This window comes from Muscardinus avellanarius (assembly GCF_963383645.1).
Source record: "Muscardinus avellanarius genome assembly, chromosome: 1".
NCBI lineage: Eukaryota > Metazoa > Chordata > Mammalia > Rodentia > Gliridae > Muscardinus > Muscardinus avellanarius.
The window spans coordinates 180,285,325-180,357,413 of record NC_137786.1 but is presented as its reverse complement, the minus strand read 5'-3'; the positions used below and the strand labels follow the sequence as shown (position 1 = coordinate 180,357,413).

The 72,089-nt window shown below is 36.6% G+C and overlaps 7 protein-coding genes across 7 annotated transcripts; 2 read left to right on the top strand and 5 right to left on the bottom strand.

Moving 5' to 3' along the window:
* Positions 1-5,913: 5,913 nt before the first annotated feature.
* Positions 5,914-6,852, bottom strand: LOC308267709 (olfactory receptor 52E4-like; the record flags this gene model as incomplete). Its single annotated transcript, XM_080702590.1, has 1 exon — positions 5,914-6,852. One exon carries the CDS (start codon positions 6,850-6,852, stop codon positions 5,914-5,916), a length of 939 nt encoding a protein of 312 aa, XP_080558716.1.
* A 9,339-nt stretch (positions 6,853-16,191) lies between these two features.
* LOC308267772 (olfactory receptor 52J3-like) lies at positions 16,192-17,127 on the bottom strand (the record flags this gene model as incomplete). Its single annotated transcript, XM_080702685.1, has 1 exon — positions 16,192-17,127. One exon carries the CDS (start codon positions 17,125-17,127, stop codon positions 16,192-16,194), a length of 936 nt encoding a protein of 311 aa, XP_080558811.1.
* Positions 17,128-32,009: 14,882 nt separating this feature from the next.
* Positions 32,010-32,960, top strand: LOC308258980 (olfactory receptor 52D1-like; the record flags this gene model as incomplete). Its single annotated transcript, XM_080689637.1, has 1 exon — positions 32,010-32,960. The coding sequence occupies one exon, from the start codon at positions 32,010-32,012 to the stop codon at positions 32,958-32,960; it is 951 nt and encodes a 316-aa protein (XP_080545763.1).
* Positions 32,961-41,248: 8,288 nt separating this feature from the next.
* On the bottom strand, positions 41,249-42,184 carry LOC308267756 (olfactory receptor 52E2-like; the record flags this gene model as incomplete). The annotated part of the gene is made up of 1 exon (XM_080702663.1): positions 41,249-42,184. One exon carries the CDS (start codon positions 42,182-42,184, stop codon positions 41,249-41,251), a length of 936 nt encoding a protein of 311 aa, XP_080558789.1.
* Positions 42,185-53,133: 10,949 nt separating this feature from the next.
* On the top strand, positions 53,134-54,102 carry LOC308258970 (olfactory receptor 52K2-like; the record flags this gene model as incomplete). The annotated part of the gene is made up of 1 exon (XM_080689624.1): positions 53,134-54,102. One exon carries the CDS (start codon positions 53,134-53,136, stop codon positions 54,100-54,102), a length of 969 nt encoding a protein of 322 aa, XP_080545750.1.
* A 9,755-nt stretch (positions 54,103-63,857) lies between these two features.
* On the bottom strand, positions 63,858-64,793 carry LOC308267764 (olfactory receptor 52E1-like; the record flags this gene model as incomplete). The annotated part of the gene is made up of 1 exon (XM_080702674.1): positions 63,858-64,793. The coding sequence occupies one exon, from the start codon at positions 64,791-64,793 to the stop codon at positions 63,858-63,860; it is 936 nt and encodes a 311-aa protein (XP_080558800.1).
* A 6,121-nt stretch (positions 64,794-70,914) lies between these two features.
* Positions 70,915-71,850, bottom strand: LOC308267806 (olfactory receptor 52E1-like; the record flags this gene model as incomplete). Its single annotated transcript, XM_080702748.1, has 1 exon — positions 70,915-71,850. One exon carries the CDS (start codon positions 71,848-71,850, stop codon positions 70,915-70,917), a length of 936 nt encoding a protein of 311 aa, XP_080558874.1.
* Positions 71,851-72,089: the final 239 nt, after the last annotated feature.

The window sequence follows — 72,089 nt, the reverse complement described above, 5'->3', positions numbered from 1 at the left end:
ACTATTACTAGATACCTTCTCACCTTCTAAGAAAGTAAGTAAGCAGTACACACTCTTCTTTTCCTCACTTTGTGAGTATGTAGGAATTTAATGGGGGGAAATTCACACATCTAAATTTTTTAAACTCGGTTTCTATAAGAGATAGCAAGATATGAGTTCAATGACCTTATCTTTTAAAATATTCTGTTATTATGTTAGGTGTTACTTTATTTATACAATCAGAGTAGACAATGAAAAAGAGGTGATCATACATGATCTTCAAAAAAGACAAGAGTGGAAAGATACAGCTTAAATAACACTTTGGCAATAATATATGAAGATATCATTATCAATTTCACTACCAGGTATAGGGAGGGAGGAGGGGCAATGTGTTTGGGATATAGAGGGAAAGACACCAAGAGCTGTGTGCATATGTTTGCATCATATCGAACCTCGCTGAGATGTACAACTGTAATGCCATCATAACAGTATTTTTAAAAAGAGACAAGAAAGGAAATGGAGGCTGGAGAATGCTTTGTCCTGATAAAGACTTACCTGCCAGGCAAATGGATCAAATATTAAATCTTTCCAAGGCATATAATTCTTCTGCCTTTTTCTTCTGCCTTTTCCTTATTCTCTACATTACTCAGACACTTGACACATTTCCAGAGACTAGCAGTAAGTTTTCTCTAAATCATCCTTTTTCACTTATAATAATTTAAGAAATATTAGAATTCATTGGAATTTAATTGTCTAGAATCCAGAAAACATGAGTGCAACTTTACTTGTGTTTTTACTTAAAAGCATAAGTAAACATGTTACTATGGAGCCATAAATACAAGCATTTATTACCTAAGATATTATTTTAATTCTGTTACATTAATTTGGACCCTCATATTTTTATGAAAAATTATAGACACAAAGAAAACATTGGCAAAGTAATCACTGAGTTAAGCAAGATTTAAAGCCATGTTCCATCCATTTTTCCTAAAATAAACTGCCATCACTCCGAGTTCACAGTTTGTCAGAGAAACTTACCTTAAAGAGCTGAGGGCTGGTCTGTCATGTGAATAGCTGCTTATACCAACTTATTTCCTATCAGATTTCCAGCACACATAGATATTAGTGAGTCAGTGCACATTTCTTAAAGCTTGGCTAATCCCAGAGCATCATTATCCATTGGATGCCCCTAGAGTATCATTATCCTTCTGAACCTCAGATTTCTCTACCAGGAGCAAGCTGGTTTGTGATCTGGAACACAATGCCCCAAATTCTCAGATTTTAGGGAAAAAAGCCTCAACAGAGTAAGAACTGGACAATATCTGTTCCTGGGACACATTTAGAGCAAGGCGATCTTAGCTCACTAGGATTTAGATCATGTGACTATAAAAGATGGAGATTTCCTAAGATACAGAAATGAAAAGTAACTATCTTTTGCACCCTTTACTATCTATAAAAGCTTGTGAGGTAGAAAAGTGGGTGTTATTTTTATAAGTATATTGGCACAGCTATTATTAATACAACTACTTAATGAAAGTACTCTTCTTGTCCAATATTTAATAGTAAGTTTTAATTATTATTATTTTTTTTGCAGGTTGGGGATGGAACCCAGGGTCATTCTACTTCTGATCTACATCCCCTGCCCTATTTTTTTACTCTTTATTTTGAAACAGGTCTCACTAAGTTACGGAGGTCCTCGCTAAGTAGCTGAGGCTGTCCACCAACCACTATCCTCCAGTCTCAGCCTCCCGAATGCTGGGATTACAAGCATGTGCTACCACGCCTGGCAAGTTTTAATTCATTTATTTTCAGGAACAAGATCTCCAAAGTTTATTCTGATAATTGAGATATGAGATAATTAATTCATCATTATTTCAATTATTTCTTATTTTATTTTATTTTAGTAGTATTAGGGATTATGTCAAGGGCATTCTACTTTTGAGCCAAATCCCCAGTCCTATTTTATTTTGAAACAGGGCGTTGGTATGTTGCTACATGTTTGCCTTGAATCTCCAATCCTTCTGTCTTAGCTCCCCCAAGTACTGCAAATATAGACATGCACCACCAAGCCTATATTCTTTATCTCTTGATAGAGGTTGCAACTAACTTCAATGACAGTGTATTCAATGTCATTAGTGATCTGCCTCAAATCTTCAGATAACTAGTTTCATAAAACCTTGTCCATTATGTGTTTGCCTTCTCAATAATTGGAGGATATTTTATTTTTATTTTTAAATTTATTTTTATTGGTGCATTGTAATCATATATCACATTGGAATATAAGACTTGAGAGGATATACAAGCACACATCATCCAATTAGCCCTCATCCAGCCCCCATCCAATTTCCTCCCCCTCCCTTGATCCCATGCTTGTTTGGTGATTAACTTTGATACATTTGTTTATGTACCTCCTGCGTTTTAAAGGGGCTCCATTCTCCCCTATTCCACACCCTCTTATTGGTCACCTTAATTGCTTCACTATAGGGCCCTTTTTATAGCTCGACCTCTTCCTGTTGCCCCTTTCCTCCTAGTTATTGCTGATTAGGGGAAGCATCTGGTTTTTATTTTCTGTGATATTTCTCTGTGCATGTCGTGTTGCAAGTACCAATCCCACTCTTGACAGCCCCAGTAGTGGCCTGGCTACCCGCTGGACTGATCCAGACCTCGCTGGCTCAATCAGCGGCCTAGCCTCAAGGCAGGCTCCGATCCCAGCCTCGCTGACCCCGGCACTGGTCTAAGCCCTCGGCAGGCTCCAATCCCGGCCTCGGGGGCCCCAGCTCTGGTCTTGCCTCACGGCAGGCTCCGATGCCAGCCACTGGCCTCGGCATCAGCGTAACCCCTTGGCAGGCTCCGATCCCAGTTGGAGGCAAGGCTGCTACTGGAGCCTCTGAGGATATTTTAAATATAGGCTGGTCTTTTAACTTCAGAGATTTAGTATTTCATACATTTGTAATATTATGCTGATAAACTGCCTTCATCAAACACGTTCCCAGGCTGGGCATGGTGGTGCACGCTTGTAATCCCAGCACTTGGGAGGCTGAGACAGGAGGATCACACAGGTTTAAAGTCAGCCTCAGCTACTTAGTGAGACCCTGTTACCAAATAAAGTATAAAATAGGTCTGGGAGTATAACCTGGAGGTAGAAAAGCCCCTGGGTTCCACCCTCAGTACCACAAAAAAAAAAAAAAAAAAAAGCAGGTTCCGAGGTGGAAGCATTGTAGATCAGTATGGCTAAAATGGAGCATTTGCATAAGGATTTTGAAGAGATTATTTGCACAGAGATTTCTTCACAGATGTGTCTCAACTGCTTGATACTTATTCTTCCGTGTTATGTGAGATCATTGCTAATTGGTAGATGTTCAATTTATCGTTCAATTTATCAATATTCTGAAATCTGCCTGGCTTTAAAATATTTTGCACAAATGCTTTATACATACAAAATTGATTTTATATGTAGAGGAAAAAATGTTTTTCAGGACTGCCAGTGGCCATCTTCATTTTATATTCTCTTCTCATTCTCATGATTTTTTAAATTATTATTATTGAATAGCTCTCTTCAGCTCCAGCACGTGCCATAATATAGATCACTTCTCTTGGCTTCTATCAATGGGTGTGAATTAAGTCCTCACTAAAAATCAGGCATTGGGGGAAACTGCCAGTGAAAATAAGGAGAAATGAAGGCCAAAAACTTATATTAAAATAAAAACAAGTGAGCTTGACTGTTCTCACAGAGAGCATACTAAAAATTAAGATAATAAGAAGATTCCAGACCAGAATCCACAACTTATATGGCTCATATACTAATTAATAGTTCAGTTTCTTGCCAGCCATAGTGGGGCATGCCTGTTATCCTAGTACTTGGGAGACTGAGAAAGAAGGATAGCAGGTTTAAAGCAACTTATTGTGAGACTCTACTCCAAAAAAAATATTCCTGGCGGTGTAGCTGAGAAGTAGAAGTTCCTGGGTTCAATTCCCAATAAAATCTCTCTCTCTCTCTCTCTCTCTCTCTCTCTCTCTCTCTCTCTCTCTCTCTCTCTCTCACACACACACACACACACACACACACACACGTACTTCATTTTCATATCTTATGATGCACATGGGAAGAAATGTCTAAGGAAACTACATGGAATGTAAAAAAAAGTTGTAAGAGATATAATGTCTTCTATACCACAGTTTTGTCAAACTATAGAGTTACAAATTTTTGAAATTTTATTATTACCACAATGTCAGTTATTCAGTCATGTATTTTCATGATAATTATTTTGCTTACCTAGATATTATAAAATATTAGAAAAGTTTACAATCTGTATTAGACATATAGTCTTGGAGACAAGGATGTGACTAATATAGTTTGTTTATTTATTGATGGTACAGGAGACTAACCCTATATTGCTCTCCCACTGAGCTAGATACCCAGATATACATTTTATACATTTATTTATTTATTTAAGCTTTATTATTATTATTATTATTATTATTATTATTATTATTATTTTGGTGGTGATACTGGGAATGGGAACCTTCTACCTCTGGGCTACACTCCCAGACCATTTTATATTTTATTTGGAAACAGGGTCTCTTAAGCCAGCGAGGCTGGCTTTGAACCTCCATGATCCTCCTGTCTCTGCCTTCCAAGTGCAGGGATTACAAGCGTGTGCCACCATGCCCGTGTTTTTAGGTTTTATTTTGAAACAGGATCTTGTTATGTTGCCCAGATGGGCCTTTACTTGGACTTTTGCACCTTGAAAAAGTAATTTATTTGAAAGACCACAGTCAGCATCATGAAGGACTTAGGAAGTAAAGAAAGCCAATAAATGCTTCAATTATATGATGAAATATTTTGAAGTTTAATTTTGATTATTGTTATAGAATTTTATTTATGTGGTAAGGGTAAGAGAGCCATCATAGGTAGGTTTATTTATTTTTGTGATAGCAGTACTGGTGATGGAACTTAGAGGATTTATACCTCTGAGCTTCACCCCCAGCTCTATTTATTTTTTTAATTTTGAAACTAAGTTATAGAGAGTTTCACTAAATTGCTGAGATTGGTCACAAATTTGTGATCTTCCTGCCTCAGCCTTTCACGTACTAGGATTACAAGCCTGTGCTACCACACCCAGGTCATCAGATTTTTATATATGTCCTATATCTGGCTGAGATCATTTCCCACTCTCAGTTTTCTGAAAAAGTTTCAGGGATAAATAATGCTTATGTTAAATGCATTTTATGCATTTATTAATGTAATCTTCTACTTTGTTCGACAGTATGCCAAAATACATTGATTTACTTTAAAGCGCAATACTTAACCTTACATTTGTGATGTAAATGCTCCCCATGGTATATAATCAGGTATATAATGTTATATGCAATCATAGTATATAATTATTGAGTTTTATTTGCAGTAATCTTGTTAATTAAGTTTACAGATAATTCTATGAAGGAATTTTATCTTTCAGAGTCAGAAATAAGGAGAAAACAACAAGCAGATGTCATTAACTCTGTGAAATTGAGGAATATCACCTAAATAAAAGTAATACTGCCATAAAAATTGAATAGAGCTAGAAATTTATATGGTGAAAACTGGAAAAAATGTGTTCCACAAAAATCTTCTTTTTTTAAATCATACTTAAAGAATTTTTTACCAAAGACAGGATAAATATGATTTTCTTACATATTCATCTTGTTATATCTTTTACTTGGAGCTCATACTCTCCATCTGCTCTCATCCTTAACGAAAAATAAACAACTTATTCTATTAAAAATTAAAGTAGAAATTGCATAAGGGGACCACTGAGTGTGAGCTTAGACTCCAATAATGGCTGAAATAATGTCTGAGTGTTTCATTACCTACTGTCTGTTTGGGGCACCCAGAGAAATGTGCCTACCAAAAAATAATATGAAAGAATCTATATACTTTTGAACATATCTGAGTCACTCTTTCTTTACAAATATCTTTCCAACTCTTTCCCGAATTTGTTTTGTCCTGACCCCATAAATAACTGGATTTAAACAAGGGGGAACAACCACATACAGATTGGCCAGAAGGATGTGAATGTAGCGAGGGACATTTCTACCAAAGCGGTGAGTCATGAAGGAGAAAAATGCTGGTGTGTAAAATGCTAAGATGACACAGACATGTGAGCCACATGTGCTCAGTGCTTTGACTCTGGCATCCCTGGAAGGGAGGCGGAAAACAGCCTGAAGGATCTGAACATAAGAGAGGGCAATAAGGATTAAGTCAAAGATCAGGGCAGCAATGGTGAACAAACCATAGATGATGTTGACCCTTATGCTAGCACAGGCAAGACGAGCAATTCCCATGTGTTCACAGTAGGTGTGAGGGATGATGTAATGTCCACAAAAGGGTAATCGTTTGAGAAGAGGGCAGAAAGGGATGACCAGGAGGACTGGCCTCCCCACTACCACAGAGGCCATGATAGCTACCACTTTGTTGGTGAGAATAGTGGTATATCTGAGTGGGTAGCAGATGGCAACAAAGCGATCAATTGCCATGGCCAGAAGTACAACAGATTCCATGCCAGTGTAAGTATGGATAAAGAACATCTGAATGAGGCAGGCTTCAAAACTTATCTCCCTAAGGTTGAACCAGAAGATGCCTAGCATCTTGGGGATGGTAGAAGTAGAGAGGCCCAGATCAATAAAAGACAGAAGGGCAAGAAAGTAGAACATAGGTTGATGAAGACTCTGCTCAGTCTTGATCACATACAAGATTGTGAAATTCCCCACAAGTGCTATCAAATAAACAGCAAAGAAGGGGAAGGCAATCCAGATATGGAAAGTTTCCAGACCTGGAACACCCAGCAGAAGGAAAGCAAAGGGATGTGAGGCAGTGCCATTGGCAGAGGACATCCTGCTGAGGACTCCTGGAAGATACTCTACTGTCTTCTTCAGTGCTTCTGAGGAGACATAAGGGAATATATGGTGACCGCATGTCACTATATATTATAGAATTCCATTACACTCTTAAGAGAACAATGAAAGAAAAATAGTACACAATTAACTATTACGTATATCATAACTTCTGACTATCCAACTTAATATGGCATGAGGATTGTAAAACTCAGAAATGTCTTTTCTGGCAGTAATGTGATGTAATGATTCACAACCATCTTTAGCTATTTTGTGTGTGTGTGTGTGTGTGTGTGTGTGTGTGTGTGTGTGTGTGTGTGTGTGAAATGCTCATTTATCTAAGGGCTAACTGGGTCATGTGTGCATGTATGTCTCCACTATCTTTTATCCCATTAAGATGTATAACTGCAGTGCACCAATAAAAAATTGAGTGTTAACAACGGAAAAGCTTTCCAGTAACTGGAACTTTTGTAACACCTTCAAGTTACATTGATTACCGAGTTAAGCAGATACTAAAAAGAAAATTCCTCAAAATTTTATGAGAAAAGATGAGAAATTGGAATGGAAAGAAATTTTGGAGGTGATGTTAAAGAAGCAGTACACATCTAGGTGTGGTGGTACATGCCTGTATTTCAAGTACTTGGGAGGTGGAGACAGGAAGATTGCAAATTCAAGACCAGCCTCAGCTACTCTCAGCAACTCAGAGAGACTCAGAAATCCAATGATACTGTGTTTAAAAAAAAGAAAACACTATTTTTTAAAGAAGAAGAAAAGGAGGAGGAGGTCAGGCCAACTGCCTTTTATAGTCCTTGATTTTAGACATTTTTTTATTTGCCTTACCAACACATTTTTAAATCCATTTCTTAATGCTACTGCTTTTATGATTTGGTTGATGATCAGTGAGTGTTTTTCTATGATGACAGTTTAAAATTTGTGATTTACCATATAATCTAATAATGAGAATGATAATTTGATATCAGAAAAATATTTAATTAAATTTAAAATTCATGAATATTTTAAAACTTTAAGCAAACTAGAGAGAGAAGAAAATGTATTCAATTTTCTGAACATAAATACAGCTAATGTACTGAATGATGAAACACTGAAATGTTTTCACATAAGATGGCAAATACAACAAGAATATCATCAGGTAGCATCAGTTTTATTTAATATTTTACTGGTGTAAAAGAAAAAATGCATAAAGATTTGGATGAAAGAAATGACTTTTCTATTCATAAATTAGATTAACTTTTTGGCATTTTAAAAAATACAACCAATAATTTAACATATTACTCAGATATAAGAATCAATATTTTTACATTTTTATAACAATTAGAAATACCAATTGTGATGGAATAAAAAACACTATGTATTTAGAAATACAAATTAAATATTATAAAAAATGTTAAAGAACTTAAGAAGTCATGTGTATGTGTGTGTACTTATCATGATGTTGAAGATTGAAATATCAATTATTCCCTGATTGATCAATAATTTAAAATAGTTTCAATAAATATCAATGTATTTAGACACATTTTGAAATTTTATAAGTATATATAAACTCCCTAGAAAAAATAATAACAAAATAGGTACTGATAAGAAATTATTTCAAACATACAACTACTACACTAAAGTAGTAAGGAAAAGTAGACTTGCACAAGAGACAAAGAGATAAAAATAACAGAAGAGAGCAGCAAGAGACATATTTCATATGCTAAAGTTAATATTTCAAGCAAACAATCTAGTAATTCAATGAAGATAGGATAGTCAGTTCTATAAATGATACAAGTGAAAGTAAATATATTTATTCTTAAAAACCCTTTACTCCAACTTTAAAATACATATAAAAATTAACTAAATTTCAGAAATAGATGAAGTTCTTTGTGATCCATTTTTTAATTTCTGGGTTTGCCTATTGTGTTTCTCAAGAGGAAACCCAACTTCCATGTATTAAATTTTATATTCCTTTACTTTATCCACCCTCATAAACACAGTGGGAGAAATATGAAGGTTTTTTTTAAAGATTACAGCTCTGATCTCTTTAGACTCACCCAAGAATATTTTTGCCATCCAGTGAAAAGTTTTAAGGACATACAAGGCAATAAACATAAAAAGTAACCTACTGCATATTGTCACGTTTGAAGATTTACTATTAAGAAAGTAAATTTTGAAAGCACAGATCTGAAGAAAATACTCAGAATTTATATTTCTGAACAAAGATCTTATGGTGATAATATATAAATATCCTTAAAACTGAAAAATAATAATGGGAAAAAGAAGGAAAGAGACACACTAACAAAAGAATATATATTCATATATATGTATATATTAACCTTAATAATTCTCAAAATTATTAGGCACCAGAAACTGTATATGAAACACATAGTAACATAGCACTACACATTTAGTAGAATGGCTAAAATTAAAAAGTATGAGAACACTGACTTTTGGCAAGATTGTAAAACAATGAATTCTTCTATAGATAGTATGAAATGAAAAGAGCAAATTTTGGAGAAAATAGTGGTTTCCTATAAATTTATTAATGAAAAATAACCATTATACACAACAATTGAACTCTTGAGGTATTTACTCAAAACAAACACCTTCACCTTAGGTGAAGTCATCTTTCTACCTAAATACTGAAAAAGTGTGTTCATACCAGCTTTATTCATAATTACCCCAAGTGGAAGTGATGCTAATATCTTTTAATAAGTAAACAGACAAATCCATCTTGGAAGGTTTATTGTAATTTAATTCTTGTAATACAAGAGTACAGATGAATCTAAATTAATTATATGCTGAGTTGTTAATGATTGCCATTAGTAACAAAGTGATACTTACTATATTATTCTATTTATCTGAAGTTCCAAAACATAAAATGAAATTACTGGCTCAAAATATCAGGTGTGTCATTGCCAGGGGTTGAGAAGAGTCAGGGATTGACTGAAAAGAAAAAGAGATAGATATTTTAAGGTAATAAAAAATTTCTGCTTCTTTATAACAGTATATAATATGTAATATACACATATGTCAAAATGTGCAGATAAGATTTGTGAAATTAAGTATGAATGCAGTTTGTGTTTAAAAGTCAAATTTAATTCTAGAGCAGAGAGAAGAATGTTTATGGTTGTTGAAACTAGGAGATTATTTTGTTTCTCTGCTTTCTTTCCACATATTTCAAATTCTCCATAACATACTGGTATATAATACAAATCAAGTAAAAGTTATCATTAATATTCTTAAATCTTTAGTAATACCTCATTTGTAATATAATATTAAATTTTAGATCATTTATAGAGAAATAATATTTTTAATTTTTTTTTATTTGTGCACTGTAGTCATACATCTTAATGGAGCACAAGATGGTAGGGGCATACGTGCAAACATCACCCAATTAGCCATTACCCAATTCCCACTCCACTCCCTCCCTCTCCCTTTTTCTCATGTTTGGCTTAGTGATTGGCTTTGATATGTTTGTTAATGTACATCATGAACATTAAAGAATTTTATTCTTCTCCCCTCCCATCCCCTCAGTTAGTTCACCTTATTTTCTTATCTATAATATCTCCTTCATCTAAAGTTTCTCCTATGACTCATTTCTCCCTAGCTGAGAATGAATATTTTATTTGAATAAAATACTAAGTTATTTCACTCAAATAATAGAGACCAAAATCTTATAATCAGATTACCATATCTTATAGTCAAACTAAAAGAACATAAAATAACCTTTTATGTTAAATTTTTGCTAATGGTTTATCTTTTAAATGGTATTTACTTTTTATTCCTGATACTTTTCTTTGCTTTCATTCTCTCTGAACATTTGTCTCCTTTGAATCTGTAGTTTTTCTATCATTAGAAGACAATTATCTTTTTTAGTATTTCCACTACAGCAACACTAATTCTGGTAGAACACATTTTTGGCATATATGTCAACAATAATATTCAACATCTAAAGTTTAAAGCAGACACCAATACTGCATAAATATTATTTTCATTCTGTCACAATAAGTCCAGAACCAGAACATCTCAACCCATTATCCCCAACATTCACTGTCCATTAGTAGATATAGGCCTAACGGGTGAACAAGCCTCCTCCCCACATCTACCCAGTCCGAATGCTTTTCTCAAAAGTTGTAAGAGCATGGACTCATTTGAAGGCTTTATGATTTACATGATTTCATATAATAATATCTAATATCTATGTGTGTTTTATGCAATGTGATCATGCATATATGTTATACTACGCAACATTATAATGCATTATAATCATCTTACTAAAATGTTTGTATTAACTAATGTCCACTCCATGTCCAGTTCATGCACAGATTCTCTTCATTTCAAAACTCATTTCTCTGCTGTGGTTGATGAGGAATCCATTCATTTGTTGTTCAGGGCCACTTTTTTTGGACCTTGGACCCAAGGAAACCTGGCTTTATACCTTCACTTTTCCACTTACTAACGACCTTAGACAAACCAATTCCTGAGCCTTACTTATCTGCCTGTTAGGGTTGAGATAATAATAGTATCAGCCTCACGAGGATATATTGGTAATAAAAAAACATGTCCCAGATGAGAGATATAGCAAAATCTCTTGATGCTTGGTCGTTATTAACACAAGCTGAAATAATCTGTCATTATAGTTATCCATGGGTCTGGGCCTTTGTGCTAATAGTTTATTTCTAAATAAAGCACATTTTACTAACAGTATACAGAAATTAATTATCCTAGAAGAAACCATAAAAACTAACTGCCATCATTCATTCTAATTTTCAAGTGAAGACCCTCTTCTAATTCAATTAGGAGCCTGGCTTTCAAAACATTTTCAGAATCTAGGGATACACTATATATTTAGTTAGGAAACAAATAGTTTTAGGATTTTCTCATGAAAACCCATTTAGGAAAGAGTTTTTCCTATGATAAACTTATAAAACACTTGAATTTTAGTCTAAAATATGGAACTTATATATGGTAGAGTTGCTTCAATCATATAAAATGGAACTCTAATTCAAATTCACATTTTTAGTATTCAATTTGAAAAACACTGCCATCATTACAGAATCTGAATCTTGAATAAAGATCAACCACAGATAATTATTTACCATCTTATTTTGCAACCCACTGAACAAAGTTCCAAGTTGAAAGGCCTTCCAGTTAAAAAAGAAATATTTCCAAGAGATCACTAATGACTACCACACTGATCTGTCAGGTACTGACCATGGTCCTGGACACTGGTCACTCACCAGGGCCCATGGCTGCAGTGAAAGTATACTGGAGAGTGTCTGGGTGCACCTTCTATAGGGTGGTAGCTGAAATGAAGGGGACCTGGCACTCTCATCTGTGATACATCCACAAGTAGTACCTGTTGTGACTTCCAGAACCTTTTCTCAATGACTACTGTGCTGGACTGCCCCATTCATCTGAGCCTTTTTATGGAAGACTCCCCAAATATAAAATATGACCTGGGCCCCCCCGCCAAGAAAACTGTTCTGCCTCTTCTTGAGTGTCAGGCTGGTCTTTCTGCCCAGGATCCCTGTTTATATATAAAGACAAGGTAACTCCCTCGAGAAGGACATTCTGTGGTAATCTGTTCAGGGACCAAGAGTATCTAAGAGTTTTAGTAAAGCAATATGAACCTCCTGGTTCAAACCTACCTCATGGGAGCCTGGAATCTCTTTTGTATTTTATCTCTTAGATACACCAATAATTTGTGTTGTGTGCGTGTGTGTGTGTGTGCATGCGTGCGCGCACGTGTGTGTGTGTGTGTGTGTGTGTGTGTGTGTGTGTGTGTGTGTGTCTCACTGTGGACTAAAACCAGAAGAACTTAGACCCTTTTTATTTTTGTAATTTTGAAACAAAGTTTCACCAAGTTGCTAAAGTTGGCCTCAAATCTGCAATCCTTCTGTCTCAGCCCCCCAAGTACAGGGATTGCAAGCCTACTCCACCATGCCTGGCTCCAGCTTTTTATATGCATTAACTTCCTCTAATTATTTTAATCAGAGTGTTTGTGTTATATATATATATTTTTTCAAATATATCATTGTCATTTCTCCTTTATTTTTCTGACAGTGGCTAAAATCATTGCTTCCTATAATTACACTTTTAATTATATAATATCGCTTCTAAAGGTTTGTTAACATGAGTTTGTCTACTTTATAGTCTACTTATACATTTATTTGTTTAGGATTATAGTCTCACATAATATTATAAATCATGTTGATAGTGACATACATGTATATAGCACTTGGTGAATTATAGCAGAGACATTAAAAAATTGCCCTGGACTTAATAATTCATTTCAAAAAAGAATAAAATTATGTCATTTCCAGGAAAATGGGCAAAACTAGAAAGTATCATGCTGAGTGAGAGCAGCCATTTTCAGAGAGTAAAATGTCATGTTTTTCTCATATGTGGAAGGTAGAGGAAAAAATGGAAACAAAGGGAACTTTACATGAATAAAGAGAGACCAGTAGAGGAGTGGAAAGGGATTAGTTGTTGGTAGTAGGGAGGGGAAAAACAGAACTGAGGAAGGAAACAGTTCAAATAAGGTTATGTCCATATATGAATTTCAATACCATCTCACTAAATGTACAGGAATGGGGGAATGTGGCAGGAAGTAAACCAAGTGATATATGTATGTGTACATTTGCTTTTTTAATTTTTATTGGTGCATTGTAGTCATATATCATACATATTAATACATCTTAATGGACTAAAACTTTTTAATTTTTGGACTATGAATTTTTTTGTTAAAATAAGCCTTTCTTGGTGCTTTGTAATTATACATTATAATGAGGTTGTCAGTGAAAAAAACACACATGCACACAATACTTTGGTATGTTTATTTCTGAATCTCACTCCTCACTCCTTATTCCAGTATATATTTTTGAGATTGAGATTGGTAACTTCATTATATATGGTATTATTTTAACCATTATTATGACCATACTAGTAGATGTGAGATGGTATCACTGTAGTTTTTATTTCTTTTCTCTGATGATTAATGATACTAAGGACCTTTTAATGTATTTATTGGCAATTTATCTTCATTAAAGGAAACACTATTAAATCCATTATCTATTTTAATTGACTTAATTCTCTTTTCATTATTTTTTCATAAGAATATTTATATATTCTAAATATAATTGTCCTATCAGATTTATGACTTGCAAATATTCTCTCATCCAGCAAGTTGTACTTCCACTTTCCTGGTTACACCATTTGCAAAATATTTAAGTTTACATGTATTCCATTTTATGTATTTGTTTTTATTACTTGTAAATTTATGGCATACCGTGTGTGTGTGTGTGTGTGTGTGTGTGTGTGTGTGTGTGTGTGTGTGACAGGGAATTGAACCCAGGGGCATTCTATCACTGAGATACATCCCCAGACCTATTTCTTTTCATTTTGAAACAGGGTCTCACTAGGTGGCTGAAGGCCTCACTAAATTGCTGAAGCTCTTCTTGAACATTCAATCCTCCTGTCTCAACCTTTCAAATACTATGATCATAGCCATGTGCCATCTCATCTGGCTTATTTATGTCATTTGTAACAAACCATAACCTAACATAAAGTCATAAAGATTTATTCCTGTTTTCTATTGGGAGTTTTGCAATGTTATCTTTTACATTTAGTCCTGTGTAGCTATCCAACTTTGAGTTTGTTTGTTTGCTTATTTGTTGATCTCTGATAAGACTTGCGATTATAATTTTATTCACTGAATGCTGGCATCCAATCAATTAATCACCATTTGTTGGAAAAGCATTTATTTTTCCTTCTAATTTCTCCTTATGCTAGTACCAAATTGTATTCACTGTGTAGTAAGTTTTAAAGTTGGAAAGATTAGAGTCCTGCAATTTTGTTATCAGGCTCATTTTCATTATTTATTTTTGTGATTTGGGTACAAAAGAGCTGATGTAAAATTATTCATTAATTTTATTTTATCTCTGAATATAAAAGAATACTTCTAAAATCAATCTCAATACATTCTTCAGATAGCCATATTTAAACATTTCTTGTTTTACCACCCATTAATTTCTAAAGTTGGAAAGATTAGAGTCCTGCAATTTTGTTATCAGGCTCATTTTTCTTTATTTATTTTTGTGACTTGGGTACAAAAGAGCTGATGTGAAATTATTCATTAATTTTATTTTATCTCTGAATATAAAAGAACACTTCTAAAATCAATCTCAATACATTCTTCAGATAGCCATATTTAAACATTTCTTGTTTTACCACCCATTAATTTCTTCTAGTTAATGAACCTGGCTGAAAATATCATCTATTTTTTACATTTCTGAAACCTGAAGATTTTTTTACTAGCTTATTTAGTAATGATATAAAATTATGAATTCATTTTTGTACTATCAATCAGGTGATGAACATGCCATGCAGAAATTAGTCCTGACCCCCAGAGCAGTTCTCCTTGCCTTGTATTTTATAATTTTTTATGAATGTTAACATCAAAACCAGAAAGAAAATAAAAATTGTTTTTGACCCACTCTATATGCAGTCATAAGATTACATAAAGTACTTGGAATAACATCTAGAAAATGCCTGGTAAAGTAGCTGATTGAAAGTGTATTCTGTATCTGAAGTAGTATGGGGTTCAACTACTTTGGTAAAATATCAAGCTGCAAAGCATGGATATGTATTTCATTCCACATAAAACGGCCTTTGAAGAAGAAGAATTAGCCTGCATCGTTAGATATTGGCTTAAATAATTAAACACACACACACACACACACACACACACACACACACACATTAGTAAGCATTACTCAAAATCCTGCTGTCAGAATTCTTTACATTCAAGCTTCTCTTATAAACAAGATTTTCATTCCTTAATACAAGCATCATTTTCATATTTCATACTTCTACAGAAACGGAGGTGGAGGCACAATTAGGGCACATGGTGCCTACAGATTTTCATGACTATGCATTTTTAAGACCTTGTCTCAATATTCTTGTAATATCCTCAGAAAAACTGAATATATTTAGATTTACCATTGAGAGATTTATCAAGATATTTATTTTTCATTGGAATTTAGTTTTTTTCCCAGAAAAAAATGTCTAAGGAGTTTTAATTAACTAATTGTGCCAAGATGGAACAATATCCTATTTTCAAATAGAGAAACAAGAAATTTCACTTGCTCCCCATAGTTAAAATCAAAAGGGCTTTCAGTGGGTTGTCTTTACTTACTGTAATGGAACCTTACATTCAGAAGAATAAACACTCACTCAGCATCTATTGGAGATTAAAGAGGCCTAAAGGATTCTCCAAAGTTTGTTTCTTTAATCTCCAGTATCTCACACCTTTGAGAACTAAAGAAATAAGAACCCCTACTTTGAAGTGAAAGCACGAAGCACATGCTCACGGATCTGCTTGGTTCTCACACCGTAGATAACAGGGTTGAGGGCAGGTGGGACGACCACATAAAGGTTGGCAACAAGGATGTGGGCATAACGAGGAATATTTTTGCCAAATCGGTGGGTGAGGAAGGAGAACAGGGAAGGGGTGTAGAAAACACACATGACCCCTACATGTGAGCCACAAGTGCTCAAAGATTTGTGACGAGCCTCTCGAGATGGGAGGCGGAAAACAGCATGGAGAATGTAAGCGTAGGAGATTCCGACCAGAATCACATCCAAGATAAGAAAAGAAGCCACAAAAAGTCCATAGATGGCATTGATGCGAATGCTAGCACAGGCCAGCCTGGCAATGCCCATGTGCTCACAGTAGGAGTGGGCAATAATCCGAGCCTCGCAGAAGGGCAGACGATGTGTTAGGTAGAGAATGGGCAGCATGAGCAGGACTGGGCGCATTATAATACCAACTGCGATGCCTGCCAGCACCCGAGGGGTCAGGATGGTTGTATAGTGGAGTGGTACACAGATGGCCACGTAGCGGTCAAAGGCCATGGCCAGCAGGACCGCAGACTCCATTCCTGTGAAAGTATGTATCAGAAACATCTGGCCCACACAGGCTCCAAAGCCAATTTCATGTGCCTCAAACCAGAAGATGCCTAGCATTCGAGGTACTGAGGATGTAGAGAGGGCAAGATCTATAGCTGATAAAATGGCTAGAAAGTAGAACATAGGCTCTCGCAGGGTGCGGTCAGACCAGATGATCAGGAGAATCGTAGCATTGCCCAGCAGAGCCATTAGGTAAACAGAACAAAAGGGCAGGGAAATCCATCCATGGGAAGCCTCAAGCCCTGGGATACCTACAAGGAAGAAGGTGTCTGGGTGGAACGTGGTCCTGTTGGTGAGGAACATCTTGACATTGATGAGAAGAGAAGCATCTGACCACCCCTACAAGAGAAATTAAGATTTAGAAATGATTATCTCAATACTTATCCAATAAGATTAACTTTATCTGCTTTATTTAATTTGGAGACGCTATATTCATTTCAGACAAAGTAGACTTCAACACAAAGAATCTTTTTAGTGATAAAAGAAAAAAATGTATAATAACAAGGGGATAATCTCCACAAAAATATCAACACTAAATGTGTATACAACTAAAAGCAATGTCAAAATGCATGAAGCAAACACTAGAGGAAATATAATTAGAAATTTCAATACTCCTTTGTCACTATTTAATAGAATTGATATGTAAGATGAAAGGTCAATAAATGAGTTAATATTCATATACCACCAAAGAACACTAGGGATTTAAAATGAAAATTAAAACAAAACAACCACAAATAGCATACATGCCCTTATTGTTGAAATGTTAGCTGTCCCTAAATTGATCTATAGATTCAACATGTCTCTTTAAAAATTTGAAGCAAAATGTAGATTTTTACAGTTCAAAAATATGTTTAAAGAAAAACTAACTCTAAAACTTGAGTCAGAGTCCACAGCCAAAGAACTCGTTTATTGAAAAGGACATTAACTTCATCATAGGTCTCCCTTTGAGATTTTGAACAATATCGTCTGCTCATTTCCTCAAATCTCACAAAACCTGGAATAAATTTTCAAAAACAAGAATTTTATGTTTATATTTAATCTCAGTCTCTTTCAAAGACAAATGCCTTTAGTTAAGCAATTAACACGTAAAATTGCAGAAAGACAGATACTAATAGCTGCACACAGAAGATGACAGTATGTAAAAATAACATAGCTGTGGCTAGACATAGGGAGTAATAAACAATCTAGCAGAGTTGCTAAATTTTTTTGTTTAGTACAGAACTTTCAAGGGTATGTATTAGATGATCAGCCCCCAAATGACATTTGCTTAATTCATCTCTCCAATGTTTATTAGTCCACCCCACAGAGAAGCTCTATTACATCTTAGCTATGACAATAGTTGCACCAGTAGCTGGAAAGAATAAAAGCCTCAAAATTTCTACTGATTGTAAAATTCCCAGAAATATCTCAGCATTTTCACAATTGTATCTTTTCCTGCATGGTGACAGTAAGATCTGATCATAAAGGAAACTTGAAAGAAGTAAAAAAAGACATGGAAGGCGATCAATATCAGGTGAAGAGATCCATGATCCTCATTTACCTTACTCCAGTTGACTCATCCTTCCTTTTATCCTTCCTTCTTCCCTCCTTCCCTTCCTTCCTTCCTTCCTTCCTTCCTTCCTTCCTTCCTTCCTTCCTTCCTTCCTTCCTTCTTTCCTCCCTCTCTCACATTCTTTCAAAAAGAAGAGAGAAGATGGGACTAAAGAAAAAGGAAGAGACAAAGGAATATAGAAAGAAAGGAGAATAGAAAAAGGTGATGAAGAAGAAAGGAAAGGAAGAAAGATCAAGAGGAAGAATAAAAGAAAGGAAGATGGAAGGGAAACCTCAGCTGTGAATGAGCCCAGAAAAAATGTAAGAGGGTAAAGGCTTAATTTTGAGAATTATTTTATTAGTAATATTTTTAAATAGATATTTTTTCAAGCCATTGAATCCTGCAAGCTTTTATGTAAACTCGTATCCATTCTTCTTTCTCTGCCTCCCTCTTTGGAATCATGTCATAAGTCTGCAACTTCATTCTGTCATGCAATAGTCTTGCTTAGCATTATTCTTATGGAAGATCATTCTCTAATACACAATTCTTTCAGAGGCAGAGATTACAATTTATGCCACAACCTTAATTTCCCTCTGCAGAGAGTTATTTTTAAAATGTAGATGTCCCACCTGTTCTTTCAGTCAGAAAATCTTTCTAGCATGGTGAGATAGAGAATATCAGCTTCAACGTCTAGCTATAGGCTGCTCCTTAACTGTTAGGAGCCTATGATTACTATCCATCCCCACTCTCCATGTAATGGGAAGCGCAACTCCAGGCAGAATAGGGTGAAAGACCTCTCATATCTAATGAAGGGAAGAGAGTTTTATAACATTAGTATTACAGCCCTCGGGAGCCTGTCTGAAATCAACGCTAATTCATCTGTTCAATGAACTGTGACTTGTGACTAACTCCTGAAAGTCTCTTGGGAGAAATGCTGTTTTCTGAAACGGGAGTAGATGGACTGAGATTGAAGTAGGCACCTCCTCATCGGGTCACCTCGATACACACAGTATCACAGGTGCAAAAATAGAACTTCAGAAGCATCGTCATATGAGGTGGACGGTTCTCTTCTTGAGAAAATTTTGCATCTTGATTTCCTAAGTCATTATAATGATGTCAATTTAGAATATTAATTACCAACATGTAAATATCTTGTCCTTATATCTTTGCTCTGACCAAACAAATTCAAGTATCAAGGGCTTCAAGTTAAATAAAGCCTCTCGTATATTTTCCATTTAGTACTCAGCCTATTGGCTTTAAATTTAATAAAATTAATTTAGGAAGTTGTCGGTGTCAATCTTTATATCATGGACAACAAAGAGGACGTAGTGTGGGGGAAGCTGAGGGGAAGCTCATCCAGTGCATGGTATGTGTATGGGATTCCGTCTCACTATGAACTACATTATGGTGTGAGAGTACAATGCACAAATAAAGGTATACTCAAAATAATTTAGAACTGGCAGCGAAGCTCAGTGGTGGAGAACATACTCAGCATACGTGATGCCCTGGGTTTGACCCCTCGCAATACACATGCACACACACACACACATACACACACACAATAATAAAAACAATATTTCTTAAAAACTAAATTAACATAAAGTACATTTAGAAAGAAGAATGACCAAAAATTTACAAGATAATAAATACATGAGCCAGGCGTGGTGGCACACGCTTGTAATCCCAGCATTCAGGAGGTTGAGACAGGAGGATCAAGGTTCGCGGACAGCCTCAGCTACTCAGTGAGGTTCTCTGCAACTTAGTGAGACCCTGTTTCGAAATAAAGAATAAAAAATAGGGCAGGGGTTGTAGCTCAGAGGTCAAATGCCCCGGATTCCATTCCCAGAGCCGCAAAAATAAATAAATAAATAAATAAATAAATAAATAAATAAATAAATAAATATGTTTCAATGCAATCATTAAGAATTACAGTGAAATAGCATCATTTAATTGTGGAAAGAAATTAATAAATATATATATATACATATATACCCATATATACACATGTATACATTCACAAACAAGGATAAAAGTAGAGGTGTTTGCGTTTATATGGTTAATCTAAATCCTCATCTATATAGCAGGAAATCAATACATTCTGTTTAAAAAGAATGAATTACTAGATATTTAAATGAACTCAGTATAAAAATTTGAGACACTAAATTCCAGAATACACACCTAGAAGCTTTCAAAGTAGACATATTCTAGTGTATAAAATTGGAGATTAGATTATTTGGGAGCAGAGAAGATTCATATCCACTAAATCCTCTTAGTATAATATTTTAATTACCAGTCATATGTTATTGCTATTAATAACCTTGAAAAGCAAAGAGTTCCTGAGTCATTTAAGCAATATGCATTCCAAGAGAAAATTTTAAAAAGTACAAAGCAAAGGTAGTTCATTTTGTTTTTATTTCACAAGAAAAATATGTAAGATCACTTGTTTGTTTTATACTTTTTTACTGATATGAGATATGAGACCTCTCTCATATTTACTGAAGGGGGAGAGTTTTATGTGACATCTAATTTTTACATATTAGTGGAGTAATATGATATTTTATACATGTATACACCGTGTCACATTGAAATCAGAGTAAGCCAGTATTCTCAAACATTTTTCATTTTCTTATTTGTGTGTGTGTGTGTGTGTGTGTGTGTGTGTGTGTGTGTGTGTGTGTTTGATAATAGAAATTGAATCCAAGGACGTTCTGACTCTGAGATATGCACCCAGTACTATTTTACTATTTTTTTTATTTTAAGAAAGGATCTTACTAAGTTGCAGAGGACCTTTGTAAACTGTTGAGGTTGGCCTCAAAACTGTGGTCTTCCTGTCTCAGTCTCCTAAATACAAGGATTGCAGGCATGTGCCATCACACTCAGCTCCAGGCTCCACTTATTCTAACCTAATGTTGAACACTTTCAAAATCCTTTCTTGGAGCTTATTTAAAAAAAAAAAAAACTGGCTTGATGGTGCACACCTGTAATTCCAGTACTTGGGAGACTGCGATGGGAGGATGGGAGATTTGAGACTTGTCTCAGTAATTTAGCAAGAATTTCACCAACTTAACAAGAACTTATTTCAAAATAAAAAAATAGAGCTGGAGGTAGCACAGAGGTAAAATGCCCCTGGGTTCAATCTCCAATACCAAAATAAATAAATAAATAAATAAATAAATAAATAAATAAATATTGTACATGAGCTGGGGAGACTCTATTTCAAAATTAAAAAAAAATAGGGTTAGGGGTAGCCCAGAAATAGATTGCACTTGGTTCAATTCCCAGTATCATATACTCCCCCAAACCAAATAATGAACAGACAAATAAAAAGTTCATTATCATAATCTGTAGTTCTACAATCGAATATCTGTAGTTCTTTCCTTAACTACATCTTAGACCCAATTAATTACTCCCCATTTCTTTTCTCCCTCTCTACTCTCCTCAACCTCTGATAATACCATTCTACTTTCAACTTCTCTGAGATTAACATTTTTAGATACCACATATAAGTGAGATCATGTAAAAATAGAAGTATCCAGTCCACTGATGTAACAAAAATACTAGCAGTCATTATAAATTCCCTTCTCTCATATGATACTATCTCTGAAACCATCAGTAATGACATTTTTAAAGATATCCATGACTCAAATTATTCTCCTCTAATTAGTCTTTTTGAATTGTTGGTTCTGGTTATCATGCTCCCACTGAGATAGATAATCTCCTCAGTGTTTCTTGATCCTATTCCCTTTCTAAGCACATTCGGATATTGTGCATTTCCTGTGCTTCTCCAGATTGTGACATAGAGTTTAACTAAAATGTTTTTTTTATTTTTATTTATTTATTTATTTATTTATTTATTTATTTTATTGGTGCACTGTATTCATACATCATAGTGGGATACAAACTTTTGTAGACATACATGCACACATCGCCCAGTCAGCCCCCCCCCACCCGATCACCACCCCATTCTCTCCCCATCCCTCCTTCCCATGCTTGGCTTAGTGGTTGACATCTAGTATTATAGCAATTTATCCAAAATTAAAAATGATAATCTCACATAACAGTTTCATTTGTCTGATACCAAGCTTTTGATGATTTAAAGATAACATTTCAATATTTCTTTTTGCTTTCTTTCTTACCAGAGCATATTTTTTTCTGTTTTTTTAGGTGAAACTATCATATATTTATATATTTATTTTTCAGAAAAAATCTATCCTAATATGGAATATGAATTCTAGATACCCAAAACGATCTTGAAAAAGAACAAAGCTAGCAGATATATATTTTCTGATTTCAAACCATATAAAGCTACAATAATTGAAACAGTGTAGTACTGTTCTAAAGGCAGATATATAAACCATTGGAGTTAAATACAAGCCTAGAGCTAAATTCTTCCCTATATTGTCAAGTTATTTTTGACAAGGTTTCCAAGAACATTTGGTGGTAGAAATAATAATCTTTTAACTAAATATTGTTGAAAAATAATAATTACATGGAAAAGAATAAAATTGGACCCTTACCTAATCCCACATACAAATATTAACTCAAAATAGATAAAAGACCTAAATATAAATCTTAAGACTATAAACTTTTAGAAGAAAATCTGTGTCATAAAACCTCACAACATTGAAAATGGCAGTGATTTCTTGGATATGATTTCAATGGCACAGGCAACAGAAGAATATATAAACTCCCTGAAAAATAAAAAAAAATATTGTATATCCAAAGACAATGTAAACAGAGTTAAAAGTTACTAATAGAATTGGATAAAATATTTCCAAATGCTATATCTGAAGGTATATTAATATTCCAACTAGAAATCCTAAAAATTAGCAACAATAAAGGCAAACAATACAATTTAGAGATAGGTAAAAGACTAACATAAATAATGGATCTCCACAGATAACCAATCTTAGTTGTCTGTTGGATGAAAACTCTTGTTTCTCTGGTTCTGGTGAGTGTTACCTATTTCTTCTTTGTAGTTAATCTCTTTGAGTATTTTCTCTAGCGCTGGTTTTGAAGACATAAATTCCTTCAGTTTCTGTTTGTCATGGAAGCTTCTTATTTCTCCATCTAATTTGATAGAAAGTTTTGCTGGGTAGGAAATTTTTGGCTGGAAGTTGTTTTCTTTCAGAGTTTGGAATATATTACTCCAAGCCCTTCTGGCTCTCATGACTTGGTTTGGGAAGTCTGGAGTGATTCTTATTGGTTTGCCTCTGAATGTCACTTGGCCCTTTGTTTTTGTTGCCTTTAAGATTCTCTGCTTGGCTTCCACACTGGTCATTTTGACAATTATGTGGCGTGGGGATCCTCTTCTCCGATCCTGTCTAAAGGGAGTTCTATAAGTTTCCTGGATCTGTGTATCAACCTCTTGCTCTATTTGGAAAATTTTCTGCTATTACTTCCTTGAAGAGATTGTTGATCGCTTTGGTTTCACTTTCTTTTCCCTCCTCTATTCCAATTATTCTTAGGTTAGCTCTCTTAAGATGGGCCCATATTTCTTCAAAGTCAGATTCCTGCTGTTGGATATTTTTTTCTAGATTAGAAACTATGCGTTCATTTTTGGATTGCTCATCTTCTAAGAGTGAGATTCTGTTCTCCATGTGGTCTAATCAGTTGTTTGTGCTTTGAATTGAGGCCTTTACTTCATTAATTGCATCCTTTATCTCTTTTTGGCTCTCTCTGAGTTCTTTTCGAAGCACCTCTATTATTTCTACAGTTATTTTCCTGATTTGATCTTCTAGAAATCTCTGATTTTCTGTTTTATCGGGTTCTGATGTTGTGGGGTTGTGCGCATTCATTGCTCCAGTGTTATTCCTCTTTCCCATGATTTCGGAGGTTTGTGCCTTCTCTGGGTCACTATGGCTTCACTTAAGGTGCTCTGGATCGAGTCTGTATTATCTCAGACCCCACTACTCCTTTACTGGGTTGTATCACAGAGTCTCTGACCCAGGGAGTCGATAGAGGCTGCTTTAAACTATGGGGGGTGCCAGGTTGCACGTTCTCCTATGGTGTGATATCTCTGCCACCACCACTCCCTCACTGGGTCAAGTCCCAGGAGGTACAGTACTGGGATTTCTCCTCTGTGGCCCGCAATTTGACTCACTGTTCTTGAGTACGCAGATGTAGCTGTACTGGACTCGGTGAATTTGCTGCTGCCGCCGCCGGTGGCAATATGGCGCCACTGCCACGCCCTCGGCCGTGAGGCTGGCGTATTTTTTCTTCTCTGGTTTTGATTTCCACTCTGAATCCCTGCAGCGTGTGCTGAGCTCAGCCACTGGGAGCTTTAAATGCTCTCTGCGCCGAAAGATCCTGCCTGGCTGTTCCGCAGCGGCTCACCTCAGCTTGCTGTAGCCGTCCGTTGAGTTCGCCGCTGCCACCGGCAGTATGGCGCTGCTGCCGCGTCCTTGGGCGCGTGTGTCTCCTCTGTGGCCCTGAGCTCTGTTCTCAGTCCGCTTTCTCTCTGGAGCCTGGTGGTTTTTTTGGTGATGGTGTTTTCTGGCTATGAAAGGCGCTAGTTTTGTGGTAATGGAGATTGGTTGTTAGCGGGGCTCTTAAGCCCCGCTTTTCTCGGTCGCCATCTTCCCGGAAGTCTCCTAAAATGTTTAAAACTTTTACAAATGCCATACAATTGGTGATGCCATGTTGTCCCAGAATCTTTCGTTGTTCTTGGTATGCAATGTCAGGCACCAGAAAAAATTCTCTAAACCTATTTTAGACTCTCCATTCACACAGATGAATAAAATAGATGCTATTGAAAATAAAACTGTTGAGTCATTTTTCTTTTTTTATATCTTTTGTGTGATATATATGTAATTTTGTGTGTGTGTGTGTGATACTGAGGATGGAACCCAGGGGCTCTTTTACCTCTGGGCTACACTCCCTGACCTATTTTATACTTTATTTGGAAACAGGGTCTCACTAAGTTGCTGAGAGCCTCACTAAGTAGCTGAGGCTGGGTTCAAACCTGTGTGATCCTCCTGTCTCAGCCTCTTAAGCACTGGGATTACAAGCGTGTGTCACCACGCCCGGCTTGTGTGATATTTTTAAGAAGGAGCCATTCTGAGACTCTGCAATCCTGCTTAGAGGCAGACTCCAGAGACAGCTACAGAAGACTTACTCTTCTCCCTTACTTTTTCTAGATTATCTTGTTACTAAGATGTTGACTTTGAAGATAAAGAAGTTGCATTCTGAACTCAAATCTCCAACTCCCAGTGGGTTTGTTTCCTAGCACCAGGGGGAAGCCATCCCTGCTCTCTGCCCATGGGAGCCATAGGCACCTGGAAACTATGTCTATAACTAAGCTCATTCCGAAAAGATATAAGTAGGAAAAGAAGGGAAGACTTGTTCAAGGCAACTGGATGCAAATTTTATCTACACATAGTACCAGCAGGTGAAGAAGTGCATAATAACTCTTACTGCATCCCGAGCCAAGTGGGTTACAGGTAAGTTTAAAGGCTCCACCCAGAGAAGTCAAGCTCTGAAAATATGGTTATAGGAGATTTATTGGAATAACTGATCCCATTTGGACTTGGGCACCTTGAAGAGACTGCATCTATCAGAAGCAATGGCAATTCTACCTTGTTATGGGTTGAGACTAAACTTCAACTTACCTTAAAAATAAGTTTGTACATGGAGCCAGGTGTGGTGGCACACACTTTTAATCCCAGTACTTGGGAGGCTGAGACAAGCGAATTACAGGTATGTAGCCAGCTTTAGCTACTTAGCAAGGCCCTCCACAATTTAAGGAGACCCTGCTTCAAAATATAGTATAAAAATAGCGTTGGTGTTGTAGTTTGGAGGTAGAATGGCCCTGGGTTCAATCCCCAGTACCACAAAAAGATAACAAATATGTACATAAGCTTCTCTGTGTACTTCAATATATCAGAGAAAGATTGATTAAGGAAAGGATGGGAGAAAGCAGAGTCAGTGGAAATGCTGGAAAAACCTACAAAATCTATGTTTTTTAAACAATGTTTTATTCTGTTCACAGCAATCTAAAATGTATAAAAGTATAGAATTTACTTTTGAAATTTTACTTTTACAAAATCCTATGAGGACACATCTTAAAATTTAATGTAAGTCTGTTGCACAACTTTAAATGTAAGTGGCACTCATCTGTAATTCCAGTACTTTGGAGGCTGAGAAGAATCATAGGTTTCCCAGTCGGTCTCAGCAACCTTGTAAGGTCCTCACAACTTAGTGAGATCCTGTCCAAGCACAGAAGGAGAAGGTACATATGTTCTCTCTAATATGCCCAAACTAGGGAATGTAGAGGATACCAGTGGTACTCCAGGTAATGGAGGGGAAATACCAGCAAAGCTTGAATGGAAAGATAGGGGTGGAGGAAGACTGAACTTGATTAATGAGGGTCTACATCCGAATATGTGTAAAATTATGAATATGGCATGGTTACCCTGGACAATCATTGGTGGAAGGGGGGAAGGGAAAACAGGGGTGGGGGAGAGAGGGCACCAAGTATAGTTTAAATGTATACCATTTATGTTCAATAAAAAATTAAAAATAAATAAATAAATAAAATAGGGCTGAGAGTGTAGCTCTAAGGTATAATGCCTCTAGTTTCAGTGTCCAGTACCACAAAAAATTTAACATAGATATTAATATTTCATAATGATATGGGTTCCGTTCCTGATTCAGTGAATTTGTAGTAGAATAGATTTGGGAGAAAAGACTGGGCTTTTTGCCTTCTTTTAACTGTGTCATAATCTGATTAGCTGCCCCCAAACTCCCTTGAGAATAAAATGGGATAATAATAGCAATGCAACTAAGATAGTAGCTAATAATTGATCAATTTGTTTTGATTTATTTTATTTCTTAAAGATATAGATAAGGTCTCCAAAATTTTATCCAAAAAGACATTATAGATAATTTATTATATTCTTCTCCAAAGGAATGTGTAATTTTCTTCTTCTCTGTTCCTTCATGATTTCTCCACCACAGACCAAGATAAGAAATAAATGCTGACAGAATTCAGTTTTGTTAGGGAACGATCCCTGGATATGTCTCAAAATTTAGTATTAGAATCAGGACACTATTAATGCCATATAGGCTATGAGGATTTGTGTAGACTATAATCTATTTATGCTGATAAGTTTATAGTGATTTAAGAACTGTCATTATATTGAAATTACTTGACAGAAAAATAAAAATCCTCTCTTATCTCCTTTTTCTTTTCATTCATTCACTCACTCACTGAAACAAAAAACAAATATATGGGAAGATGTTATTTTCATCCAGTAAGATGATGTGATATAGTAATGGAGAAAGATATGAAGAAATATAAAACACAATAAAATTAAAGATAGAAGACAGTAAGTGCATGTGCCATTCGGATACCTTGGAGCGTATTGATGGCATTTCGAGGTAGGCACAAAAATATTTTAGAAGACTCAACATATGAATAAGGTTTTTAGTTCTAGTAAAAGTTTATAAAATGATTTTATGCATGAAAAATTCCATGTAGAACAAATCCACCAGGTCTCTGCTGTCACAGAATGAGAAAATGACCCGTTCCCTCTGGAGAAAGATGTAATGAAGTATATTTCAAGTGGTTAGAAAAATTTCTTATTGTTTTACAAGACATGAGAAGGAATGTTTAATGTAATTTTTGATCTGTATTCTTTTCAGATGAATACAATTGAGACCCTGAAATTTTATTTATGTACCTTATGTACTATAGGTAATTTATGAGCACATTGGATAGTGTCACTGTTAAAAAAAAAATTTAAACCACTATCACTGTTAAAAAAAAAAGCTAAACCATTCTTAAAAAAATTAAGCCACTGTTATAAAGGTAAATTATATTATTTCTATATGTTTTCTCTATCACCAGTATCAGATTCCTACTAAATTGGGTGTGTATCATTTAGATTGTTTTTGTGTTTATAGAATTATCATATATTTCCATTGTGTCCACACAAATATATTTTAATTTTCACATTCATTTGCCAATAATAGTGAAAAATAAAATTAATGATGTATTTTATTGAAATATATTTGATATCATTTCACAGAAATATACCTTTTTAAGTATGTTGATAATATAATATATAATATAAATTCTCACAATTTTCATTATTACTTTGTTGATTGACTTTTTGTTGTTTTTTTGTGGTACTATGGACTGATCTCGGGGGAATTTGACCTCTGGCCTACACTCTGTGACATGTATTATTTATTTATTTATTTATTTATTTATTTATTTATTATTTTTGAAACAGGGTCTTGCTAAAATGCTGAGAATGGTTCAAGCCTGTAATCCACTTGTCTCAGACTTCCAAATACTGAGATTAAAGGCATATACCACCAACTTCATCTTGATGCAGTTTTTGAATGATTCAATTCATAATCAATTACTGAAAGATTTTCAACACAAATTATTGTATAGTTACAGTGTATTCTCTAGGATCACAAGTCGTTAAAATTTTCAACTGATTTATTATTATCAGTGACTGACAAATTTAGATATAGTATCTACTATGTTATTAATATGCAACTTTCAATAATCTGGTTTTCCTATATTCTCGTCCTGTCCAATAGATACCATGATTCAGAAATATAATTCTCCAGACTTTCCAAAGCTTCCTTAATATATGCATCCATCGGTTTCCATGCTCAAAAGATAATATCTCTCCCTAGGGTACAGAGATCAACTAGTAAAAGTAAGCAGAAACTTGAGGTATAAAACTTCAAAGCAGATGAAGAAACTAAAAGGTATTATATTATAGTAACAAAACAATGAAATCAGTGAGCTCTCAATATTTACACCATAAATTCTTTGGAGATTGACTTGAGGATTATTTTTCATGATTACAATGACTTCATAACCTATGAATATTTATAACAATAGAGTGTTTCAGGAATACTATCAATTCTATTGTATTTCTAAAAAGATTTTAAAAAATCCTACCTGCTAAAGGACCTATATGACTTTCAACATATTGCTCTAATGTTCTTAATAAGAGGCATGGGTGCCATCAGAATTGCAGTAGGGGGCTAAGTTTGGGTACCAGAAAATGCAGATGTATAGAAAGCAAACTGAAAATCAGAACCTGAAGGTTGGATAGAGTAGATAGTTTATAGAAAGAACCTAACCAAGAGCAAGTTGTTCAACTAATTAGAGAAGTGAAATAAAATCCAAAGTGTATATTATAATTTAATTGTTATAATTATTAGTTCTAAGGTCAAGAGTAAACACGTTCTGTGGCCAGTAGAGTCATGAACTAGAAAGTGATTGTTCATTTTTTGTCACACTGTCTCTAGCCTACTCTTTTTTTTTTTCATTTTTCTATTTTTCTTTTTCTTTTTCTTTTGCGGCACTGGGGATTGAACTCAGGTGAATTCTACTTCTGAGTTACACCCCCAGTCCTGATTTTTGTTTGTTTTTTAATTTAGAAAAAGAGTCTCACAAAGTTTTGCTAAGGGCCTCACTAATTTGCTGAGGCCGTCCTTGAACCTGCAATACTCCTGTCCTGGGACTCTAGGTGTATACCTGCACATTGGGCTGTTATCATCCTTAATGAATATCAGCAGTCTTGAATTACCCTCATTTTTATAATTCACAACATTTGACATATTCTCTTCTATCCTGGTTTTTCAGTCTCTCAAGGCCAAACCCTAATGCTGTCCCTAAATTAGTATGGATATAATCTAAAAATAAACAAAGAATTTCAATTCTCTATTCTAAACTTTTCATCATCCCTCCTGACTTATAATTATACTATGTTTTACTCCTCCAAATTATTGCTCATTCTTTAATTTCAATTGATATTATTTTCTTCTCAATGAAAAATGATAGGATTTTCATACTTATATCTGTACTTTAGTAGTTAAATATTTTCTGGATTTAGAATCTATATACTAGTCCTATTTAAAATTATAAATTCATATAGCAATGAAAATATCAATTATTGGGCAGATTTATTAAGCTGTTCTGTGCAGAGTTAAGGAAATTCATAGGACTCAGTATATCTCCATAAGGAGAACAAAATATTTTGTAGCCCTCAGTGCAGATACTCTCTATATCTTCACATCACCATACATATTTTGAAAAGTATAAGGCTTGGAAATTATAAAAATATATACATCTATTTGAGGATGAAATAATTTCTACCTAAATATTCACAGGTATGGTAAATTTCCCCGGTCCACAGTTCCCTGCATTTTAGATGTTGCAACATCAATAAATTGTTACTTTTTTTGTAACATGAGTGCTGCTGCTTGATTTATTTTTTTAAAATTTTTATTAGTGCACTATAGCCATGCATCTTAATGGAGTACAGGATGATGGAGGTATAGATGCACACATCACCCAGTTAGCCCTTACCCAATTCCCACCCCACTCTCTCCTCCCTCTTTCTCATGTTTGGCTTAGTGATTGACTTTGATATGTTTGTTACTGTACATCATGAACATCTGAGAATTTCCCTCTTCCCCCTTCCCATCCCCTCAGTTATGTTGTCTTATTTGCTTTTCTATAGTAAATCATTCTTCATCTAGTTCCTCCTATGACCAATTTTCTTCCAAGCTTTAGCATAATAGGGAGAGCTTTCGATTTCTTATTTTTTGTGACTGACTAATCTCACTTAGCATAATGTTCTCCAGTTCCTTCTATTTCCCTGAAAATGATGTAATCATGTTTTGCTTTATGGCTGAGTAAAATTCCATTGTGTACATATCATATAGTTTTATAGTTCATTCATCTGTTGATGGACAACTTAGCTGGTTCCATAGTTTGGCAATTGTGAATTGTGCAGCTATGAACATAGACACACATGCATTAGATGGTAGTTTGGTTTCCATTCTTTTGGGTAGATATGCAAAAGTGGTATCACAGGATCATATGGTAAGTTCAATCCCATTTTTCTGAGGATCCTTTATACATTTTTTCAAAGTGGTGGCACTAATTTGCAGTCCAACCAACAATGTATTAGAGTTTACACCTCTCCACTTCCTCACCAGCATTTGCTGTTGTGTTTTAAATGGTTGCCATTCTAGTCGGAGTTGGCTAAATCTCAGGGCAGTTTTCATTTGCATTTCTCTGATTGCCAATGATGTTGAGCATTTTTTCATGCATTTATTGGCCATTTGAATTTCTTCTTTCATGAAATGTCCATTTGGTTCACTTGCTTATTTTTTGATTGGGTTATTTGTTTTCTTAGTGCTGAGTTTCTTGAGTTCTCTGTATATTCTGGATATTAGTCCTCTGTTGGAGGAGTAGGTGGCAAAAAATCTTCTCCCATTCTGTTTTCCCTTGGTTAAGGTTCTTGACAGTTTCCTTTGCTGTACAAAAGCTCTTCAGTTTAATGCAGTCTGAAATATTGATCTGCATTTTAGTTTCTTGTGCTTCTGGGGTCTTCTTGAGAAAGAGTTTACCTGTGCCTATGTGTTGAAGTTTTAGGCTTATGCCCTCTTCAAGGAGCTTCAGGGTCTCTGGTCTAATTTTCAAGTCTTTGATTCATCTTGAATTGACTTTAGTACAGGGTGAAAAAGTAAGGTTTATTTCCATTTTTCTGCATATGATTAACCAGTTTTGACAGCACCATTTGTTGAACAGACTATCTTTTTTCCAGTATATGTTTTGTTTACATGAGAGGAATCATCCATAAAGAAGAAGCTAAAACGTCTCAGCCTTGGTATGTCAGCATACAATAAAACCGATGTCCATCCATCAATCTTTATTCTTATTGGCATTCCTGGGTTGGAGGCTGCCCATGTCTGGATCTCCATCCCTTTTTGCATGGTCTACCTTTTGGCCCTGCTAGGAAACTGTTCACTTTTGTTTATCATCAAGACAGATCCCAGCCTCCACGAGCCTATGTACCTCTTCCTCTGCATGTTGGCTGTGGCTGACCTTGTTGTGTGCACTACAGCGGTTCCCAAACTTCTCAGCCTCTTCTGGTTCAATGATGGAGAGATTCCTCTGGAAGCCTGCCTCACACAAGTGTTCCTCATTCATTCTTGTTCCACCATGGAGTCTGGCTTCTTCCTGGCCATGGCTTTTGACCGTTATGTAGCCATTTGTAATCCCTTAAGGCATTCAGCTATTCTGACCCATTCTGTCATTGGGGCAATAGGCCTAGCAATTGTGCTCCGTGGAACAACACTTCTCAGTCCTCATCCTTTCCTGCTTCGCTGGCTTCCCTACTGCAGAACCAACATAATCTCCCACACCTACTGTGAGTTCATGGCCCTCATCAAGATTGCCTGTGCTGAGACCAGAATCCGCAGAGCCTACAGCCTCGCTGTTGCCTTCCTCACTGGGGGTGTGGACTTGGTGTTGATCATTTGCTCCTATGTGCTCATACTCCACACTGTCTTCCACCTCCCATCCAAGGATGCCAGACTCAAGACCTTGGGCACCTGTATCTCCCATGTCTGTGTCATCTTAGTGTCCTACACCCCAGCCTTCTTCTCTTTTCTCACTCACAGGTTTGGGCACCGAGTAGCTCCCCATGTCCACATATTTGTGGCCAATATTTATCTCCTTGTCCCACCCATGGCAAATCCCATTATTTATGGAGTAAGGACCAAGAGGATACGAGACAGGTTCCTTAAATTGTTGAGTGCTGGAAAGCATTGGAATTGAAATATTTCTGTCAGTCTGCAAAACATGAATAAAATTTTTTTTGTGTTAGAATATGTGGTTTTTTGAGTACACTCTTTAAATGATAGATGGGCAAAGTTTTTGTATGGGAAGTAACTTACCAAAAAATAATTGTATGTTTAAACAGGTAAAACTCTAGGTTATGTAATCATTTCTGAAAAGTCTTCCAAATCAATAGTAGAATTATTCTCAAAGGATAATCTTATTTTTGCTTTATAATAATTATTGGAATCTCATCACTATGACTGTTTTGCAGTGTGTGTGTGTGTGTGTGTGTGTGTACATGTGTGTGTGTGTGTGTCTGTGTGTGTGTGTGTATTATTTAAAGGGGGTTTCATATGGGGGTAGGCAGAATAAGTTATGTGAAGATGACCTCAGGCAGTAATCTTAACACATGTTCTGATGGTCTGGTCACCCTTAGGGAGGATGATCACAGTCCAGTAGTCCTGAGACAGTTTGAAAATCTGGTCATCCTTAGAGTCCTCATGTTCATCAAGGATATATATATATATATATCAGAAATGCCTAAATGTTGTACTTATAGGAAGCAAAAGTCTGAAGATGTTTGGAGATGTTTTCTGTAAAGGAGGCTGTGATAAAACATTACTATGAACCCGGGTGTGGTAGCACACGCTTGTAATCTCCGCACTTGGAAGGCAGAAAGAGGAGGATCACTCAGGTTCGAAGCCAGACTTGCTGGCTTAGGAGACACTGTTTGCAAATAAAAACTATATATAAAAAATAGCTCCAGGAGTGTAGCCCGGAGGTAGAAGGGTTTCCAGGAACCCAAGTACCACCAAAAACAAACAAAGAAACAAACAAAAAACATCACTATGAACTGTCTTTTCCCGAGCAACTTTAACTTTAACAATGCTGTATTTTTTCCTAGGGTGCTATTGATATTTTACTTTTTATTTCTTCATTAATTCCTCCTCCCAGTTTTTGGAAGAATCTTACTTTCTTATTCATTCTTTCAGGTATTTAAATTAGAGAATAATAAAGTTTGTTCTTTTTATCTTTAATGTGTCAAAGAAAATATCTTAATTTTTAAATGTCAATAAAACAGTGTTCCTTTCTAAAAATATCAAATTTGGACATTTTGGGGGTCATTCATTTTTCTGTAGTAAAAATATTTGATCAAATTTTATGTGTAATGGCATTTGTCTTTTGAATGAAATGGCTACATATTTTATATTTTCCTAATGTTTTCTTGAGATCTAAAAATTTTAAAATGCAATAAAATTTTTTGAACTAGATATATAAAACATTTTCAAAAGAAAAACACACACACACACGCACACAAACGCACACACACACACACACACACACACACATATATATATATTTTTTTTTTTTTATTGGTGCACTGTATTCATACATCATAATGGGATAAAAAAAATACTTTTGTAGACATACTTGCACACATCGCCCAGTTAGCCCCTACACGATCCCTACCCCGTTCCCTCCCCATCCCTCCTTCCCATGCTTGGCTTAGTGGTTGACAGTATTATAGCAATTTATCCAATATTACCAATGATAATCTCACATAACAGTTTCATTTGTCTCATACCAAGCTTTTGATGACTTAAAAATAACATTTCAATATTTCATTTTGCTTTCTTTCTTACCAGAGACTATTTTTTTCTTTTTTTTTAGGTAAAACTATCATACATTTATTCATTTAATTTCAGAAAAAAATCTATCCTAATATGGAATATGGACTCTAGATACCCAAAACGATCTCAAAAAAGAACAAAGCTAGAAGATGTATATTTTCTGATTTCAAACCATATAAAGCTACAATAATTGAAACACTGTAGTACTGCAATAAAGAGAGAGATATAAACCACTGGAGTTAAATAAAAGCCTAGAGATAAATTCTTCCATATATTGTCAAGTTATTTTTGACAAGGTTTCCACGAACAGTTGGTGGAGGAAATAATAATCTTTTAACTAAATATTATTGAAAAATAATAATTACATGAAAAAGAATAAAATTGGACCCTTACCTAACACCATATACAAACATTAACTCAAAATAGATAAAAGACCTAAATATAAATCTTAAGACTATAAACTTTTAGAAGAAAATCTGGGTCATAAAACCTCACAACATTGAAATTGGCAGTGATTTCATGGATATGATTTCAATGGCACAGGCAACAAATGGGTAAGCAAACTCCCTAAAAAATAAAAAAAATAAAAATAAAAAATAAAAAAAATTTATATCCAAAGGCAATGTAAACAGAGTTAAAAGTTACTGATAGAATGGGATAAAATATTTCCAAATGCCATATCTGAAGGTATATTAATATCCCAACTAGAAATCCTAAAAATTAGCAACAATAAAGGCAAACAATACCATTTAGAGATAGGTAAAAGACTAACATAAATAATGAATCTCCACAGATAACCAATCTTAGTTGTCTGTTGGATGGAAAATCTTGTTTCTCTGGTTCTGGTGTGTGTTACCTATTTCTTCTTTGTAGTTAATCTCTTAGAGTATTTTCTCTAGTGCTGGTTTTGAAGACATAAATTCCTTCAGTTCTGTTTGTCATGGAAGTTTCTAATTTCCCCATCTAATTTGATAGAAAGTTTTGCTGGGTAGGAAATTTTTGGCTGGAAGTTGTTTTCTTTCAGAGTTTGGAATATATTACTCCAAGCCCTTCTGGCTCTCATGACTTGGTTTGGGAAGTCTCTTTTTGGTTCTCTCTGAATTCTTTATGAAACACCTCTATTATTTCTACAGTTATTTTCCTGATTTGATCTTCTAGAAATCTCTGAATTTCTGTTTTATTGGGTTCTGATAATATGGGGTTGTGGGAATTCATTGCTCCATTGTTATTCCTCTTTTCCATTATTTAGGAAGTTTGTGCCTTCTCTGGGTTCTTCCCTTGGGTCACTGCGACTTCACTTAAGGTGCTCTGGATCTCGAGTCTGTGGTATCTCAGTCCCCACTACTCCTTTACTGGGTTGTATGGCAGAGTCTCAGACCCAGGGAGTCAATCAAGGCTGCTTTAGACCATGGGGGGTGCCAGGTTGCGCGTTCTCCTATGGTGTGATATCTCTGCCACCGCCACTCCCACACTGGGTCAAGTCCCTGGGAGTACAGTGCTGGGATTTCTTCTCTAGGGGCCGCAATTTGACTCACTGTTGTTGAGTGCATAGATGGAGCTGTAGTGGACTCGTTGAATTCGCTGCTGCTGCCATCAGTGGCAATATGGTTCTGCTGCTGCGCCCTCGGCCGTGAGGCTGGTGTATTTCTTCTCTGTTTTTGAGCTCCACTCTGAGTCCCTGCAGGGTGTGCTGAGCCCAGTCCCTGGGAGCTTTAGATGCTCCCTGCGCTGAGAAATCTGCCAAATTCCTCCTGGCTGATCTGCAGTGGCTCACCTCAGCTCACTGTCCGCCGCTCCTCTCTGGAGCCTTGTGGGCTGTTGAGTGCGTTGGTGTGTAGCCTTCTGGTGAACTTACCGCTGCTGCCGGCAGTAAGGCGCTGCTGCCACGTCCTCGGGCGTGAGGCCGGCATATCTCCTCTGTGGCTCTGGGTTCCGTTCTGAGTCCCCCTCCTCTCTGGGACCTGGTGCTGCAAGGGAAGATGGCGCCCGCTGCTTCACGCCGCGGCTCTGGCCGCAGCACTGCAGTCTGGTTTCTTTCTGGTGTCTCGTTTCTCCAGCCCTCTTTTTCTCTGTCCCTTGTAATTACATTTTTTTGTTTCTCTGGTGATGGTATTTTCTGGCTATGAAAGGCGCTGATATTGTGATAATAGAGATTTGTTGTTAGCGGGGCTCGTAAGCCCTGCTTTTCTCAGTCGCCATCTTCCCGGAAGTCCTCAAGAAAAACATTTATATAAATGCCTATTATCATTTATGATGTTCACAATTTTGCTTATTTTAATTTTAGCAGCCCCTTTAAGTAAGGTAAATAAAGGTCGTGACAACCTTTAGATTGATACAGGTGTATCATCAGGTTAAATTCTTTGTCAAAACATTGTTTCCTCAAAATTAAAACAAAATTCAAACTAATGGAAAATAATGTGAAAAAAATTGGGGAATTGGATCTGAGTTGACATTATTTGTAATACCAGATCTTTCATTGACTACTTATCACATACCACCATGTTTACAAATTTCTTCTTACTCATGGTGGTCCTTTCTTCTTGACTAAATTACATTTTATCTCAAGTTTATAATCAAAGACTTATTTAGTGAGATTCTGCCAGTTCAACTGCTCTGTTACTCATTCTTCTAAAATTTTAATTATTTCACCTTTATTCTTGAATGGTACTTTTGTAGCTACAAAAATCAGTTTCCAAGTTACTACAGTCTCTTAGCCATTTGAAGCCATATCTAACATCTCTGCAATATGTGATTGTTTTGAAGAAATCTGTTGCTTGGCAAAATTTTCATTATCAGGTAATTACCTTTTCTCTCTGATTGCTACTAAGTATTGTGCTTTTCTTCCCTGATTTGTTGGTTCACATGGGTAAATCTCACAGGCATTCTGTTAATTGAGAAATGTCTGACACACATACACAAAAGTACTTGCTGTGTGAACATGTTCAAATATAATGCTACACAAGGAAATGCTATACTGGAAGTAATGCTCTGTCAACATGTTTCTGAAGTGCACAGATGATTATCACAGGCAGCTGTAATTGAGCTTCAGGTGTGCAGTTTGAGGTACAACTGAGAAATTAGTTGTCAAAAGAAAAAAATATTTTAAGTAAATGCTTTACCTCTTAAGTAAAACGTATACGGAAAATAAACATTGATGAATTGTTTAGTAAGTTCTAAGCCCTTTATTGTGTGTTATGTATGCAAATTTATCATTCACAATATTTCAGTTAATTATCATAGAAACCAACTAGTAAATAGCCCAGCACATTTATATACTCGATCAGCCAATAAGTAGAGAATGAAGAAATCGAAGTCTGTTTAGTTCCAAAGTTATCAATTTCCTATAATTTCACAAGGATTTAATATTTGCCAAATCTCACTAAATGGGGCTCTCAACTGCCCATAAACCCAAGTATCAAAATTGCCACTACTGCTTCCTCCATCCTCCATCACTGCCCTCAGTTTAGATCCATTTTGCAAATGTTAATTGACCAGATTTCACTGACTAACAAGATGCCTAAGGCAAGGTTTGAAATCATTTTCAGGTCTCTGTGTTGCTTACAATAAAAATAACTTTTCTATCCTATATTATTTGTGATGATATAGAAATGAAATAGAAGAAAAAAGTCTCACATTCATGGTATAAATATTTAAATTACTTGGGCTTAACTTTCTGTATCTGGGTTGCAGATGAAGGCTAAATAGACCAAAGAGTTGCCATTAATAGTCCTCCCCTAAAATAGGTCAGCATATCTTTCAATTGCTCCATTTTCTTTTTGAAGATAAAAAATTATCACCACTCTTTTCTTAAATAAGATATTTTAAAAACTACAGAGCTGTGTTTTGTTTTTGGGAAGTCATTTTCAGCACTTGTTCTCTAATATGTTTAATTCTGGCTCCATAAATTGGTTGAGAGTGAGCAGACTGATTATGTAGGAATTGGCTGGAAGGACACAGATATATTGTGGCATGTTTCTACCAAACCTATCAATCATGAATAAACAAAATTCGGGAATGCAGAAAATCAACATGACACACAGAAGAGCCCCAGGTGCTGAGAGCTTTGCATTAGTACCTCTGAGAAGAGAGTTGAAATGCATCGCAAAGGTTCTGGACATTCAGATAATATGCATTTTCTATGTTTCTTTGACATTCTAAAATGTAGTTTTAATTTAAATAAAATATTTCCAAAATTCTCAAATTTCATGTTCTTTTGTGAGTCTATGTTGCTTGAGAATTGGTTCTTGTTGTTTTCATTGCTGTCCTTGTTGTTAGGCCATGTCAGGTACAGAAAGAATTGTGTAAAGCTGTTTTCAACTCTCCACATCCATGCAAGCCGTACCAGTAATAGAACTTTACCACTTTTCCAAAACAACTCGAAATGGAAATCAATCATCTTTCTGAAGAAAAACTAAACCCTTTATTAACATTGTGGGCCATTAAAACAAGCTACTTTGAATCCTGCCTTACACTAGGCTTACTATTATGTAAAACTATATATCGAATTGTAAAGTATACATTTTATTATAAATTTGAGTATGTATTTTATTACAAATACCATATTTCTTTTATTCACACCCTGAGGCCTCTTAGCCATCTTGATTATTATGAATACATTTATGATAATTAATATACAAAGTTAAAATCAATGATCAAAATTAATCCGTCAATTTGTCATTTGGCATAAATAATTTGGCCAGAAAACATGTGCTTGATTCATCATTCATTTACACACTCATTGCTTTTAGATTTATCATTTACTCATCTCTTCCCAATGTAATACAATACTTTTCTCTATATATCTTAATACAAAACATTTTCAAATTGTAACTCATAGGAATACATGTAATATCCATTTTGTTGTAGTTCATGATGTCTAATAACAATGGCATAAGCTCTTTCATTATTTTTAGTTTGGTTTGTTCAGTGCACATTTAGTGAGTAGCTGCATTAGTCATCCTGTGAGTCTAAGCAGTATGAAGTTCCCTATGGTCCATGTGAGGGAGGATGGTAGGCAATCGATGCAAGTTGTTACAATAGGAAGCTGTAATACAAGAACTAGCATAAGTAAATATCAGAAACAAAGTGAGTGGATCTCTGCTTTGGAAGGCATGATGAACATTGGCCTAGAATGTACTGTTATATAGAAATTCAGTCTGATGTAAACTGATGATTTCCTTTATCAGAAAATTTTTATTTGAAAAGCAGACTCAAAAATTGTATTTCTGGCAAATGCCAGAAAATTGATGTGGCATTGATGTGTCATGAATGGGGGAGGAAAGGAAATATTTTGTGAAGTAGGCATCCTTGAATTGTATAGGAGTTTATCAAGGAATTGTCATAGTTCTACAAAACAGTAAAAGAATAAATGTAAAAGTTAAACTGAAGATGGAAGAGATATTTAACACGGAGAATGTAGGAAAGGTGAAAATATTAGAGGCCAATAATTTATATTTTTAAAAATTTAGACAAAAGCAGCAAAGACAAAGGACAATATATGAGATCTATATGGAAATATCGGCTGATGTAGATAACTAAAAGTGGCTGGTGATAAAGGGATTTCAGAGAGGGTCACCATCTGTATGCATATGGAAAATACAAGTGTAAATTCTGGTAAACAGGAAAAATGAGCATTTTTTTCAATTTTTTGATTTAGAACTTTGAGGCAATCACACTATTTCATAAAATCTCAATGACTTAGTTTTGCATTAGTCTCTTGTGTACATAAATGTACATATATACACAGATGTACATATAGTATATATTAAACTTTATAAATATATTACTTATAATTGTTATAATTACTTAGTTATGATACTTTGGTTGTATTAAGATTTCAGAAAATTTTATAGAAGGTGATATAAAAATAAAAATTCATAGTTATGTGTAAGAATAAAAAAGGTAATAATAACACATTCTAATATCTGTAATAATGACAGTGTAGTAATGGCTACCCACTATTTTGTATTTATTATAAATAATGTTCAGGTCAATCCATTAATTACTTTAAAACATATCATAACATTTCTTATGCTTAATATATGATATAGAAACTATAACTATATTTATAAAATGAACAATTTGAGGATGATGAACACATATACTGGAGAAAGAACTGGGATGAACCCCATGTTTTGTTTAACTCTCAAAATCATGTGAATAGAGACAGGGTAAGGGGAAAACAACTATAGAATAAAATTTTAAATGAGTGGGAAAATAGAACTATGGAGGGAAAAGCAAGCAACTTCTCTAGGCTATAAGAGGTTCTTTTACTTATATTTAAAACATAGTTTGGTCTTCACAAACCTAAATGTATTTGTGACGAATGCAACAAAAAATCTAGGAATAAAATTTTACTGCCCATTTATCTCCTTTTCCATATACAATATCATTACAATCAATGGTATAAGTTGGCATGTTTATAATGTTCATGATGAAATTGCATGATATAAGCATATAGTAGTAATGGAATAAAAAGGCTTCATATTTCTGAAAATATAAAAAAAGAAGGAAGAAGTGATAGGAGTGGGGCACAAAATAAGTATCAACATAAATAGTATGTCCTGTTAAAAATATTTAAAGATACATTGTATTGCAATATGTTTCTATGTTCAAAATTTTGCTCTGGTAAATACTCTATTCCTCTTCAATTTTTTATTTTTGTAATAATATTTTTTTCACATGGTCATAGATCTGCTTGGTTCTGACTCCATAGATGACAGGATTGAGCATTGGTGGCACCACAACATACAGATTGGCCAGGAGTATGTGGATATAGCGGGGGACATTCCGGCCAAAGCGATGCGTCATGAAGGAAAAGAGGGCTGGTGTATAGAAGGCGAGGATGACACACACATGGGAACCACACGTGCTGAGGGACTTGATTCGGGCCTCACGAGAAGGAAGACGAAAAACAGCACGCAGTATCTGCACGTAAGAAAGGGCAATGGCTATGATGTCAAACACCAAGATTGAAATAGCACCCAAGCCATAGATGACATTGATCTTGATACTGGCACAAGCCAGACGAGCAAGCCCCATGTGCTCACAGTAAGTGTGGGGAATGACATGATTCCCACAGAAAGGCAATCGCAGTATGAGAAATACAAATGGGATAACAGAAATAAATGACCTTACTAACACGCCAAGTCCTAGCACAGAAACCACCTTGTTGGTGAGGATGGTGCTATATCGGAGTGGATTGCAGATAGCCACATAGCGGTCATATGCCATTGCCAAGAGGACTGCGGACTCCATGCCAGTGAAGTTGTGGATGAAAAACATCTGAGTGAGGCAGGCACCAAAGATGATCTCCCTGAAGCTAAACCAAAAAATTCCGAGCATCTTCGGGATGGTCGCTGTCGAGAGGCCCAAGTCAATGGTGGCCAACATGGCCAGAAAGTAGAACATGGGCTGGTGGAGGCTGCTCTCAGCCTTGATCACCAACAGGATAGTGATGTTCCCTATGAGCGCAATCATGTACACAGCACAGAAGGGAAAAGCAATCCAGATGTGAAAAGTTTCTAGTCCTGGGATCCCCAGCAACAAGAAGGAGGAGGGGTGAAACTGAGTGTCATTCAGAAGAAACATCCTGCTGAATGCATAAGTCCATGGTGCTTACAAATGTATGCTCATCCAGTCTGCAGGATACTCGGCAAACTTCAAGAGAGTTAAAAGCTTAAACAAAAAAGGGAACCTCATGATTATACACACGATTCTTTATTTGATTCACACAATTTTTTTTTTTCTGCAGGTCCGGGGATGGAACCCAGGGGCCTTTGACCTCCAAGCTACATCCCCTGTCCCTGCCCTAATTTTTTATTCTTTATTTTGAAACAGGGTCTCACTAAGTTGCAGAAGGCCTCAGTAGTAGCTGAGGCTGTCTGCGAACTGCGATCCTCAGGTCTCAGCCTCCCAAATGCTTGGATTACAAGCATGTGCCCCCACACCCGGGCAATTCACACAATTTGTAATCCCAGTACTTGAAAGGCTGAGAAAAAAGGATTGATCGCAGGGTCAGGGTGAGTCCCAGTAAATTAGTGAGGCCCTCAGCAACTTAGTTAGATGCTGTTTCTAAATAAATAAGTAGAGCTGAGAGTATAGCTCAGAGGTAGAATGTCCCTAGACTCAATAACCAATACATCAAAAAAAGGAAAAGATGAAATAATAAAAGAATGAAATGCATTACATAAAGCACAAAGTGAAGCAGTAAATTCTCAATAAGAAGATTCTGGAAGAGGTTTTGCTATAGACTGTAATAAAACAGTGCCCTTCTTGTGCATTAATTTGCGATGGTTTTAGCACTCATATTGTGCTAAGTGTTTGCCTCAATATAGCTCCATTAGCTTAGCTCTCTCATCATCACCAAAAGAATTTACGTTCAATTCTGACAAACAAAGGGCTCTGCTAGGCCACAGCAAGAGTGTTTTGTTTGTTTTTGCGTGTGTGTGTGTGTGTGTGTGTGTGTGTGTGTGTGTGTGTGTGTGTTACTGAGGATGGACCACAGGGGCATTCTACTTCTGAGCTACACCTGAGCCCTACATTATTTTTATTTTGAAGCAGCATCTCTCTAGGTTAATGAGTTTCACTACTTTCTAAAGTTGTTCTTGAACCTGTGATCCTCCTTTCTCAATCTCTCAAGTACTGGAATTAAAGACATGCATTATAATGCCAGGCTTAAAGAGTGATTTCTATTGACACCTTAGAGTTAGATGGTAACACAGAGGTGTTAGACAGGTATTAAGTTGCTAATAAGCACTATTTATTGTAACCTAAAATGTTGAAATAATTTTAAATGATTACAATTGCCCCATTTTAAGGTATTTACTTATAATTATTACACATAATGAAGTAAATGTAGTTAAAACAGGAGAACCAACTACCCTTTACTGAAGTCCCATCTACTACTTAGAATTGTATAATAGAACCTGTTCAAATACCATATAAAATCTTTACAAAAATCTATAGGAGAACTTGTTTAATGTTACTTTGCCAGGGAAATGAACCTTGAATACTTATTCATGGCATATATAAATAACATCCCCTAAGCACACCTATTCAAACATATCCTTAAAACTCACATTTATGAAGAAGAAATATGAGTATCTTCATTTAAAATCTTAGGTAATCACGATTTTAAGAGTTTAAGAATCATGGCAACTATGTTCATGACCAGGCTAGCTACAGAGAAGTAATAGGTTGTGCATTGGATTATTGAGAGCAAACAAAATTGATCATTTCAAAGTTACCTAAAGTCACCTGTTCCTATAATGTTTTATGTACCTTATGTATGTCATTGTTAGCAGAATGTTTTCTAAGCATTCAATACATAATTATACATAAATATTTCATACTAAAATGTCTCTTTTAGCCAGGCGTGGTGGCGCACGCTTGTAATCCCAGCATTCGGGAGGCTGAGACCTGGAGGATCACGGTTCGCGGACAGCCTCAGCTACTTAGTGAGGCCCTCTGCAACTCAGTGAGACCCGGTTTCAAAATAAAGAATAAAAAATAGGGCAGAGGGTGTAGCTCGGAGGTCAAATGCCCCTGGGTTACATCCCCAGACCCGTGGGGGAAAAAATAAATAAAATATAAATAAAATGTCTCTTTTGATTACTTCGTGTCATTAGAGGATTTCAAAGGAGCAATACTAATTATGACTACAATTTCAAGAACACAGTCAGAACATTATCTAGAAACTGATGTGAGAGAGAAGCAGAGCCAATTAAAGAAAGTCCATAGGAAACCTATAGTGAAAGAAGCAGTAGAATATAGAGGAGAAGCAGGAAACTCCTAGGAAGAAAGAAATAACAGTTGGAAAAAAAAGTTAAGAATAAGAGCTTTTTTTTTTTTTTTTTTTTTTTAGCAAGAGAAACAGTGTGGAATATCCATAAAAATAGAAACTATCCCTGGGCTTGATGGCCCACACTTCTAATCCCCTCACTTGAGAGGCAGAGACTGGAGGTTCCTGGAGATTCCAAGCCAGCCTCTCTGGCTTAAGAGACCCTGTTCCCAAATAAAAATATAAAGTAGGTCTGGGAGTGTAGCCCGGAGGTAGAAGGGTTTCCAGGAACCTCAGTACCACCAAAAAATAAAAAAAGAAACTATCTTCTAGGGTGTTTTTCCTTAATAATGGAATAGTGAATATTTTTTAAAAGGACTGTGATACAGACAACATAAGGACTGGAAATAGAATCCACTCATAGAAACAAAATTTGAAGGGGTTTAATCTATGTAAATGCCAATGGTGGGTTTATTATTAAATGAAATTTTCTGTATTTCTAAGTAATGTCTGTGAGGAACAAGAGTATAGTTGATAGTTTTAGAAAGTCATAAAAACAATGTGGAAAATTTTTAGTAGATGAGAAAAGTATGTTAGATAAAAGGTGTCCAGATGATCATTGAAAGAAAGCAATAACCTATGTTTCTAGTTATTTTGTAAGAAGAAAATATTGTATAATATTCTGTCTTTGCAAAGAAGTCACTGGGGAACTTAGACATATAAACTCACATAATTATATTCTATAGTGGGACAGTATCTGAGCAATCAGTTAAGTAGACAGTGATATGAATGCCAATGGAAGACATGAATAGAACAACAAAATTGTGTAGTTGTCTACCTCATGTCAATATCTAGACTAAATCATAAGTCTTACCAGCATTGACCTCTCACTTCCACATATTAAAATAGAACACTCTGCTTCTTGTCTAATCTCATGAAATTTAATTCATTTGCCTCTATCCTAATGGAACTGTAAATCATTTTCATTTCTTCAGTTAATACAGCACAGTATTTTGCAGGGATTACAAGCATAAACTGTAGTCTCATCAGTATGCTGAAATACAATTTTATGACCATAGTCTAAAATAGTTATTGTTACTCAGAGCCAGGTGTGGTGGTATACACCTGTAATCGCAGTACTTTGGAGTCTGCGATTGGAGGATTTCAATTTTGTGGCCAGCTTCAGCAACTTAGTGAGGACTTCCCCAACTTAGTGAGATTCTGTTTCAAAATAAAATAGAAGTGGGGGTATAGCACAGCAGTAGAATGTTCCTGTGTTCAGTCCCCAGTCACCCCAAAAAGTGTTACCTATCATCACTGTGACTTTGCACAGCTATTTTAACATCTCTATTTCTTATTTTCATGAAAAAATAGAAATAATAAAGATAAATGATTCAAATATGTCACAATTTTTAATGATAATTATTTTAAGATACTTTGTGCTTAACACAAAATGTTTTAAAATATTTTAAAGACACTACATTATCCATCATTCTCTAGATAACAGGAGACTGATTTTTCTAAAATGTACACAAAGTGAATTCAGGCTGAAATCTAAATGATCATTTGTAGTGTCATTCTACTCATTCCCTAAGCTTCTTTAGACTTTACTCCACAAAGCCTTTTTTATTCCCTCTTCTATCATCTCTGTCCATAGCTACACCCTAAGGATGCTCCTGTGAGCTGGGAGATAGGGAGACTCACCAGGTCGAGGACCAGGAGAGAATCCTGCCTCTGCTTTTTCTCAACCTACTCAGTCTATATGAGTGTGCTGCTTTTTGCACAAGAGGCACTTGAAATAACAAACCTCCAGAGATTATTTTGTAAAAGAAACAAAGTCCCTGAGGAGTCTGCTTTCTAATTTGTCCCTGACTCAGAAAGATAGAGGCACTAGGGGCAATTGCTTCTAAGGAAATGAAGACAGAAAGTGAGGTGCAGTCAGCAGATAGCAGATAGGGGGTCCCAGACTTACTATCCCCAGAAGCACTGATTTAACAGCTATTCATGGACAAAGTATCGGACCTCTAAAATTCAAATGAGAGGATATAACAACCTGACGGAACACAGAAGAAAAAAATAATCACATTAGAAGATGGGCATGGCCAGGCATGGTGGTGCACACTTATAATCCCAGCATTCAGGTGGTAGAGATAGGAGGATGGTGGTTTGCAGACAGCCTCCTATACTTAGAGAGGGCCTTTGCAACTCAGTGAGACCCTGTTTCAAAAAATAAAAAGACTAAAAAATAGGACTACAGGTGTAGCTCAGAGGTAGAATATCCCTAGTTTCCTTCCCCAGGACTACAAAAAAAAAAGATATACATATAGTGTACACCAGTAATCCCAATACTTAGGAGAGCAGGTTCAAAGTCAGCCTCAGCAACTTAACAAAACCCTGTTTCAAAATAAAATATAAAAGGGCTATAGGTATGACTTAAGGTAGAATTCACTGGAGTTCAATTCCCAGTATTATTATTATTATTATTATTAATAATAATAATAATAATTAGAAAGGATAAAAAAACAGTTTAGCTTACCCATAAGACCAAACTTGGCATGGTGCACTGTCAAGGGAAATTCCTCAGCCCTAGAAAATGTGGCATACAAATATAATGGAATAATACATAGATTTACAAAATAAATAGATCCTGTCATTTGTAAAAACATGGATAAACCTAAAAGATGTTATATGAAATTAAGTAATTCAGACAGGAAGACAAATACTACTACATCCAAAATGTGAAATCCAAAAAAAGCTGAACTCTTAAAAATAAGAGAGAAAAATTGGGGTTATAAAATGCTGGGGACATGTGGCAATGGAGAGATGGTAGTTAAGGATGAAAAATTTTAGTTAAACAAAAGTAATAAAAATATTTAAAAAATCATTTCTATATCATGGTGATTCTCATATTCAGATAGGTGAACTTCCTCTTCCTGTATCTGAGGGAAATATATTGATTCATTAACTTTGAACTCATAATAAACAACACTGCAATGTATTCCTGGATGAAGCTTACCTAATAAGCTTCCACTGAGCCGGGCGTGGTGGCCCACGTTTGTAATCCCAGCATTTGGGAAGATGAAACCCAAGGATCGCAGTTCGTGGACAGCCTCAGCTACTTAGTGAGGCCTCCGCAACTCAGTGAGACTCTGTTCCAAAATAAAGAGTACAAAATAGGGCAGGGGCGGTAGCTCAGAAGTCAAATCCCCTTGGTTTCCATGCCCAGACTTGTAATAATAATAATAATAATAATAATAATAATAATGTTCCAAAGCACTCAAGAACACTCAAGAACAATTTATACTACCTCATAGCAGGTCACTTTAAACATCGGGATGAGAGAGAGAAAGAGAGGGTGAGAGAGACTGAAAATACAGCCCAAAAAACACTAATTTTTTTTTTCTTGGTAATGAGGATGGAACCCAGGGGCATTCTGCCTTTGAGCTACAACAGCAGCCATATTTTTTATTCTTTATTTTTTGAAACAGGGTCTCACTGAGTTGCAAAAGACCACACTCAGTAGCTGAGGCTGTTTGCAAACCCGGATCCTCCTGTCTCAGCCTCCCAAACACTGGGATTACAAGTGTGTGCCACCAACCCGGCTATGAGCACCAAATTTGTCAGCTATTATTTTTTTTTTTTTCGCTGTGACGAAAATACTTGATGAGCACAATATAAAGAAAGAAAGATTGATTTTAGGGCTCAGGATTTCAGCAGTCATTCCAGGATCAGCAGCTTATGACTGGGCAGGAACAGCTTGGGGGCAGTCTTTAGGTATGGCAGAGGAGGGAACCCTGCACTCAGTTCATGACCGTGAGAATCAGAGAAAAGGAGAAGAATCAGCCAGAGACAGATATGGATATGGCCATGCCCCCAGTTGCCCATTTCCTCTATCCAGGTTTCACCTACAAAACTGGCTGTGTTGTCCGTCAGATGAGCTTTGGAGAACATTTTAAATCTCAACTATAGTAAGCACTGAAACTAGAATTCAGAGTCTTACCTTGTTTAGCCTCAGCAGAAAATACTCATGTCAGGAATTAAAACTTTTTGGCAGATTTTTGTATGTTGCAGAGGACTTTGAATGCCCTTCCATATTAAGTTGAGGCTACAGTTACATTTTAGGGACAAGATAAATTTATGTGGAATCCATGAATAATGAGTCTCAAAGATACGTATGTTATTTATATTAAATTTATACTTGAGGTATAAGTGAAGAATACGATTCCGAATAAAAACAAATTTCTATGTTCATCTCACTACCAATCTCTCTAGTGTGCCCAAGGAGGTGGAAGGAGGTAGGCAGGTGGGATGCAGAGAGTAAACAACAAGAGATGATATGTACTCATACTAATAAAGCACTTTGAACCTCATTACATTATATAGTTACAAGCCCCCCCAGGAAAAGTAATACGATTTTAGAGACAGTCTTGATAGGATTCCGTTGTCTAGGAAATCTATTTCTAGATTTAGAAATAGATTTATTTACTTCTAGAAATAAAGTCTCTAGATGACAGACTCTAGAAACCAATTTTCTTGTCGAAATTGAAGAATAGTGGAAGAGAAATAAAACAATAAGATGATAAAAATCTGAGTTAAAGTTAAACAAAATTGGTGATATTCACACAATAATATTTCAAAAATCATTCAAAGATCTTAAAGGAGTCTAAAATAGACAATAATAAGCATAAATGCAAAGGCTGAGAAGACTGCATGATTACAGTGGCCAAATTTTCAACACTAATGTTTAGATACAGTTCACTTTTCACCCAATTCACATTTTGGTTATTTCATATAATTAAATAATTTTTCCACAAAATGTATTGAGATGAATTATGAGAGGAATAATGTATAGGTTACAACACAAAACTTGTGATATAAAATTGTAAGCCCTAGTGTGATTTAAATATTCAAAATTTCACATTACAGAAGGTAAAAAGTAAAATCAGTCCTTATAGCCAGATGATATGAAATGTGTGAACATTTCTTCATATTTCTCTGTATTCAAAATAAAAAGATATTTAGATTAAACTTTTTTGTATCTATACAATACTTTTTTAAAGAGAAATACACTAAGTGATGTGTGAATGTATAAGTACACCACTTTAAATCTTATCATGAGGTAAATAATTACAATTCACCAGTAAAAGTATATAAAAAATAGAACCAGCAAATATAAAACTCTGCAGTCCTGCCAAGAGACAGGCTCCAGAGACAACTAAGAGATCACGCTCCTTTTCCCTTCCTGGATCCTCCTGTTACTAAGATGTGTTGACTTTTGAGCTATGAAAACTTATATATTGTTGGCTTTTAAATGCATAAAGTTTTTTCTGAACTCAAATCTTCAACTCCCAATGGCCTATTTCCCTGATGCTATGGGGAAGCCATTCTTACTTCCTGCCCATGGGAGCCTTTGGCACCTGGAAGCTGACTATAACTGAGCTCATTGAGAAAAGCTGAAAGTCCAGGGAGAACAGAGGGCTTGCTCATTCTGATGTACACAGAAGCCCTAGTGAGGCTGGAAAGCGCATAGTAACTCCCTGCATACTGAGCTAGGTGAGCCACTGTCACATAGGCTGCAGGACTCCACGCAGAACAGTCAGGCTCTGAAAATCAGGCCTGAGTAAGATTTCTTTGGACCACTGATCCCATGTAGATTTGGAGCGCCTGGAACAGACTTCATCTCTACAAGCAAAGGTATCTCTATTATGAGCTTGGGCTGAGCTGCAACTTTCTTTAAGAATACATTTATACTTGGGTTTTTCTGTGTATTTCAATACATCAGAAGAGATGAAGGAATGGATGGGAGGGAGATGTACCAGTGGATTTGCTGAACAAACCTTAGACATCTATGCTTTAGGAGCATTATTTCAACCTGCTCAAAGGACTCTGAAATACATTATGCTGTTTTATTTTTCAAAACCCTACAGAGTATGTAATACGTATTTTAAGATTTAATGTGAATATTAAACTTTGCAACCAGTAATTCCAATACTTGAAAAGCTGAGAAAAGAGGATCACAGGTTTGAAGACAGCCTCAACAGCTTAGTGAGATCCTCAGAAATTTGGTCAGACACTGTTTCAAAATAAAAAATAAAATAGAGCTGGGAGTGTATCTCAGAGGTAGAATGCCCCTGGGTTCAATTCCTGTTATTACACACACAGTTACTACACAAACACACATATACACACACATATACATACACACAACTTTGTAATTAATTCTTTCAAATTTTAGTTCATGAATTCAGAGTAAAAAAGGTTTGGCAAACAAATTGAACATTCTTTGCTTTTCTTATCTGTGTTTTCTTAGGTTATAGAGTCAGACAAGAAATAAATGCCAGCAGAATTAAATTTTGTTGGAGGCTGATCCCTTGGTATGTTTTAAATTTTAATGTCAGAAGCAGGAAACTGTTCGGAAAACCACAGGATTGGAGGATTCATGGAGACCATACTATCTTTATATGGATAGGCTTGTAGTGATTTAGAAATTATTTTAAATCTATATTAAGTTACCAGGAAAATGAAAGCAACCTCTCACCTTCTTTTTCTTTCCTCTTCATTCATTCATTGAAAAAATAAGTAGCCGGGCGTGGTGGCGCACGCTTGTAATCCCAGCACTTGGGAGGCCGAGACAGAAGGATCGCGCAGGTTCGAAGCCAGCCGCGCTGGCATAAGAGACCCTGTTTCCAAAAATAAAAAAGGTCTGGGAGTGTAGCCCAGAGGTAGAAGGGCTTCCAGGAACACCAGTACCACGAAAGAAAGAAAGGAAGGAAGGAAGAAAGAAAGAAAGAAAGAAAGAAAGAAAGAAAGAAAGAAAGAAAGAAAGAAAGAAAGAAGGAAAATAAATGAATAGACATCATTTTATCAAATAACAATTTGCAGAATAATAATAAGGAAAGATGTGAAGAAATATAAAATTTAATATGACAAAAGATAGAAGACAGGCAAGTATACCTACAATAGGGGCACCATGGATGTGTCAATGATAGTTCAAGGAAGCTAGAAAAATAATTTCAGAGCAGACAATATGTGAGTATTCAATTCCAGTAAAAAATATTAAATATTTGTATGTATGAAAACTATTATAGACAACAAAGACAAAGGATTTCTGCTATCACAGAATGAGAAAGCGGTCAGTCTGCTATGTGGAGAAACGTAATTCAAGTGATTAGAAAAATTCCTTAATACTTTATGAGACTTGAGAAGACACATTTTACTGTAATGTATTCTCCAACGAATATAATTCAAAGCCTGCATATGCTTGCCCTAATCAGGTTATAATCAAATAGTGCTAATCACAAGAATAGCACACAATTCTGTGGCTGGTTGAGTGTCATAAAAGAACAATAATTTTCTCTTTGTGGGGGGATTGAAACCAGGGTCATTCTATATCCAAGCTACATCCCCAGCCCTACTTTTTATTCTTTATTTTTTTTATTTTTATTGGTGTATTGTAGTCATATATCTTAATAGAGCCCAAGATGGTTGAAGCATACATGCACATATCACCCAATTAGCCATGACCCAGTTCTACCTCATGCCCTCTCCCTCCCTCCTTCTCACGTTTGGCTTAGTGATTGACTTTGATATATTTGTTAAAGTACATCATGAACATTAGAGAATTTCCCTCTTGCCCCTGTCATCCCCTCAGTTAGGTCGCCTTATTTGCTCATCTATAGTCTCTCCTTCTTCATCTAGAGTTCCTCCTGTGACCCATTTTCTCCCTAGCTCTCATATATTAGAGAGAGCATTTGACTTATTTTTTGTGCCTGGCTAATCTCACTTAGTATAACAGGGTCTCAGTAAGTTGTGGAGACTTCACTAATTTGCTAAGGCTGGCCACAAACCTGTGATTCTCCTGTCTCAGCCTTCCAAGTACTGGGATTATAAGCATGCGCCACCACGCTAGGCTGATTTGCTCATTTTTCTGCAAACTGTCTCAGTCTATCACTCAACATGAGTCTCCAACAGGTGTGCATAAGTCTTCTTCTGGTCATTCTACACTTAACATATTTTCCTACAGTGATTTTCTTATCTCAAAGCTATACCTGTCAATGGATATGCTCTTAAACTATTGTGGCTAAAGCGTAATAATAATAAATTATTATTGTTCAAAACCTCCAGGTAGTCCTCCTTTCTCACCCTTATAGTTGCACACATTTTACTTCTTCTAACCTGAGACTCATACATTCTTTAGTTTTCAACTGCTGTTAATTTTTCCTCAAAGAAAAAACATAGGATTTTCATATATTTAACTCTGGATATTGGCACTTAAATATTTTTCTCATTTAGTATCTATACATCTACAATACTGCAAATTACAATTTCAAACATCAATGCAAATACTGATGTCAACTTTTGTGGGGGGCTCTATTTCTTTCTTTGCCTTTATTGGTGCATTATAGTCTTACATCATAATGTAAATCATGTTGCAATATCAACTTTTTTGGTATGTTATTGTTCTCTGTGTGGTTAGGGAGATTCACAGGGCTCAGGTCATCTCAATAAGGAGAGTCAGATGTTCCTTGCACTGCATGGTATGAATACTGTATATATCTTCATAGGCATAGAAATGCCCAAACAAAATTGCACCTGTATCTGTGCAATGATGAAATGATTGCTATATAAACATTCATAGGTATGGTATTTATTCATAGGTATAGAATTTATAAAACCACAATCTCCTGCATTTTGGCTTTCTATTTCAAAATTGCAAAATTGGTAAATTATTACTTTGTTTCCTTTAGAGGAGTCATTCATGAAGAAGAAGCTAAAACATCTCAGCCTTGGTATGTCAACATACAATAAAACCGATGTCCATCCATCAGCCTTCATTCTTATTGGCATTCCTGGGTTGGAGGCTGCCCACATCTGGATCTCCATCCCTTTTTGCATGGTCTACCTTTTAGACCTGCTAGGAAACTGTTCACTTTTGTTTATCATCAAGACAGATCCCAGCCTCCACGAGCCTATGTACCTCTTCCTCTGCATGTTGGCTGTGGCTGACCTTGTTGTGTGCACTACAGCGGTTCCCAAACTTCTCAGCCTCTTCTGGTTCAATGATGGAGAGATTCCTCTGGAAGCCTGCCTTACACAAATATTCCTGATTCATTCTTGTTCCACCATGGAGTCTGGCTTCCTTCTGGCCATGGCTTTTGACCGTTATGTAGCCATTTGTAATCCCTTAAGGCATTCAGCTATTCTGACCCATTCTGTCATTGGGGCAATCGGCCTAGCTATTGTGCTCCGTGGAACAACACTTCTCAGTCCTCATCCTTTCCTGCTTCGCTGGCTTCCCTACTGCAGAACCAACATAATCTCCCACACCTACTGTGAGTTCATGGCCCTCATCAAGATTTCCTGTGCTGAGACCAGAATCCGCAGAGCCTACAGCCTCGCTGTTGCCTTCCTCACTGGGGGTGTGGACTTGGTGTTGATCATTTGCTCCTATGTGCTCATACTCCACACTGTCTTCCACCTCCCATCCAAGGATGCCAGACTCAAGACCTTGGGCACCTGTGTCTCCCATGTCTGTGTCATCTTAGTGTTCTATACTCCAGCTTTCTTCTCTTTTCTCACTCACAGGTTTGGGCACCGAGTAGCTCCCCATGTCCACATATTTGTGGCCAATATTTATCTCCTTGTCCCACCCATGGCAAATCCCATTATTTATGGAGTAAGGACCAAGAGGATACGAGACAGGTTCCTTAAATTTTTCAGTGCTTGACAGCCTCTGAATTGTATTTCTTGCATAATATCTTAATAAAACACTATACTACTTATAGAACATATGATTTCTTTATTAAAATATGGTTTTAAAGATCAGATGACCAAGTGTTTTATCTGTAGTAACTTATTCAAAAATAATTCTGTGTTTAAACACATATAACTATAAGTTACCAATGTATATAAAATATTTTCTAAAGAAAGATTTAGGATTTGAGATTTCTCTAAAATTGAATCTTATTTTCTACTCAGTAATTATTATTTGAATCTAATGAACATGTCTCTTGGAGTATATTTAAGACTTCCATACGTTTAATGGTCACTTGCATATCTTCTGTGAAGTGTCTATTTAGTTAACTTGCCTTTTTTTTTTTTTTTTTTTTTTTTGGTGGTGCTGGGGTTCCTGGAAGCCCTTCTACCTCCCGGCTACACTCCCAGACCTATTTTATTTTTTGGAAATAGGGTCTCCTAAGCAAGCACGGCTGGCTTCGAACCTGTGCCATCCTCTTGTCTCCGCCTCCCAAGCGCGGGGATTACAAGCGTGCGCCACCACGCCTGGCTTAACTTGCCCATTTTTTGATTGGGTTCTTTATTTTCTTAGCATTGATTTTCTTGAGTTTTCTGTAGATTCTATATATTAATCCACTATCAGAAGAAAATCTGGCAATAATCTACTCCCATTCTTTTAGCTCTCTCTTGAGGTTCTTCATCGTTTTCTTTGCTGCAGAGGAGTTCTTAATGTTAATGCAATACCATGTATTAATCCTCATCTTAATTTCTTGTGACTTTGGGGATCTTGTTGAGGAAGATTTTACCCAGGCCTATAAGTCGGAATGTTAGTCTTATGCTATCTTCAAGTAACTCTTAAGTCTCTGATCTAATTTCTATGTCTTTGATTCATCTTAAATTGACTTTTATACAGGGTAAGAAAGTGAGGTTTAATTCCATTTCTTTGCATATTGATAACCAGTTTTACCAACACCATTTGTTTAAAATATATTATTTCAGTGTATGTTTTCGGTTCCTTTGTCAAAAATCAATTGGCTGTAAGTGGTGTATGTGTCCATTTTTGTGCCAATACCATGTTGTTTTCATCTCTATGGTTCGATAGTATAGTTTGAAGTCAGGTATTGTGATGCCTCCTGCGTGATTATTATTGGTGAGAACTAGTTTAGCTATTCTGAGTTTTTTGTTGTTCATGTGAATTTAAGGACTGATTTTTCTATCTGTGAACAATATACATGATATTTAATGAGATTGCCTTGAATCTGTAGGTCACTATTCAAAGAAATGTAAATCAAAACTTGCCTGAGATTTCACCTAACCCATTCTACTTGGGATTATGTGAAATCATTACAACACAAACAATAATAAATGCTGGTGAGAATGTGGAAAAGTAGGAACTTTGATAAATTGTTGGTGGGATTGCAAATTTGTGCAACCACTTTGGAGAATAGTGTGAAAGGTCTTCATAAGAATGGAAATGAACCTACTATATGACTCAGCTATACCACTCTTGGATATGTATCCAAGAGAATTAAACCAAACTACCATAGTAAAGAATACAGAGCTGCACAATTCATTATTATAATATTATTATTATATTATTATTATTATATTATTAATATAATTATTATATAATAATATTATTAATATTATTAATTTAACCCATTAACAGATAAATGGGTTAAAATTATGAGATATTCACACAATAGAATTCCACTGAGCCACAAAGAAGAACAATTATGTCATTTAGAGGAAAATGGATGAAACTGGCGAATATTTTGCTAAGTGAGATTAATCAGTCACAAAACATGAAAGGTCAGATGTTCTTTCTCATATGAGGAGGCTAGGGAAAAAATGGGACACAGCAGGGACTCAAGACAAAGGAGAAGAAATCTTAGATGAGTAAAGAAGGGCACATAACTGAAGGAGATGGGAGGAGGGAAGAGAAAAATACCTCAATGGATATGAGGTACATATACAAACTTATCAAAGTCAAACACTGTGCTGAGCACTGGAAGGGGAGGAGGGAGAGAAAAAAGGATGAGAGCTGAGGAAGGCTCAATGGGTGTTATGTACATCCATGTTTCTACCACCCTGAACTTAATAAAATGTACGATTACAATGCACTAATAAAGAATACTAAAAAATAAATGACTTTATAAAACTTTATAAAAAGGATTTTCAATTATTATAAATATCTGAATGTTGTCATTATGGAAAACATGAGTCTAAAGATACTTGGAGATATGTTTTATTTTTTTTATTAAAATATTTTTTAATTTATTTTTATTGGTGCATTGTAATCATATATCACATTGGAATACAAGACTTGAGAGGATATACAAGCATACATCATCCAATTAGCCCTCATCCACTCCCCATACCATTCCCTTCCCCTCCCTCAATCCCATGCTTGTTTGATGATTAACTTTGATACATTTGTTTATGTACCTCCTGAGTTTTAAAGAGGCTCCAACCTCCCCTATTCCATACCCTCTGATTGGTCACCTTAATTGCTTCACTATAGGGCCCTTTCTATACCTCGACCTCTTCCTGTTGCCCCTTTCCTCCTAGTTATTAGGGGAAGCATCTGTTTTTTATTTTCTGCGATATTTCTCTGTGCATGCCGCGTTGCAAGTACTGATCCCACACTTGATGGCCCCAGTAGTGGCCTGCCTACCCGGTGGACTGATCCAGACCTCACTGGCTCAAGCACCGGCCTTGCCTCGTGGGAGGCCCTGATTCTGGCCTTGCCGGTCCCCACACCGGCCTAACCCCTCGGCAGGCTCCAGTCCCAGCCTCGGAGGCCCCAGCACCAGCCTTGCCTCACGGCAGGCTCCGATCCCGGCCTCGCTGGCCCTGGCACCGGCCTACCCTCTCAGCAGCCTCCGAGGCCGGGATCGGAGCCTGCCAAGGGGCTAGGCTGGTGCCAGGGCCAACTGCCGGCATCAGAGCCTGCTGTGAGGCAAGGCCGGTGCTGAGGCCTCTGAGGCTGGGATCGGAGCCTGCCAAAGGATTAGGCTGGTGCGAGGGTCAGCAAGGTTGGGATTGGAGCCTGCCATGAGGCAAGGCTGGGCTGGGGCCTCTGGAGATATGGTTTATAGTAAAGCAGAATGCTCTGAAAAAATCTCACTTTGAATTATTTTTTCTTGAGTCTTTTTTTTTTTTAATATTGAGTCTCATTATATTCCCAAGCTGCTCTCAACACCTCCTAAGTACTGGTACATGCTACTATTTCTGGCTCCTGAGACCTTATGATAACACCTTTCGTTATTTCTAAGATGATTTTTTTTAGTTTTCTGAGATTTTTTTCTCAATTACTGCCCTACCTCCCTTTTTTTGAGAGAATCTGACCTTATCATTCATTATGATATATGACATGAAGACCAATTAAATTTGCTCTCTATATCATTTCTCTATCAAAAAGTCTTAATTCCCTGTTATAATTAAAATAGTTTTCATCTTTAAAATCTTAATGTTTAGAAATATTAATACCATGTGATTTTCTCTGGTAAAGAATATTAAATTGGAGCTTACATACAATATTACTGGCCATTTGAATTATATGACTGTGTATTTTATATTCTCATGATATTTTTATTAACATCGAATATTTTTAGAAATGCACTCAGTATTCTGAGTATAGCTATACCAAGATTATCAAAATGAATAAAATACTTACATATATTTCCCATCATCCTACTTTATGATGTTCATAATGTTGTTCAAGTTCATCTTAGCAGCCTTTTTAATTAGTGTATATAAAAGTCATGATAATCAATAAGACAGATGGCATTCCAAGTTGAACTCTTTCTCAAAATGTTACAGTCTCAAAATCAATTAAAACAAAAAAACCTATGAGAAATCTTTTAAAGAAAAACAGAAGAGAAATTTTCTTCAATGCTGGGGATTGAACTCAGGTCCCTGTACACACTAGGCAAGCACTTTACAGCTGAGCCACATTCCCAGCCCAACAAAAGAGAAATTTAAAACCAATATGACATAAGATCACAGGTCTTTGCTTGGCTTTTCTCTTATTTACAAGTTTTATTTCTTCACCACTAACCTTTTTTAAGCTAAACATCCTTATTTCTCAAGGACATAAATTAACACTTATTTAATGGTAATCTATAAGTTTATTTTTCCTGTTATCTGTTCCTTAAACATTTTTCATTATTTCACCTTTTTTGTCAGTACTAGGGATTGAACCCAAGGTACTCTACTACTAGATGCATCCTCAGTCTAATTATGTATTTATGCGTGTATTTTTTGGGGGGTGGTACTGGGATTCCTGGAAGCCCTTCTACTTCCAGGCTACACTCCCATACCTATTTTATATATTTTTTTTATTTTTTGAAACAGGGTCTCTTATGCCAACGTGGCTGGCTTTGAACCTGCGTGATCCTCCTATCTCTGCCTCCCAAGCACGGAGATTACAAGCATGCGCCACCACGCCCGGCTTTTGTATGTGTTTATTTATTTATTCTTTTTGAAACAAGTTCTCACTCAATTGAGCAGGTGGTCTTGAACTTGCAATTCTCCTGCCTCAGCTTTCCAAGTCACTAAGATTATAAAATTATACTTTTGGAGCTACTAGTTCATTTTTTCCAGTTTTTATAATTTGCTAGTCTTTTAAAGTCAATATCCCACTTCCCTGGAATATATTATTCCTTTAAAAAGTCTGTTGCTGAGCAAATTGTCGTTCATAGTTAGGTAATTATCTTCTCTGTTATTCGATCTTTTCCTATCATTTGGTATTTTGTTGTTTCACATTGAGTAAGTAATGAGATTGAGACCCCATAAGACTATATGCTCCATGAATCAGTCCAAATATAATTCTACAGAAGACTATACTATAGTGAGGGTAGTGTTCTGTTACTCCTGTTTTTAAAGTTCTGCAAGTGACTTTTATAGACAGAGAAAATTGAGTGACAGCTATACAAATGAAGACACAGAGCAATTTATTTACCAGAAAAATAGTTTAATCAAGTACTTCACCCCTTGAGACAGAAATGTGAGGATAATTGACATTTATTAGCCATTTCCTAGGTTCTAAGCTCTTTACCATGTATTTTGGATACCTAATTCTCACAATACTTTTATAAATAACTATCAGACACCCAAATAAATAAATAAATAAATAAATAAATAAATAAACCTGATAAATAGCTCAGCAGACTCCTATTTTTAACTGGCCAGTGAATAGAGCAGTTAGGATTTGAAGTCCATCTGCCTGAGAAGTCATACTTTTCTTATAATCTCACAATGATTTCATATATAGCCACGTCTCACTGCATAGGGCTCTCAGAGACAAAGCTCCCCAAATCTCTCTGTCAAAATTGGTAGTTTCTCCTTCCATTCTCCCAAACTACCCTTGGTTTAAACCTTTTTTGAAACTGTTTATTGATCAGAATTCATTGTGGATAGAGAGATTCCTACTGCAAGGTTTAGAGTCAGATTCAGACTCTCAGTGGTGGTGCACATAGAAAATAAACCTTTTTTTTTTTTTTTTTTTTTTTTTACTATTTGGTTCCTGAAAAGATAGAATAGAAGCATAGAGCTGTGAGTTCTAGACAGTATCATTCTTATTGATGAACGATATTGTGAAGCACTTGGTTTGGTTTGAGAAACAGTGAAAAACTCATTAAAACTTAGAGTTAATCATGCATTCCTCATTGGAACAGGAAGATTTACTGCTGAGAGGAGTCTGGAGGAACACAGGACTTTTTATTTTTTTTAAGGAAGATTCATTGACAGGGAATGGAGGGGAGAAGTTCTTAATTAAACACAGTCAGTATATTCTTTCTAAATTTTTAAGTTTGTGAGCATGTTTAGCTAGCATAAAATGAATAAAAGTATGGAGAAAGGATTAGCTTTACAATACTAGAGCATAAGAGCCTAAGTCAGGCATGGTGGCACTGGTAGCAAACACCTATCATCCCAGTATTTGGGAATCTTACATGGGAAGATTGTAAGTTTGAGGTCAGACTCAGCAACCTAGTGAGCATCTTGTTTCAAAATTTAAAAACTGAAATAGGACTGAGGGTATATCTCAGAAGTAAAACACCCCTGGGTTCTAGCTCCCATAAACACACACACACACACACACACACACACACACACACACACACACACACGCCGCCGCGCTCCTCTGTGCTGCACTGGGGTTCTTATTGCGCTTGGAACAGCAGATCCTTCTCTACATGGTGAGGCTGTGGGCCTCCGCTCTTGGAGGGGAGATAAAATCTATTGCTGCTGAGTTCTCGATCCCACAACCTCTTCAAAATACACATACTGACTTATCTTATTAAAAAAAAAAATATTCGAGAGGGGCTAAGATGGCGACGGCAGCAGCCAGGATTCAGGAGATGCAGACAAATCCTATCCAATTCACCTGGAACTTTGGGGAAAAAATCCCCATGAAGGAGGACTGCTCCTGATGCACATGCTGAAGAATTCTGGACATCATACACCCTATCATGTAAGGAAGGAGCTCAGCGGAGAACCAGGAGGAAGGCGGCGGGTTGGGGTGGGGGCAGTGGTGGTGGCAGCAGCGGCAGCCAAGGCTAGTATTTGGGAGAGGCAGAGATCTGATCCAACCCACCCTGATTTTCTGAAGAAATTGCCCCAAAGGTAGAATGCTACCACCGTGCATGCTCAGGAATTTTGGACAACATGCAGTGTGGGAAAAGTGTTTCGGAGAGAATTGAGATGGTGGAGGCAGTAGCAATGGCGACGGCCAGTATTCAGGAGAGGCAGAGATCTGATTCAATCCACCTTGATCTTTTGAAGAAATTGCCCCAAAGGTAAAATGCTACCACCGTGCACGCCCGGGAATTTGGGACAACATGCTGTGTGAATAAGGTGCTTGGAAGAGAACCAAGATGGCTGTGGCAGCGGCAGCAGTGGTCAGTATTTGGTACAGGCAGAGATTCAATCCAATCCACCTCATGATTGTAAAGAAATATCCTCAAAGGTATACTGCTACTGCCGCACATGATTGGGAATTCTGGAAAACAAACTGTGTGGGAAAGGTGTTCAGGAGATAACTGAGATGGCAGTGATGCCAGCGTCAGTGGTGGTGACCAGAATTTGGAGGGGCAGACAGATCCAGTTCACTCCACCTTGAACTTTTGAGGAAATCTCCCCAAAAGTTGACTGCTCCTGCCACACATGCTCGAGAATTCTGGACAACATGCTAAGTGGTAAAAGGGTTTGGGGGGTTTCAGAGGGAGCCCTGCATAGCCAGGATGGGCTGCCATACTGCTTGTTCTGGGAGTCATCAGCCCTCTTGGCCACCTCGCTCCTCTGTGCAGAGCAGGAGGCCAGGATGCACATGGAGCAGCAGAGCCTGCTCTCCGAATTGAAGCTGTGGACCTCTGCCTTTGGAGGGAAGATAAAATTCATTGCCACTAGGTATTTGGGGTCCCAGCTTTCACAAAAGACATGTACAGCTCTCTCATATTAAAAAAAAAAAATCGAAGAACACCGTGTGTGGTGGCACACGCTTGTAATCCCCGGGCTTGGGATGTGGAGACAGGAGGATCATGCAGGTTCTAGTCCAGCCTAGCTGGCTTAAGAGACCCTGTTTCCAAATAAAAATATTTTAAAAAATAGGTCTCCGGGAATAGAGCCCAGAGGTAGAAGGGTTTCCAGGAACCCCAGTACCACCAAAAAAAAAAAAAAAAGGAAGAAAAAAGGGAACATTTGTAGACAACCTGCTCATAGTGACAGAGACCAGAGACCAATGCACAGCAAGACAGCAAGGCCAGTGCCCGGGCCTCTGAGCCCAGGATAGGAGCCTGCCAGGCGGCTAGGCTGCGGCTGGGGCCAGCGAGGCCTGGATAGGAGCCTGCCATGAGGCAAGGCTTGTGCTGGGCACTCTGAGGCCGGGATTGGAGCCTTTCAGGAGGCAAGGCTGGTGCTGGGGCCTCCGAGGCCAGGATCGGAGCCTGCTGAGGGGTGAGGCTGGTGCCAGGGCCAGCAAGGCTGGGATCAGAGCCTACCATGTGGTGAGGCCATAGCTCAAACCAGGAGGCCGGGATAGAAGTTTGCCTTAAGGCAAGGCTGGTGCTGGGGCCTCCAACATCGGGATCAGAGTTTGCCATGAGGCAAGGCCGGTGCTGGAGTCAGTGAGGCCAGAATCAGAGTCTGCCGGGTGGCCAGGCCAGTGACGAGGCGAACTTACAATGCGGCATACACAGATAAATATCACAGAAAATAAAAAATCAGATGCTTTTCCTAATATGCAAAAACTAGGAAGAAATGGGTAATAGGAAATCCAGTGGAAGAAAGGGCCCTATACAGAGGCAATTAAGGTGACCAATCAGAGGGGATGGAATGGGGGAAGATGGAATTTCTTAAACACATGATGTATGTAAACAAATATATCAAGTTAACCACTAAATCAAGCATGGAATTGAGGAAGGGGGAGGGGGGGATGGGGATTAGATAAAGGCTAACTGGATGATGTGTACTTGGATATCCTCACAAGTCTTGTATTCCATTGTGATGTTTGATTACCAAAAATATATTAAAAAAAATTGTTTGTGTAAAGGTAAAGAAATACAAAGAGCACTCTTGAAGATAATATCTCTTTATACTGAAATAAGCAGGGCATGGTGGCGCACACTTGTAATCCCAGCAATGGGAGGCTGAGACTGGAGAATCACGGTTCGTGGACAGCCTCATCTACTTAGATTAGAGTCCCTCTGCAACTCAGTGAGATCTGGTTTCAAAATAAAAAAAATTTTTAAAAAAGGGCAGGGGCTATATCTCAGAGGTCGAATGCCCCTGGGTTCCATCCCCAGACCCGCAAAAAAAAAAAAAAATTATACTGAAATAGATATTTGGATTTCAAACCTCTGAGAGTTCCTACAACCTGAGATGTCCTATTATTTCATCTACTAGGTAAAAAATACAATCCATCTTTAAAAATTAAAAGACAGCAAATTTACCAAAATTATTGTATTTACAATTCTGTTTATGGTGGAAGACTTCTCACATGATTATCATATTCCAATAACATCATTTTTTATCATTTGACATTAAAACATCAAGGTAGAAATGCATTCTTTTTGGCAGTGACTTTGGGTATATGAAAAATGTTTCATTAGTTTCTAGTTTGGCCAGCAGTAATCAGAATGCCCTGGTATTTTGTTTAAAGATAAAATATGAAGGTCTATAGTCTATCATTTGTCTTTTGTTTGTTTGCTTGCTTATAAGTGTGTTTTTCATTTTTCTCTAAGCTGACTGTTACTGCATTGGCTCAGTAATAGGGAAGCAGGACAGTGTTGGTTTTCTTCAACATTACATTAGAAAGCTGATAATTTATAAACAATGGAAAGATAAAATACTCTATTTGTGTACATAAATTGGGTTTAAATTTCATATCTGAGTTGAGGAAGAAGAATGAACAGGCTAAAAACTACCATTAGGAGTCCTCCACTATGATCCACCTAACTTTCCAAATGTATTTTTCCATTTTGAAAATTAAAATTGAATACCACACCTTTCTTAAATGTGATTCTCTTTCTAGTACAGACATTGAATCTAGGAATGCTGTGCCAATGAGCTATATACCCCTACCCATTTTATTTTCATTTTGAGACTAACTCTATCTTAACTCTCCAGGGCTGGACTTAAATTTGCAAATCTTGTGCCTCAGCCTCTCCAGTGGCTTTGATCACAGGCATGTGCCATCATGCCTGGTTTTAAATGTTTAACATTCATAAACATCAGAGCTATGTTTTATTTCCTGGAAAACATTTTCAGCACCTGATCTCTAATCTGCTTGGTTCTGACTCCATAGATGACAGGGTTGAGAGCAGGTGGAATGACTACATAGAAATTGGCTAGAAGGATGTGGATGTAGCGTGGTATGTTCCTGCCAAACCTGTGGGTCATGAATGAAAAAAAAGCAGGAGTGTAGAATGTCAACATGACACACACATGAGAGCCACAGGTGCTAAGCGCCTTGATTCGGGCATCCTGAGAGGAGAGTCGAAATACAGCCTGAAGGATGTGGACATAGGAAATGACAATGGCTATGATGTCACACACGAGGATAGAAATGGCACATAAGCCATAGATGATATTGACTCTGATGCTGGCACAGGACAAGCGGGCAATGCCCATGTGCTCACAGTAAGTGTGCGGGATGATTTGATGTCCACAAAATGGTAATCGGAGGATGAGCAGAACAAAGGGGATGGCAATAAACAAGGGCCTCAGCAGGATTATCCATGCAATGAGGAGTATTACCTTGTTTGTCAGCACCAATGTGTAGCGAAGAGGGTTACAGATGGCCACATAGCGATCATAGGCCATGGCCACAAGCACAGCCGACTCCATGCCAGTGTACAGGTGGATGAAGAACATCTGAATGAGGCAGCCCTCAAAGGAGATCTCTCTCAGGTTGAACCAGAAGATGGAAAGCATCTTGGGGATGGTTGACGTGGACAGGCCCAGGTCAATGGATGACAAAATGGCCAGAAAGTAGAACATGGGCTGGTGGAGACTATGCTCAGTCCAAATGACATAAAGGATGCATATATTCCCAAGTACCGCTGTCAGGAACACAGCAAAGAAGGGAAAACCAATCCAGAGATGCATGTTTTCCAGTCCAGGGATTCCCAGGAGGAGGAAAAAGTTGGGATGAAACAGGGTGGTATTGATTGAGGCCATCTTTCTGAACCCTCCTAACTAAAACATATGAGAGGCCCAGTGCCTCTCATTCACAAGAACAAGTGGGTCTCATCCACATTTATTGTACAGTAAAAAAAGTTAGGAAATTAAAGAAAACACTATTATTTTTACCCATAATGCAACATCACAGAATTCTGAAATCACATTATATTTAATGGTAAAATTTGCCCTCAAAATTTCAGTTTAGTTGATTACATCTATTCAATTAAATTCAATATTTCTATTCACAAACTTTGATTATTTGAAGTGTACTTTTCAAATTGTCATCTAAAACTGATTGTAAAAGAACAAAAGAAGTATTTCTTTCCCAGTGGTATTTAAACTAAGTAGTTTAAAATTGTTATTTTACAATTATGGAAGTCAACAATTTCAACTATTAATATTTTAATAAGATAAAATCATGTCCTTGCTACTTTAGATACACAAAAGATTCTCTTGGATTTTTAAGTATTATTTTATAGAATAATTTTTAATTTATAACTATATATTTGGTGTGTAAAAAGTAGGGATATAATTAAACTTGATGAAAATCATTATGCATATACATGGACTACATTTTTGAACCATGCCATAATAATTCCATCTTAAAAGAAACCATTAGTGCAGCAAACAATAAAATTGCAAGACAATTTTGAAAATGTTTAGATAGCTTATTGTTTAATCTCCCCAAACCATTTCCCACCCCATAGTTTTCTGATCACTCTTTATTTGTACCAATAATTCTGCCCTGAGATTTTATTAATGAAGCCACAATAAACCACATATGATGATAATACTCTTACTCTGAATCTTCTTACAACAGAATATATATGTCTTTCTTCATTTCTGACTGATGGTAGGCCTTTCAGCTTTTAAGTGTCTTCTCAATGATACTGTCAAGAAAAAATATATATTTGCAAACATGCACATATATAGCAATCAATGTTTAAACTTATAAGATAATATGCAGTTGTAAGGTAGAATTAAATACTTTACATATGACATTTATTGATACTAAAACTATCATTTTGTGGCTATACCAAATTATTGTTGGTATATTTAACCATCATATTGCTAAGCACACTGTGATCAAGAGTGATCAAGCTCTTGTCTCCATATTTATATGGGTCGGTGTGTATATGTGCATGTTTATGTTTTAAAAATTTGCATTGGAGTTTGGTTTTTGGACACATTCCTTAAAAAATATTGGAAGGAAATATGTGTTCATAGATATAGAAAAGAGTTAGCAAATTTGAGTTCAGATAATAATGTAAAGGCAAACAAATTACTAGAGTGAGTGACTAGAGGAACATTTCCAAGAAAGAAAAAATAAATATTTATAAAACTGTCCCTAATTTGAGCAGAGACTACTATATGCAAGAAATTGTGTTTTAACTGAGGAAGCTTAGAGAAAGATGAAGCAGCTTTACATCTATAATAATATTTATTCTCTTTGCTTGGTATCTAACTTAACATAGCCAGAGCTTTGTGTATAAAATAATGTGTTATTTAGAAACAGACACTAAGATTGAATTCAAGTTCTATTGTTCATTGCCAGTGATTGTCTTTTTTGTCATTGTTGTTTTCTGTAATACTGGGGATTGAACCCAGGAACATTCTGCCTCTACGCTACACCTCTAGTCCTTTTTTTAAATGTTGTGTTTTTAAATAGAATCTCAAGAGGTTGCTGAAAGTTTCTCAAAGTTGCTGAAGCTAGTCTCAAACCTGTGATCCTTCTTTCTCAGACTCCCTAGTAATTACATTACAGGGGTGCACAATAATATCTGTGATCGCCTTTTGAGGAGTTAAGGAAAATGATTTTCCCTCTCTGGATCCAAAATTTCTCATTATGAACTGAAACTCTAAGATGCTTACACTGGATGATTGTTTTAGAAGATAAGCCTGATCCAATATGGGTAATCACAAAAAAGCACAATTTTATTTATAGGGTATCTTAGTCTTAAGAAAATCACAAAGTAAAACGCTTTAGTGAAGTTGTTTGTGATATAACTCAGTTTGTCAGGTAATCCTTAATAAGTGTTAGTAGACATTAAATTATAATCTTTATCTGTAAATAAATATACTAGTAGCCTTTGTTATATTTGTAATCCAAGGCAGCTGATTATTCTTATCATTAGACATTTACACAAAAATTATGTTACATACTAGGAGATTGTACCATTGAAAAATGATTAACACTACCTTAAAATTGGGGAAAAGTAGCAAGCATATTGGTTGTGTTTAACTAGGTTGTAACTGGTGAAGGATACTTTTTGAATTGTCTAAGATAAGTTCAATTATTGTGTTTTCCCCAAATCAAACAAAGGTTTGGGTTGGAGCCATTAATCCAACTTTAAATTCATTTTATAAGAAAATGTAGGAGAAATAACTGTGAGAAATTGTCAGAAAACATAAAGAAAACGAGCCTATATATATATCAGTAAATAGACATGCTCCAGGTCATGAAGAACTGTGTTACACAGATAGAACAGCAGAGGCGTGGAATGAGGCACAAGCTGCACACAGAGGTTCTCTATGACTGTACAGGAAAAATGCAGGCAGCAGTTGCTTAAGTGCACATAGGATTATACCAATACATTCTTTACAGTCAGCGTTTTTACCCTTTCCCACGATCAAAAGGTTTTCATTTCTTCCCACTTTTACATCACCTATAGCTCTGTTTTGCTGTGCTCAGGCAGGCACAGATAAGAATTGTTCTAAAATGTTACCCACCAGCTGGATATACCTGGAGCTGTTAGCATGTCTCTTACAGCATTCTCCTGGACTCCATCTGCTGGGGAGGCAGGTGTTTTAATACTGTGGTCATAACATCGAGAGGGAGACCTTTGGGAACACCCTGAGACAGTGAGGACCACAAAGCTCTGAGCTCAGAATTAACCCTTTTGTGTGACATTAAAAGGCAGGAAAATCATAGGTTTGAGACCAGCCTCAGCAATATAGACGACACTCAGCAACCTAGCAAGAACCCGTTTCTAAAGATAAAAAAGATAGGGGTAGAGGTTGTAGGTAGAATTCCCCTGGATTCCATCCCCTAAAAAAATAAATAAATATAAATTAACAAATAGTATAGAAAAGCACATTGCTCTAGTAGTTTGATAAATTGATTCTTGTATGTACATATTCATTTTTACATTAATGACATGATGTTAGGTTAGTAATATCTAGTACTTATATGGTGCTTATATTTGACTAATCTCTTCAGGATGCTTTTCTTTTTTATGTATTTATTGGTGCCCTGTAGTCATACATGTGAATGGAGTATAAGATGGTAGAGGCATACATGCACACACCATGCATTTAGCCCTTCCCCAGTTGCCAACCCATTCCCTCACCTCTCCCTCCTCAGTTGGGTAGCCTTATTTGCTCAACTATGGTATCTCTTTCTCCTTTAAAATCTTCATACAGCGATTCTTATGGAAACTTGACAAGATATGTAGCATTTAAATGCTCATTTTACAAATAAGAAAACTTAGGCAAGAGAAGAGTAGTTGGCTATAGTTAAGGCAGAGCCTATATTTGAACTTACAGAATCCCCACTTAGGTGTTTCTGCTTAGATGTCCAAAAAGATAACATTAGACTGGGGACAGGTTAAGTCTGCAAAAGCATTCTTCAGGGGGCCTGAGTAGAGGGGAAGAGCAGGCAGGGAATGAAGGTAACTGCACCTCACTCAGTTACTTCTCCTTTCTCTCTACTGAGGAACAAAAGTCTCCAGCCACTGGGGGTGAGTGCCTATGCACTCATTCATGCTGCAAAAAAACAGAAGTGAAGCCTGTAGCCATGGCGGGAGGCGAGACCGTCAGATGCCTCCCACAGCTGGCAAAGGGCAGAGTTGTTGGGAAGGCTCCACCTCTATCACCCAGAAACACAGCCCCTACCTAACCTGGACTGAACAGATAATGGAATATCCCCCAGCTTTCACCACTGGACAAGTGGGGATGAGGTAGCAATGATCTGCTGAGAGAGAGAGCATGGGGACCAGTGTTATCTGTGACTCGGGAACACAGAGAACACCTAAAGCTGATAGTGCAGGAGACACAGAGGAAGCCTTTCTGACTAACCAGCCCACACCCAACACACAAAGTACTACCAAAGGCACATAAAGGCTGTGATACAGCTACTGCAGACTTGCATAGCAAGGAGCAGAAATGGATGACCAAAATGGCCATTTATTCGCTACAGAAACCTAATCTGTAGTTAGAAACCAAACAAAATCTCCAAGTCCAGATGGTGACACTGGAGAATAAAAGCAAAAATGTTCAAGGATGACATGTCAATTATATACAAATTGGGAGAAATAATACATTTTTATGGTTTTGAACCCAGAACCATACTACCACTGAGTTACACTCACAGTCCTTTGAATCAGGGTCTCGCCAAATTTTGGAGGATCTCACTGAGTTGCTGAGGCTATCCTTAAACCTGTGATCCACATGTCTTAGCCTCCCAAATACTGGAATTATAATCATGTGCACCATGCCAGTGCAAAATAACATTTCAAACTCACTCAAGATGTAATTGGAGCAATTAAATTTAGAATAAATAGATAAGAGGTGATTTTTATCTCACATCAGGGGTCTAGGAAAAGCTACTTGTGCTCATAATCACACAGCATAACTCATGGATTTTTTCCAAACAATTTCAAGTTCAGTATGTAGTGTTAATTAACACAAAATTCCTCTAAGAATTTTTGACATCATAGCTTCTAACAGTGTTTTTTTCTAAAGTACATTTTACAAAATATGAGTGCCATGGGATGGTCTATGAAGAGAGCAGCCTTGAAGTTAATCTCCCCTTAAATTTAATTTAAATGGATATTTGTGATTTAACAGTTCTGAGAGGTTCTACAACAACAGTGTTGCCAAAAGTTTGTTTTTCCAGGATTTCACAAACACATTTTCCCTTGATTTCTTTACTAATACAATATCAGTGTCACATGGACCTACATAACATTGAGTGATATTTGTGGAACATTAATACAAAATTTTAAAAACATAGGTAGTGCTAGGCTTAGAACATCCCTGGGGCTTTTGACATTTTATAAGAGTGATTTTTTTCTAAAAGTGGTTAAAAAAGACACATAGATAAAACTCTAAAAGAATAGATTGTTGGCAAAGAGGTATGAAGAGCTCTCTTGAACTTGATTTCCCTTTAAATTAGATTGAAATAGATATTTGGATTTCAAACCTCTCTGAGTTTCTACAACCTGAGAGGTCCTATAAATTCATCCACAAAGTAAACAATACAATCCATCTTTAAAAATAACCAAAATTAACCAAAAAATTAACCAAAATTATTGTGTTTACAATTCCATTTATGATGGAAGTCTTTTCACATGATTATGATATTCATATAGCATTATTTTTAATCATTTGATATTAAAATACCAAAGTAAAAGATTTTCTTTTTTGACAGTGAATGTATATGGAAAGTGTTTCAGTAAATTTTAGTTTGGCCAGCATTAGTTGAAATGCCCTGGTATTTTGATTAAAGATAAAATACTAAATCCTATAGCATGTCTGTTTTTCTTTCTTTCTTTCTTTTTCTTTCTTTCTTTTTCCTTACTTATGAATGAATTTTCTCTTGCTTTCTCTGTTACCTGTAATTGCAATGGCTCAGTCATATGAAAGCAGCCCAAAGTGTTCGTTTCCTTCAACATTAGAAACATGAATAATTTATAAACAACTTAAAAGTATAAAATATTCTACTTATATACATGAATAGGGCTCAAATTTTCATTTCTGAGTTGAGGAAGAAGACTGAACAGGCCAAAAACTACCATTGGCAGTTGTCCCCTATTATCATCCTGCTAACTTTTCAAATGTGTTCTTTCCAATTTAGACATCAAAAATAATTTCCACACCTTTCTTAAATATTATTCTCTTTTGGGTACAAACAATTAAAACTAGGAATACTATACCATGGAGCAACAACACTACCCATTTTATCTTTTATTTTGAGACAAAGTTTAACTGAGCTGACAAAGACTGAGCTCAAACTTGCAAATCTTGTGCCTCAGCCTCTCCAGTGGCTTTGATCACAGGCATGTGCCATCATGCCTGGTTTTAAATGTTTAACATTCATAAACATCAGAGCTATGTTTTATTTCCTGGAAAACATTTTCAGCACCTGATCTCTAATCTGCTTGGTTCTGACTCCATAGATGACAGGGTTGAGAGCAGGTGGAATGACTACATAGAAATTGGCTAGAAGAATGTGGATGTAGCGTGGTATGTTCCTGCCAAACCTGTGGGTCATGAATGAAAAAAAAGCAGGAGTGTAGAATGTCAACATGACACACACATGAGAGCCACAGGTGCTAAGCGCCTTGATTCGGGCATCCTGAGAGGAGAGTCGAAATACAGCCTGAAGGATGTGGACATAGGAAATGACAATGGCTATGATGTCACACACGAGGATAGAAATGGCACATAAGCCATAGATGATATTGACTCTGATGCTGGCACAGGACAAGCGGGCAATGCCCATGTGCTCACAGTAAGTGTGCGGGATGATTTGATGTCCACAAAATGGTAATCGGAGGATGAGCAGAACAAAGGGGATGGCAAAGGACAAAGGTCTCAGCAGGATTATCCACGCGATGAGAAGTACTACCTTGTTTGTCAGCACCAATGTGTAGCGAAGAGGGTTACAGATAGCCACATAGCGATCATAGGCCATGGCCACAAGCACAGCCGACTCCATGCCAGTGTACAGGTGTATGAAGAACATCTGAATGAGGCAGCCCTCAAAGGAGATCTCTCTCAGGTTGAACCAGAAGATGGAAAGCATCTTGGGGATGGTTGACGTGGACAGGCCCAGGTCAATGGATGACAAAATGGCCAGAAAGTAGAACATGGGCTGGTGGAGACTATGCTCAGTCCAAATGACATAAAGGATGCATATATTCCCAAGTACCGCTGTCAGGAACACAGCAAAGAAGGGAAAACCAATCCAGACATGCATGTTTTCCAGTCCAGGGATTCCCAGGAGGAGGAAAGAGTTGGGATGAAACAGGGTGGTATTGATTGAGGCCATCTTTCTGAAACCTCCTAACTAAAACATATGAGAGGCCCAGTGCCTCTCATTCACAAGAACAAGTGGGTCTCATCCACATTTATTGTACAGTAAAAAAGTTAGGAAATAAAACACTATTATTTTTACCCATAATGCAACATCACAGAATTCTGAAATCACATTATATTCAATGGTAAATTTTGCCCTCAAGATTTCAGTTTAGTTGATTATATCTATTCAATTAAATTCAATATTTCAGT